Source organism: Lactuca sativa, chromosome 8 (assembly GCF_002870075.4).
Source record: "Lactuca sativa cultivar Salinas chromosome 8, Lsat_Salinas_v11, whole genome shotgun sequence".
NCBI lineage: Eukaryota > Viridiplantae > Streptophyta > Magnoliopsida > Asterales > Asteraceae > Lactuca > Lactuca sativa.
The window spans coordinates 3,221,248-3,293,336 of record NC_056630.2 but is presented as its reverse complement, the minus strand read 5'-3'; the positions used below and the strand labels follow the sequence as shown (position 1 = coordinate 3,293,336).

The 72,089-nt window shown below is 36.7% G+C and overlaps 3 protein-coding genes across 4 annotated transcripts; 2 read left to right on the top strand and 1 right to left on the bottom strand.

The window, feature by feature from the left end:
- Window positions 1-25,692: 25,692 nt before the first annotated feature.
- LOC111920960 (isopentenyl-diphosphate Delta-isomerase I) lies at window positions 25,693-27,927 on the top strand. The gene is made up of 6 exons (XM_023916528.3): window positions 25,693-25,949; window positions 26,331-26,386; window positions 26,744-26,835; window positions 27,074-27,176; window positions 27,258-27,395; window positions 27,491-27,927. Exons 1-6 carry the CDS (start codon window positions 25,702-25,704, stop codon window positions 27,742-27,744), a joined length of 891 nt encoding a protein of 296 aa, XP_023772296.2. The 5' UTR covers window positions 25,693-25,701; the 3' UTR covers window positions 27,745-27,927.
- A 16,021-nt stretch (window positions 27,928-43,948) lies between these two features.
- Window positions 43,949-45,880, top strand: LOC111920959 (protein METHYLENE BLUE SENSITIVITY 1). The gene is made up of 2 exons (XM_023916527.2): window positions 43,949-44,412; window positions 45,646-45,880. Exons 1-2 carry the CDS (start codon window positions 44,096-44,098, stop codon window positions 45,668-45,670), a joined length of 342 nt encoding a protein of 113 aa, XP_023772295.1. The 5' UTR covers window positions 43,949-44,095; the 3' UTR covers window positions 45,671-45,880.
- Window positions 45,881-58,189: 12,309 nt separating this feature from the next.
- LOC111920958 (phospholipase A(1) LCAT3) lies at window positions 58,190-61,894 on the bottom strand. 2 transcript variants are annotated; one of them, XM_023916524.3, is made up of 10 exons: window positions 61,459-61,892; window positions 60,465-60,556; window positions 60,192-60,319; window positions 59,961-60,096; window positions 59,710-59,862; window positions 59,409-59,588; window positions 59,170-59,327; window positions 58,900-58,954; window positions 58,667-58,720; window positions 58,190-58,547 (listed from the first exon to the last, which is right to left on the bottom strand). In XM_023916524.3, the coding sequence occupies exons 1-10, from the start codon at window positions 61,676-61,678 to the stop codon at window positions 58,383-58,385; spliced, it is 1,341 nt and encodes a 446-aa protein (XP_023772292.1). In that variant the 5' UTR covers window positions 61,679-61,892; the 3' UTR covers window positions 58,190-58,382. The 2 variants fall into 2 exon arrangements, with proteins under 2 accessions (XP_023772292.1, XP_042753530.1); XM_042897596.2 differs by having other exon boundaries at window positions 58,375-58,543; window positions 61,459-61,894.
- Between the last annotated feature and the right edge of the window lie 10,195 nt (window positions 61,895-72,089).

Sequence of the window (72,089 nt, the reverse complement as noted above, 5' to 3'; positions counted from 1 at the left end):
AATATCCAGAAAAGTTTTTATTTTTCTATAAACCAACGACTTTAGATAGCAAAACATTACCATTTCCAATTTATAAGTACATCGCGGTTAAGTTTGCTATGGTGGTTATACATTCAAACTCGTTGCATTTTAAGATCATTCCTTTATCATATGCAAAGCCATCGTAAGCATGTTTTACTATTATTATTTAACTATTTGTTTTAGTTGGTTGTATAACTTTTATGTTTTTTTTGTTGTAGTGACTTGACAAAGGATCATGGTTATGAAAACTTCCGAGTAGAATTATTTCACTCCACTACATGGGAATGGAGGGACCTTGGTAATATTCGGTTACCATCTTCTGTTCATCCTGTATCGGATGAAGCAATCATAAGTAAAGGTGAAGTTTACATCTTACTATCAAACTATCAAATATTGCGATTTGATGCATATTCTGAAGAATATGTAATCATGTTTTCACCTTATACACATATACATTATATGTCATATACTTTGAGGCTAATAAAATTTGAGGGAAAATTAGGATTTTTTCTTGTCTAAATGGAGATCGTATGTGGGGTCTTTGGGTTCTCATTCATAATCAATGGGTGGAAGTTGATGTTATTAATAACAATGCATATGCACATGAATGGTGAGATTATCGAAACAATGAACTATCTTTCTTTACAGGAAAAAGACTTGAGTGTGTTGTTCCGATTCATCGTTGTCATGAAGTCTTTTCATTTCATTCAGATTTTGAGATAGTAACTATGCCAAGTAGATAGATATGATTGTAAATATGATCATGTGTTTGAAGTTTGATACAATGTGATGTTATAATTAGACATGTTGGTTGTACAAGCACATGATATATAACATTTAGTTCATGTCATTGTGTTTGGGTTCTTGAAACGTGGCTATGTTTTAAGACTTTTGACACACATTGTACCTATCTTTTCAATACCATATGATTACAATTTGTTGTTTGTCAAGGGTAATCCATCTTAATTATGTTCTGTTATTATTATGTCACTGTACTTTACTAATACATGAACATGTGCAAAAAAGGTACTTTACTATTATGTCATTGTACTTTACTGATACACTGAGTTTATTTGTCCAAAAAACCATTATATCATGAACAAGGGCAAAAAGGTCCGAAAATTATATGACATTAAAAACATATATGTAACACTTTCATGTTCTTCACAAAACCTTATACTTTTTATTTATGAACATGTAGGGTAAATTACATCAAATAAAAATGTCGATTGCTTTTTCTTATACATATATTGAGTAAATTACATTTTTATCCCTTTGCTTAGCTGCTTCTTTTACCTGAACCAAAATTGAGCTAATTCATCCTCCCTCATGGCTGCCCCAATGACTCCCTCATGGCTACCCCAATGACTGGTCCACTACAAAAGGTTAATGTAATTACCAAACTACCCCTCGACTTCATCATTGGAATTTGTTGCTCACTGATATTTTCATTCTCTTTAATTTGTGTCAAATAAATAGTTTCCAAGAATGTCATATTAAATTTCATACTTATGTGTGTATGTGTGTCTTTGAGGGGTAATTCATTTTGGGAGTTCATACATATAATACAATCAATACCATGTGAAATAAGCTCAAACATACATAACTATTTAATTGAAACTTATGTTTATTCTCAATTGACGAAATGAAAGATTGTAAATGTCAGGAAATAGAAATTAAAAATACAATAAGGGATTTATATTATACATCCGACATAATTATAACATCAAATACGCAACTAATCACTTAATTGAGGCCCTCAGAAGTAAAAACTAGATGATTTGGCAATTTTTCTGCTTCATATTTGTTGCATATTATTTATTTTATTGAAAATGTATATTATTGAAAATATAATCGGTACTGGGTTGGTTTTTTTATCAGACATACAATTATAGTTTAGAGTTATGGGTTGGTAGATGCGGTTTTTTTAATAACCTGCCTAAGGCAGTTCTCCATGTTTTTCTCACATCATTATGTTAGTTTTATCCCCTATGATGTTCAATATATACTCAATATAGTTCGGTTTTATCCCTCATGATGTTCATTGTGTGAGGCTGTGAGCACTATAATTCAGGTTCTCCTTCCCCCATTATCCATTTTTTTTCTTTACGGATTTATAAAGGGGGGGGGGAGGGGTGTTTCGGTGTTTATGAGAAACCAATAACAAAAGAGGTTCGGTGGTGAATTGTGGAAGAGGATTTGTAAGTTTCTGCATTTATCCATATGGTAAGCATCAATAGTGCCAAACCTTGATAAATCACTTACCAAAAAATGAGGAGAAACTGACCGGATTTTCTCGAGAGAGACAACCTCTACGAAGGGTACAAAACCATTGTTACCGATAAGGGTTAAGTCGCAAGAGACTAAGAAAGGGGTATATTTTTCATTTCATGAGTAAAGGTTTATACTTAACAAATATTAACTAACATAGTTAGCCATAAGGATGGTTCTTGTAATGAATTTCAAATTTAGGGATCATCTTTGCAATACCTTGCTTATAAGGCAGGTTTGTGTGGTCACACTACACAATGTGGTTAGTGTCATGTGACACCACACGATAGGCAATATGTTGTGCGGTGATGGCTATCACATGGGAAAAATTTGTTGCATAGTGAATTGAATCAATATACTATTTTAGTTTAACTTAAAAAATAAGAAAATAAAATAAGAGGAAGTGAAGAGTGACAACTTTATAAGTTTTGAAGAGTGTAGATAAATGATGTGACTTTTATATGATAGAGTAAAAATGAAGGGTAAAAAATGAATACACGTTTCAACCTAAGAATTAAACTCAGTATGTTTTGCCAAAAACCATGGTGGGCGCGGAGGGAGGGGCAAAGTGGGCAGTTGTACAGACCCAATATTTTTGGGGGTAATTTTTTTATTATGTTATATGTGTATATATTTATTTAAAAATAAAAAAACTTATAATAACGATAAGTGCATTTTTTTGTGGCTCGTCCATAACATATAGAGAAATTTAAATCATCAGAACCGACACTTCAAACATACGAACCGTTTATATAAGTTTGTCTAATATTAATAATTTTGAAAAGGTCGCTTGTCTATTTTGTTATTATTATATGAAAGAAGTTAGTGAATATCGTTGAAAGCTGTACAATTAAGAAAATTCTTCATCGAATTTTGGATACTTTGGAAACCCAACCATCAAAAGTAAAAAGAGTAGTAAGTGAAGCATGATAGTGATGACAAAAAACGTTGGGCATGCTTCCCATGTCATACGTATGCTTCTCATGTTTACTCCTTCTATGGAGTATGAACCAACCCTCTTACTTAATCATCCCAATTAACAAAATAATTTCATATTTTTCTTATATGAGATTTAATATAAAAATAATAATATAATTTTATTTCAACGATAATAAGAATATTTTTATTAACAATAATAGCATATATATGACATCTCTATAAGTTACTAACAAAACCTAATAAGTTGGTTTTTTAAAAAATAGTAGATGCTTATTCATCCATCCATATCAATTAAAAGGTAAAAGCAAGTTGTTAAGTATTCTTTTTAAGAAGGAACCATTTTATTAGGCTATAAGATGTTGCTAACTTGTGATCACACCCTGTCATTTTATTTCATTCGTCGTGTTCGTTTTGCTCACGCCATTTCAAAGATATGTGATCACCAATCCACATCTTAGTTAAGAAAATTTAAAAATTACATAACAAAAATAAAAATATTGCATGTTGGAAATATGGTTTAGTGGCACTTGGAAATCTGGGAATCGTGATAATCACTTTCTAATCGAAGTATTTGAGTGGTACTCCCAAATCCTCAATTGGATAAGACTCGAATTAAATCAGAGAGAAAGAAAGAGAATGAGAGGATATGATTTTGTGAGTACCAGAAATGAGACCAAAACTGAATTTAGATCTTTGTCTGAAAACTATCATATGGCAGTTTAAAACTGTCACAAAACCACCAAAACGGTCATAAAACGGGCCAACTGAATAAAAGTCAAAATTGGGTTTTAAAAAACCGATCCCAGCCAGGGGCTGCCGCCCCTTGGACCCCGCTCTCATGGGCGCTGCCTCTGGACCCCCGTTCGTTCAGGGGCTTCGCCCCTAAATGACAGTGTACTTTGATACTTGATCAAACTTAAACAAGTGTGTACTCCACACCTTCCTTGTTTAATATTTATCAAGATCATTTTTGGTCAACACAGTAATCCCATTACACTTAAATAACATTGATGATAACAAATCACCAACATTGCATCTATTTGTCATCGTCATCGTTGGAATGTTGATTGTTGTATATGCTCCATCAAAGAACGACGAAGCTTGTTAGACATATCTCATTAAGAGCCTCGTCATAAATTATGGAGATGCCATTTAAATATTAATATGTGTTAAAGAATGTTTTTCCCATCACATATAATATTGCATTCCATTAATATATAATACAAAATATGGTAAGGGCTATGATTGTGGGCAAAATATAGAAGGGCCACACAAATACCAAAAATACAAAAATAATTTACAATGCACAAATAATTATACAACTAACATCCCTCGCAGTCAGAACGGGAGGTCTTGAATGGACGTTCAGACTAGATCTGAAGTTAATGAACAATGTGGAAGGTAGCCATTTGATGAAGATATCAGCATACTGAGACGAAGACGGGACATGAAGAACACAAATCTGACCCATAGTGACTTTGTCTCGCACAAAGTGAATATCTATCTCTATATGTTTTGTGCGTTGATGTTGAACTAGATTGGTGGATAGATAAACAACACTGACGTTATCACAATACACAAGTGTAGCAGAAAGAGGTGGGTAGTGATGTAACATCCCGAAAATTCAGAAGTATTATTCAAGGGCTAAAGTGTAAATTAAGGAGGGGACTCGAAGAGTAGGTGTTTCGATTCGCCGAGTCGGAGCGGGATTTGGTCGCGGGTTAAGTAACCAACTCGCCGAGTCAGTAGCTGGGACTCGATGAGTTGATGCTGAAAGGAGAAAACCCAAATCCCGGGGGTTGTACCCTATATAAAGAACATATCATCCCTTCTTTAGCCTGCTTACCACCCTTGAGAGCCTGAAAACCCTAGAAATCGAGTGGAACTCCATTGATAGTGAAATTGGAGCTTTGGGAAAGGAAATCTTGAAAAGGGAACTTGAAGACTAAGGGATTACAGCAAGGGAGTGGTATAGATTCAAGGTCTACTTCAGTGGGAGCTTGCATTGGAGGTAATAGATCTGTTCTTGAGCTTTTGTGCATCTAGATCTATTAATTGTGGGGTTTTTGGGGCATAAATGAGGTCCATCTCGAGTTTGGTGTAAGATCTGAGCTTGCTACCTCAGATCTAGGCTTATAATGACCCAAGGAGCCATAAAGTCTATGTTCAAGAGATGTATGTGAAGTTCTTTTGTCCCAAACCTTATCCCAAGAGTGTATTATGCTTAAATCTCTTTGGATTCACGTAAAGTTTGCCACTTTACGTGATGTATGGGGTGTAGGGGAGTGGATCTATGGTTTGGAGTTCCTGCATGGCTTGGAAAACCACTGTATGGATTAAGAACTAGAGGTACTCGACGAGTCACATGAGTGAACTCGGCGAGTTGGATGAAGATAGACAGGAACTCGACGAGTTGGAAGAACAACTCGGCGAGTATGTTGAATGTTGCCTTGAACTCGGCGAGTATGTTCTTGGACTCGGCGAGTCTGGTCGTGGAGTCCTAACCTTTGTGGTTGAGCTGTGAATCGGTGAGTCGAGGGACGACTCGGTGAGTTGAGCGAGAAAGGACTCAGAGTTAGTTGGACTCGGCGAGTCTTGGGGCAACTCGGCGAGTTGAGTCGTGGACTGGGAGTTCTGAGTATAGGGACTCGACGAGTCAGCGGGTTGACTCGGCGAGTAGAGTCAGTTTGGAAGGTTGACTTTGACTGAGAACTTTGACTTTGACCAAGAGTTGACCAGTTGACCTTCGGGGGTATTTCGGTAAATATTGGTACTTATTGAGCTCAGGATTTTGGTATTGATCAGTGGTGGAGTTCGTGTCGGAGGTTCGAGCAGCGTGATTTTATCTTTTCAGTCATCAGTGGCGAGGTGAGTTATCCTCACTATATCGACAGGGTCTAAGGCACCAAGGCCGGCCCTTTATCGGATTGTAATCCGGGTATCTTTGTTATGTTATTGCTTTGCTATGTTTGCATCCTGGTAGTTAGGATGGTATATGTTAGAGACCTGGTTAAGGTTGGTATCCTGGTATATAGGATGATGCTATGTTAGAGACCTGGTTAAGGTTGGTATCCTGGTATATAGGATGATGCTATGCTAGTGACCGGTTAGGTCGGTATCCTGGTTAGGATGATGTTATGTTATGTGATCTGCTAGATCGGTTTGATTGGATGTGAATTGTTATATGATTATATGTTTATGTGCACATGGTTGTTGGACTGGGGTTGGGTTAAGGCGGGTCCTGCTTTGTGTTGTGGGCCAATATACCCATGGCGGACCGGTTATCCCGAATGCCTAGCGAGCGGTCCGGATAGGCTGTAGGCCCCAAGAGGGCGGACCAGACGTGTCGAGGCTCGGGGAGTGGACCAAGCCGACTGAAGGCCCGGTGCGGGCGGACCAATCATATTGTACACTTAGAGAGTGGACCAGGTGGATTGAAGGCCCGGTGCGGGCGGACCAATCACACTGTAGACTCGATGTATATGGCTAGACTCGGAGGGTGGACCAGGTGGACTTAAGGCCCGGTACGGCGGACCAGTCACTTAGTAGACCCGAAGTGCATGGTTATTATGTGTTCTGTTATGATATGACATGTTATGTGTATGGTATATGTGGTTGGTATTTTGGGGGTATCTCACTAAGCTTTTGGGCTTACAGTTGTGGTTTAAATGTTTCAGGTACTTCAGGAGACCGTGGCAAGGCAAAGGCGTGATCGTACCGCTCCTCATGTTTATGTTTTATGACATGGTTATGGGAAGACTCTGATAATAATTGTATTGAAAACCTTTTTGTAATAACTTAACGAAACTGGGTTGTTTTTGAAAAGTTTAAGTTGGTTGGAATTTTTAGAGCGTTACAAGTGAAGCTCGTGAAGCAAGTTACGCAGTCAACAGGTCTCAGCAATTGCGTTTGCAACTCCCCGATACTCCGCCTCAACACTTGATCTTGAAATGGTACCTTGTCTCTTGAAGGACCAAGAGAGGAGGTTTTGACCTATAAAAACATAGTAGCCGAAAGTGGAGCAACGTGTAGTGGGTCAACCAGCCCATCCGACATCAGAGTATGAAATAAGAGCATGAGATGGAGATACATACAACTGTAAACTGTGATCAAGAGTACCCCAAATATATCTCAAAATACGCTTGAGAGCGGTGAAGTGAGGCTCTCGAGGATCATGCTTGTAAAGGCAAACCTGTAGAATAGCTTAAGTGATGTCAGGTCTCGTGAAGGTGAGGTATTGGAGAGCTCCTACAATGCTCCTGTAGAGAATCAGATCAGTGATAGGAGGTCATGTGCCGTCAAACTTAGTTGATGTGTCGATAGGAGTGTGAGTTGGTTTGCAATTGAGCATCTTAGCCCGCTCAAGGATCGTGGTGGCATACTTTTCTTGTGATAAGAACATGCCATGTTTGTCTCTAGTAACCGCAATACTTAGAAACTAGTTCAGAGTGCTTAGGTCAGTCATGGAAAGCTATGAATGAAGAGTGGTGATGACCTGGTGTAAGAGACTAGAAGATGATGCAGTCAAAATGATATCATCAACATAAAGTAATAAATACACAGTCCGAGCGACCTATCTGTAGACGAACAAAGAAGAATCAAATATGTTGTTAGTAACCCCAAACCATGTAATAAATTGAGCAAACCGATGATACCACGCTCGCAGTTCCTACTTGAGTTCGTATAAGGACTTCTGAAGTAAGCAAACATGATCCAAAAAAGATCTATAAGGAAAGCCTGGGGCTAATGCATGTAAATGGTCTCTTGTAAGTAACCATGGAGAAATGCATTTTTCACATCCAACTAGTGAAACAACTAGTGGTGTGAAATAGCCAGGCTAAGGACAGTTCGGATAGTAGCCAGTTTCACAATTGGGCTAAAAGTCTTATCACAATCACTGCCAGGTCATTGATTGTGACCATTAGCAACCGGGCTCCTCCCATGATCTTCACAAAAACCCATACATAGATCAAATAGCAAACCATTACACATTCTAATACTAATCATCTCATATCAGTTAATGGGTCGGCTTTCGTGCCTTCGATCCATGAATGTAGTGAGAAGACTCACCTTGATACTAAACATTAGTTGACTAGGTCGGGACACCAAATATCCGCTCTACACCACCCCATAACAATAAAAATTTCTTAAATACAACTCAAAATGCCCCATAACCCCTTAAAGGTCAAACTTGGTTAAAGACTAGGGTTAAAGGTCAAAGTCAACGACCTGAGTTGACCCAACTCGCCGAGTTGTCCCTCAACTCGTTGAGTTTCTCCATCATCCGTACAGATCGGGAAAAATCCCATCAACTCATCAAGTGCATTAATGAACTCGTCGAGTTGGCCAGAAATCCAACCTCTTAATGCATTAAGCTGATTCCATCGAAACCATGGACTCCAAAATGATGTCTAGAAGGGTAAAGTTTCCAACTTTACCGTTAAGAACCATCCAATAAGAAGAAAACCCAAACCCTAGGCTCTTTAGAGTGAGTGTTAGTCCATTAAGCCCTTGAACTCTCCCAATATAGCCCCAAAACACAAATCTAGAGTCCAAAGGTCGGATAATCACATAAAGTTTCCAACTTTACGTCCATGCAAGCTAGAAATACACCCTAGAGCTCAATAAGGACTTAATGAGGGACTTATTGCATGAATGGGGCTTGGAACTAATAAAGTTTGCAACTTTTAACCATGAAAAGTAATGAAGGGGTTAGATCTAACATAATAACCCCTGGAACCTTCAATTGCTTGGCTAACCCAAACAAAATCCCAAAATCATGATAAAACTTCCATTAAAGAGACCTAGATGATAACAAAGCAAGATTTCGACTTTATACCTCAAAAAGACTGCTATTGAAGAAGAGTTTTTGGATCCAAGGTCCTCCTTCCAAGCTAGGTACTTCCAACTTCAAATCTCCTTCTAAAGAATCACCAAAATCAACTTTCCAAGCTCATACAAGCTCACACAATCAATCTTGCAAGGTAATACACATATCTAGGGTTTCTGGACAGGGGAGGCTGGTAAGGAGGCCAACCAAGGGGGTTTAAGGTCTTTAACTAGGGTGAAAAACCCTAAAATTAGGGTTTTCTTCACATCCGCCAACTCGTCGAGTTGGGACACCCCGACTCGGCGAGCTGGGTCTTTAAAACCCGCGGCTACAAGCCTTCTCCACATGACGAGTTGGAGCTCCCTGACTCGTAGAGTTCCAACAATAATTCCAAATATTTAATAGATGATTTATACCTGAACTAAGCATTACAAATTTGCAATATTGTAAGGGTTTAAAACATTGTTTTCCTCTAGAATCCTATTTTAATTGAAATGAGTCATGATTATCCTCGAAATCGCTAACTATCCTTATGAATAATTGTTTACTCGTCTTAAACCGGCGTTTGAATTATTTAGCATCATGTATATAGGTTTCGTAAAAATAGCCCCACATCAAACATTCTTCTACAACTTCTCGACCTTTATCTTGTCTAAAGCATGTGATATTTTTATTAGACGCGAACTTTATACTTCATCTTCTAAAAGATTAGCTTACACTTGAAAGATTGTTGTGAAAAAAACACCACAATCTAAGAATGATGAGAGTGAAGATGAAAATAAATCTAGTTTTATTGGCTCTATAATTTAATTTTTTTTGTAAAATTTGAGAGTGAAATGGTTGTGTTAACCGAGTGCGTAATGAATTAGTAGTTATAATAGTAAGATTGGAAGAAGCAAATAAAAAATGAGTTTTCAATGTGAGAGAACATGAACGGTTTCACATATCACCATGTCACCTCAACATCACGCCTAAAAAAGATGGTGTTCCCACCGTGTCCAACTTCCATGTCATCATCACACCTTTTGGACCATTGTAAGTGTTCAAGATGATGTTAAGTATTATTTTTTTAAAACACTTTTTTGTTTTTGTTTATGTAAAAATGTTGATTAGTTTATGTGGTATTAAAATTGAGTATACGAAAAATGTTTAGATCGACTTATATTTACCAAAATAATAAAAAATAATGTTTTTTGGTGTTTAAAAAAATTCATTTGCATGTAATAAGACAAAAAAAAAAATGGCATTGTATAGAAGACCTGTCATGAAAAAAAGAGAAAAAAAGGCCTAATAATTTTAATGGTTTAAACAATGGTAGGTTATCTCAAGTTTGGCAACTAACTAATAAACTACCTATTTTGTTTATAAGCTAGACTTATGAATAAGGTAGATCATAAAAAAAACTTACCTTATTATATATGATAAACTATTTTTTTGGACTCACCTAAAATTAAATTGCACTAAACTCAAGAAATAAACTAATTTATATGCGACATACAAATTTTTGACATGTTTAACTTATATACACACGTCTCCTTGTTCTAATAAATAAATAAATTTATTTTCTTATTGAAAAATGTCATAATATTAGAAATTATCGTTAATATTACATGTCACCTTTCATGCCATATGTCAATCTATTAACTCTCTATTTAAAATTTAAAATTTAAAATTTCACATTCTAATTACATTGAATTAATAATTGATTCTCCATTTCAAATTTCACATTCTAATTACATTAAATTAATAACTTTAGAATAAAAAATAAAATAAAATTAATATATATTATAAGGTGATATAATTTCATGTATTTATTTAAATCAACGATTATAATTTTATATAACTAAAAAATATATCTCTTAATTAATAATTTATTTGAAATAATTGATTAATAATTTTGAATTTTACTATGAAAGTTTAATTAGTTTTATAACCGTGGTTCTAAAAACTTATAAACTAGTAACAATAATCAATCTAACTATTTCATTTGCTTTACTTTTAATCGAATTATCAAAATCAATGAATGATAACATTTATTTACCAAACTACCTAACATTGTTAAAATTTATGTTAATATTATGATTAAGAGAATATACATTTATGGTTATTTTTTTCTTAAATACAATTAAATAATATAAAGACCAAAACCAACCAAAATAGTCCGTCATCATATATTAAGTTTAATGGTGTTTTTTATGTGTATTACCTAGAGCCAAGATCCTGACTTTTGCCTATTAGGGGTAAACCCAATATTTTTAAAAACAATTTTTTAGTTGAATCGGTTTTATGACTGGTTTTTGTTTAAACAATAACAGTTCGATTGTTGGTTCAACCGAGTTTTCAAAAAAAATATGTATTGTTAATTTTCCTACATACATATACATAAAAAACTAAGAATATGACATCCATAACTTTAAACATTTAAAATACACATAACAACAAGTGATAGATCAATCCAAATACATTAAAAAACATATAACCATAAGTTTTACTTGGCTAAAGACCAGATCTAACCTACTATAAGGTCACCTTGACCTGGAGATTCATAAAGTTGTAAACTTTATGAATCTTATCCATTACAACATCTAAGAATAAGGAGAAAAAGGGACAAAACTCAAGATATAGCTACATAGATAGATAAAAATCGGATCTTGAACACTTACAATGGTCCAAAAGAGTGCCAAACTGAAAATAAGAGCTTTGCTTGCTAGATCCTTGCTTCCTTCTCTCAATCTTCTCCTTCTTTTGCTCCAAAATGCCACACTAGCTCACAATAAGAGATGGAATGATGATTAGGGTTCACAAGGCCCATATGAGAGTTTGGAGGCTGATAAAAGATCAACCTCAAGGACTTAAGGAGGTTATATAAGGTGCAAACCCTAAAATTTAGGGTTTCATAATCAGCCGCCAACTCGTCGATTTTCCTCTCCAACTCATCGAGTTGGTCCAAAAAGATGCGCGACCCAGAACCTTTCAACACGTCGTGTTGAGGCCATCAACTCGCCGAGTTCCAATGGAAACTTGCCTTTTGAATAATAAATCTCATACCTGGAAATCGGAATGTTACACATTACTTTTAATTATTACTCCATCCGTCCCATATTGATAGTCAATTTTTGACTTTTGAAGTCTTGTTTCTTTAACTTTGACCATAAATATTTTTATTTGTTTTATATATTACTTGATAAAACTTATAACAATGAAAAAACATTTAAAATACAATCCATTCTTATATTTTGCATCAAATATTATCTATCAAACACAAAAATATTTAAGGTCAAAGTTTAAGAAAAAAGACTTTAAAACTCAAAAGTGGACTATCAATTTGGGACGGAGGTAGTATAAATTATTTCAGGGCTACATTGTTTGGAGTTCAAGCACACTTCCTATTTATAACTAATCATAAAACAAACAAAAACGACTTCCGACAACTTCCTTGATGACTTCCTACCTTCCACACCTACCCTCCATACTTATCTTCCTGAGAATACATGTATTTTGAAAATGTCAACCTAAAGTTGGTGAGTTCACAGGTTTTATAGTTTTCTGTTTGATAATTTGATTTGATCGAAAAATATTGATGTTTTAAAAACTTTTCTTTCCTTTAGGATGTATTTCCTATCCTAATCATTATAATCTTTATCAAATCGAATCATACAACTACTTGAAGGCGTCCCTTTAGGAAGTTTAAACTATGATTTTATGAACAACATTACCATGAACCCCTATAATTAACGCTATGGACCGATATATACCATGCACGATGCTTCATCGGACGTCAAATAATATTATTTTTATACTTAAGAAAGTTAACCTGCCAAGATTGTAGATAACAATCGCAGGTGGGGGTGTCAGCCCCGTATAGATTTATACATATTTTTCTGGCTCTTGCAAGATTAACGATTATAGGTTCGGGGTTAGCCGGATTTAATCAGGCTAAAGGATGAATAATAACAGCTCACTAACACATGTTTATTTAATCTTAATTATGATTATCATTGTCTTTTCCTTAATTAGTATTTCCTTGATACCAATTTCTTTACATAATTATTCATGTATACTAAACCCTACATACAATAATTATCTTTTTATAGATATCCTTTGATATGTTATGGTACAGTTAAGTACATTGCATGTCTTTATATTTTCTTCCATAATTACGATAATATATATATATATATATATATATATATATATATATATATATATATATATATATATATAACAGCTGGGTATAATGTCTATCCTAAAAATTTGGCCAATATTACTTCCAGGTACTAAGTTATACTAGAAAATTGGCCAGCATAACATCTAGGTTTAATCTTTTCCTAGTATATCGGGTAACATAACGATAAAGCATATTATCATTGCTTAAGACTAGGCAGAGTTTCTACCGACATATTATCCTATCGTTTCATATTTTACATAAACTACTGATTTACACAAATATATTTTGATGAAGCAGTTTGATAAGCATGTATTCCGCTCATAAAATCTTTTAAAACCGTAAAAGTGGGGTTGTGAACTCACCCTCGATGCGTGATACTGCTGATGTAGGGTTGATTCGGGCTTGGGACTCCGGAGTGGCCTCAGGATTGCAACAACTCCAAAAGAGAGTGAGAGTGAGGTGTTTGAGGGTGAAGAATAGAGATGTTGACACGACTATTTATTGTTGAGGCTTTGGAGTGCACGTGGTGTAAATATATGTGCGCTTCATGCGTGATCATCGTGGCTCCATCTGGGAGTCGCCACATGTCACTCTCTCCCTAGGTCACGTTACTTGCAATCCAATCGAATCCGGTGTCAGGTGTACGTTGGGCAATGACGCCACAGAAAAGATTTCGAAAAATCTATATCTTAAGTGTACGACCTCCAACTTTACCCTGTATATATATTTATGTGATGGTCTAAACTAGTACTACAACTTTCCTTTAGGTTGTTTTGGCTAGTTTTGACTTTCATCTTTTTGCATAACGGGGGTAAAAATAAATGATTTTACAAAAATCACATCTCTCTCATACGAATCCTATTTTAGGCATTCTTTTTCCTAAATTTCTTATCTCGAGGAGTACTATGGTTCTCCTTTTTATAACTTTAGTTAAAACTTAACCATCTCTATGTATTGTTTCGACATCGTAATAATTATTTACGTGGTTGATTTTACTTTTTACTAAAACCATAACTCTTCTAATCAGAGTCGGATTTTTACCAATTTTATATCATTGGGATCACGTCGATGAGTACTTTCCGAATATATTAACCGTTTTAAAAGACGATACAACTTTTTGGACGCTCATTTTTTAGTCTAAATGTCGAATTATTTCTAAATTTAATAACATATTTGATTATATTTATTCATAAAATCAAACATTATAATGCTAATATATTATATTTATCTTTCCCTACTATATCCCAACGGTGGTTGGCAACGAAAATTTTCTTGGTTGTCACAATACCCAAAGAATTCCTCATTCTACATGCTTCTTAGAATCCTCGCGACCTTCCTTGATTCGAGTATGGATCTTGTGCTTCCAGTAGTACGGGACCACTACTACCTTCCACACCTATCTTTACTTTCCTCAAGAATCATCTTGAATCCTATAAGTCACCTCCTTATAACGATACTCCTACAACCTGTTAAACAACGCACCAATTCCACTAAAACACTTCCTAGGATCCCAACCTCACCCTGTCATCAACCACTAAAACTCCCTACTAATGTCAGCTAACTACTACATGAACCCAATTACATACAACAAAACTTAAATAATCTTTCGACTAAAGGACTTAACCCTATAACGTTTTAAACCACAAAACCGTAAGCACAAAGATTAATGAGTTCCTCAAAATACCACATACCATACGTATAATAAGGATTACTATGGTCCAAACATAGTCTTACTGTCACTATCAACCATGAGCCAATCATGGTATTTCCTTGATACACCAGGAGCCAAATCCTAAACTTATGTACAAGTCCTAAGAGCCACCTTCTGGTCTTCCTTGAAAGCATCATAAAGACAAATAGCAACATACAAATAACTGATGGGGGCCAGACTCTGGTCTTGCATACAATTGTCAGGAGTCACCACCTGGTCTCTCATACCCATGCCAGGGACCACCACCTGGTCTTCCATGCAAGTATCACTAAGATAATTAGTATTCTATATAGTACAATGAGAAGAATCACATTGACAACAAAACCCACAACAACAACTCTCACAACTAACAAATGGGTGTTTAACACATACTACCAAAACCACACAAGATAAACCCTAAGTCTATCTTCTAAAACTATAAATTAACCAAAAGTCAACCCATGCCATAATTCAATAATCAAGTCAAAGTTAACAGCCAAACTCAACACTCAACGTCACCAATGACTGAACCTCACGTCGTGACCAACCCATGGTCACGTTGTGAGAACGCACTCAGCCCAATCCAAATTCGACCATGCTCCAACTCAACCAACTCAGATACATACAACTCACTCGGCAGGAACCATGATGTGAACCCTCCTTGGTCACATCGTCAACATAACAGGACAAGATAATCGATGGATCCTCCATCGTCACGTCATAACACTCTCCAAGTCACGTCACGTGACCATTGTCTGAGGCGAAAACTTAATGGTTTGAGTCCTTAATTCATTAAGACTTCAACTCCAACTTTCTATAAAGCTTTTAGGGACTCCAAAGGCTCATAAAAGTGTCAAATTTATGGACATGCATGCTCCATGCATTTCCTTTAACCAACATAGGTCAAAAGGCAACAAAATGACCTAAAACCCATGCAAGTTCCACAATCCACACCCAATCCTTAAATCCATAAGATATGATGCTCTATGGACTTTGGATGACCATAAAGTTGCCAACTTTATTCCATCCATTCACTCAAATCAAAACCATGAACCAAAAGGGACTAAAACAACTTAGATCTAAGAGAATAAACCATAAAGGTAGAAGCTTGAATCATTACAAATGGTCCATAAGGTGATATCAAAGAGAAAGTGTTTTTTACTTGATCCTTGCACCAATTCTCTTCCTACTTCCTTCAAAGAGCACCAAAATCACCCAAAATGAGCCAAAACCACCAAGATGGACTAGGTTTAAGATTTATGAGGTTCGAGAGAGATGGAGGCTGAGAAATGAACCATAGATCCGAGTTTAGGGTGCTTAAATACGAAGGAACCCTTAAAAGATTATGGGCTTGGGCTGCAGCCCTTGTCACGTCGTGACCACCTCCAGATGCACGATCTTCATTTGGCTGGTCACATCGTGACCTACCCATGGTCATGTCGCGACACATGATTTTTCCTAAAAATAATGCATTTGAATCCTTTAGGCCCTACTCTGATCCAATTTGAAAAACGGATGTTACAAAATAGCTGTTAATGTTAACTTTTAGCACAGTAAAACATTTATAAACTATAAAAATGGTTACTCGACTTTACACAAAATTGTAAATTTGGTTCAGTTTTGTATTTTATTATATGGGTAATCATATTTAGTGTTTTTTAGTTATTAATATATGTAAAATGATTTTTTCCTCATGTTCACTCTACTTTTTTTTTTATATATAAATTGAAATAGAACACACACCTTTTTCCAATAAGCCACCACAAGTCTTCAATGTCTTCTCATAACCCCTTTTTGTTTACCATCATTATTCATTTATGACTAAAAAAATGATTTGGTGGAAAAACAATCACCCAGGTTGTTGAATATATAAAAGGGGTGGGTGATGTATAAAGATAAAACAACCAAAAATAAAGACTTATAGTTTTACAAGTAGGGGATATGAACGATGATTATGACCCCAAAAGAGGTAGAAATATAAACGATGATTAGAAGCACCAGAGAATGAAAAAACATGAAAGGAGATGAATAGGTTGATCCGTCTATATTTAGTATTTATATAAATTATAAATAACTAAATGAAACAAATAAAATCTAGTAAGAAAATTACTTTTCATGTATTTGATGGGTTTTGGCTATAAGAACATCCTATGTGCTCATACAAACCCTAATGCTTGGATCTAGGCTTCTCTATTGTACATGCAAGTTATCCAAGACTATAAACCCTAATTCTAGCATTCAGGTAATCATATTAACATGAGAGTAGGTTTAAGATATTACCTTAATTGTTATGTAGCAATAACAATCTCAATTCCTCCTTGTATTGACTTTAGAAAGCTTAGAGTCACAAATGTCACTCCTCTAATGGTTTACAAACACCAAGAGCAAGAGGATGAAGAGGAGAGAGGATGGAGGCTGCCCAAAACGTGTCCTAACCCTAGAAGAGAAGTTACCCACGTTTTTGAGCCTTAAGGGTTCTATATATAGTGAGGCTATTAGGGTTATCTAACAAGGAAACCCTAATTTGGATGCTTAAGCCCTAAGCAACCAATGGACCCCTTTCTTTAAGGTCTTGGACGATTTCTTATGGGTTTCCCCATAGAATTCGTCCACTCCTTAATATAAGGCAATCCATGGCCCAAATTGCAGTTATCTTATAATTACAATTCCAGTCCCTTAAGTTTAATTAATCTCTTTTAGTCACACAACTAATTACCAATTAATTATTGACCAATATTAATTAAACAATATGATTTCTCCTTTAATATATTATTCTCATAATATATTAATAAATCATATTTAATCCTTTCTCTCCATAATTCATCCTATCAAGTTGCTTTGGTGAAGGCAACCCAAAAGGACCATGCACCATCGGGTCAAGTACATACCAAAATAGTTATGGACTTAGACACTAATCCAACAGTCTCCCACTTGGATAAGTCTAATAACTATTATGCAAATGACTTCAGATCCTGATCTGCAATTGTAGCTTTCCAAAGCCGTTGTCAACTCTGATCCTATCAGATACGCGTGTCCTTTAGATAAGGGATCATATATTCCTCCATTCTAGATATCGTATAAGACATGATTTCAAATCATTCTCTTTGTACTATTTCTCGACTTCCGATTTATGACGACTGACTAATTGAACAAATCAAATTAGCCCTAGTCCGGCCGAGCATTTACGTTTGTCATCACTAAATCATCGAGGGGCCCAAAGATATCGCTTTTATCCTACTTTGGATAAAAGGAACGGATAAACTTTGATTCAATGCTTGCTTGCACTCACTCACCGAGTCACACACAACAATATGTTTTATAACACCAAGTTACCAGTGCGTTTACATATTATCAATGTGCAACCGATTTGCAAGATAAAACTCACACATCTCGGTTTCAAGAATATAAGATGTTATCGTCTCACCAATCACTTGTGATACAATTCATGGAGTGATCCAAGTGAGCGTGGGTTTAATCCAATGCTCAAATCATATTCATAATCACTCATGAACGTTGCAGCAAACATTTGCTTATGTCTAATGCTCTTTAGACAATCCACACACCAATTCACGACAGTCTTCATTCATACCTACTTCCAACATATGAACGACTGTGGCCCGTTCGAATAATTTGACTGTTCTAAACCAATTAAATTATTCAGGAAGTCAAAACATGCAAAGTGAAACACAAGAATAATACTAATCTCATATGGCCTCAACCCTTTGAGCATAAATAAAACACCTTTTATTTATCACCATATCGATTACTCATTATTTGTCGTTTCGGGTAATCAACTTCTTACTTGAATTATTACACTTGTCCCATGCTCTTATCATGCACACAATGTTTACCTATGGTTCTTACTTTGTGAAATAGATCAAATGAACACATTTCCAATCATACTCATTTCACAACTCCCAATTCTTTTCACAAGTGAAAGAATATCAAATTCTTGCCACTTATGGAATATGCTAGATTCTAACATTTTATGTAATGATCCTTTCGTAATATCACTGCACTAAAGTCACAAAGACTATTGCCAACGATATTACAAAGTCCTCTATTGGAGATTGTTACAATACAATTCCTTAGATATGATGTCTCTCACTCAAAGAACATTCCTTTGAACATCCTTTTGCATAAAAGTTTCTAATCTAGACATAGATTTTCAATATTCAATTCCCAATATGGACACATTTCCATATTTTCCATATGACAACTCATTCTTAATAGAATCTTATCTATTCATAATAATGTCGATATGGTCCATCCAATATGGAAACATTTCCATATTTTCCAATACTATACTTCCAACTACTCACAAGCGACCAATCCTCGGCGAACTTTGGATTGTCCTTTGATAGTTGTTTAATTATTTTAGTCAAAACCAATTCTTGTCCTTTTTCCCTCTAAATGCGCTGGACATTTGGAAAATTTTAGAATGGTAAAATATTCTAGCATTTGCAATCGATCCAATACCTGAAGCGTATGGGACACGATGCAAAATGTCTTACATAAAGATTTAATACTTCATCAATCTTCTGCCATAATGTTTTATTTGCTATGTTCTCAAAATTTGAATTGTGAAGAGGAATTTCGTAATCATAATCGAAATTTTAAGAACACACTATGTTTCTTGACTAAGTTATTAACATTCCATAACCTAAGCCTTTAGATTTGAAATGAAGAATAATATTCTCTCCCTTAATTATAGCAAAACAACTTTACAACCCTTACGACTTTGCAAGGTATAACTCTTGTTTTCTATAATTAATATTGCCAACTTGCAATACGTGCCTTAATAATCATACAATCATAACATTTATGCTCCCACTATCATGATGATTATTATAAACATAACACGTATGCTCCCACTAGCTTTGACATGTATTCAGAAACAACTTAACTTTCAGAAAAACAATGCTTATTGAATTTCTTAAGTTCATGTTTCTAATACTTAGTGCTTTGATAATCTTTTATCAAGGCTTCTTGAACTTATACACCTTTGCCTTAGATAGTTCATATGCGTGTCAAAACAATTGCCAAACCTCACAATTCAAATTATGGAAAGGGATACCGTAACCATAATCGAATTCGAGAATGTAATTTTACAATCACTATCTTCTTAAAATCTTTCTTAGTGAAAGTATTTCCTCACAATCATTTTCGTGAAGGAGGAAATCTTATGACACTTAGATTTAAACGGTGTATTTGTTCATCTCCATTCAAATTCATATGGATCGAACTTTCTTAATCTCGATTTCTTGCCTTATGGTAGCACAGCTGCCCACCACGTCTTCCAAGTAGTTAAGCAGCTCACCCTTTCCTATCAACGTACCTTTCATTGATTAAGGTGCCTTGCCTTTTATGCGTTCAAAATGAGAACTCATAGAACTCACATGCATAATTAACTTAATTGGAATAGCACAGAAACAAAATAATGTCAACACGATAGGTTGTAAACCTCAACTCGTGTGCTAGTAATGATCGATAAGGTCTATTTTGATTTGTTCTTGAAATCTTTCAAGACCATTAAGACTCCCACTGACTCCTTGACATATAAGATTCTCTTGTCAATAAACATTTTTGACAATTAAATATTCAAGAGTTAGTGTAGCTTTTATCAAAACACTTCATAGACTGGTCCTAGTTGGTCTTTGTCTTATCCAAGACATCACAACTTTCCACTTTTGATGAATGTTATAAACCTTCCTAATACTTATCACTCAATGTCACAATCTTAACTCTAAGACTTGTTTTGGAACGAAGTATGATTGCCTTCTTGATTTGACCATTTCTTCAATCCTTGATTCCTTTTCTTAGACATGCAATTGTACTAAGACTCACTTAGATGATCAATTGAGATATAGTTCTTAATCATTAAGACCTATCATAAAGCATAAAAGCTACTCCCCCTTCTTCTTAGAATGGAGAAACTTTTATCTTTTCTGCCTACTTGACTCTTCTTATTCGTTTTGCTATTGATTTAAACCTTTTTAATCAATTCACAATTACACTTAATCTTATAAGTCTAATCATATTTACTAAACCTTTAGTAAACCATGACGAATTTCTTTGTTACTCTTATGGTGGACTTTGATCAACACACAACTTTGTGTACTTGATCTCCTAGTCCTTCACTTGACACTTTGTCAATGAATTAGTCTAATTTCCAAATATGAAATTTCTCATTCATCGTGCAACCAAGTTGCGTGATTCCAAGTTTCTATCCAATTGAAACTTGGGCGATGAGAAACTCTCCCTACTTGGTAAATTCTCGACCTTTCCATAATTATCATAAATAAGAATCATATCCACTCGTTGTAGAAATATGCAAACATCAATTTTCATAATGATTTCATTGCAAGGAAATAAACAAATAAATAAATCAAAACAAAATTTATTTTATTCATAAAAGCAGCGGAAAACATTTGTCCTTACAATGCAAAATCTATTGAAAACTATGTATTTCAAAAATAAAATTTCTAACAACTATGTCATAACTATCTAAGATCAAAATCTAATCTTCAAGTCCATGCGATCGAGATCCATTTCTTTGTGATTAGATTCATCTTGCTCTTTCATCAAGCTTCCTTTCTTTTCATCGATCATGCAAAACATTCAAATGCAATCTTATCACATTATGTATTAAGAATCAACGAATAGGAACTTAATGGAGTTAGATAGTGGATTTTACCTGAAGCACAACCATACTCTTTGACTCTCCCATCTTCTGGAATCTTCAGGCTCTTAGGGCAGACTTCTATCCAACGCCCTTTCTCTTGGCAGCAAACGCAATTCGATTCTCTTAGAATGTCCTCGGAAACATGGTCGGTTGACTTTCCCAACAAATACGCTCCATTGCTTTGCCAAATCATTTATGATTCAGCAGCAACGAGCATGTAAGTTAGGTCAATGAGGTTATGGTCATGATCCATCATATAATACTTTCTTTTGAACTCATTATATGATTCAGGCAGTGACTGCAAAACCCAGTTCACAGCCAACTCATCCGGGAATGACACACCTAACATTATCAACCTATCAATGTGTGATTTCATTCCTACATTATGGGCACACACGGGTTTACCATCTTCATGTTTCATTTCCAATAGGGCTTTAGTGATTTTGAACCTTTCAATTCTTCGATCTTGTGGGTTAGGGAGAACAATTGGAGGAGGTGGGGGAAGTGAAGCATGATTTCTTGTTCCTCGATCGAATCGTGGAATACCATCTTCATGTGGAATGCTTGTTCCACGGGATTTGGGAAGACCATAGTTGTCGAATTTTGACATCTACAAAACGGGAGAAACAAATTCAAGTTAGTTGATTGATTGAGTCCTTAGTAAATCACCCAAATGAGATACTAAGGCTAGGACCCAACACAATACGCTACAACCTAGAAAAGGGATGCCGTAATCTAGTTGCAGAATATTTGAAGGTAAGTGAATGACGATTCACTAATTTCCACCATGAAAAAACGAAAAAGAAATTTAAGTTTTAAATCTATGAAAACTCCTAGATCCTTTGAGATTCATTGAACATTTCAAAGGCATGTTTAAATCTCGATATGCCCCTCTTGTTTGTGACTGGGATGCCGAGGATCACAAAGCGGGTGTGAATAACCATGCAAACTTACATGGTGACCTCACATGTTTCAGTCACCTATTCGATGTGCCGGTAAACCACACACGCTCCACCGAACTATGACAAACATTGAGTCACCCTTTGCTACCTTTGCTTAGAACCATTTAGTGTGCCGGTAAACCACACACGCTCCACTAACGTCTACGCAAGGGCACAAAGTGTAATTTCATGGAATTGCATCAATTCACTTTGCCTAAGTAACTAAGATTGGGAATTTGAAAAACATTTAGTTACTTTTATACTTCATTATACTTATGATGGAAGGCTTTGTCCTATCCTACCCGTTCGGCTAACGACCCTCCACTAGTCAAGAGTGCGGTGGGTAAGAGTGGATACCCATTCAATCGCCATTTTATAGGCAATTTCCTTAAACACCCCTTATAGACCAGCTTCGTGAGTGAGGCCTACTAACGGTAAGACTGACTTTTACTCATACATATATATAATGTTAGACTTTTAATGTTATATATGGTATAGGGTGTATTTTACAACTTTTAAAATACTAGGTGGTCAAATTTAACAATTATACTTTTAATTCAATTAAATTGTAAACCAAAACTTTTATGGATTTATTAAACCTCTTTTAATTATACACCTTAATTAATTAATAAAACTATAAGGGTGTGATTTGAACTTTTTCAAAACAATACTAGGGTTTTAGAATTTAACATTCCTAATTAAACTTTTAATCAACTTGTAAATTCCAAAACCTGAGGGCAAGTTTTGAAACATTTCAAAACATTAGGTTTAGAATTTAAATATACATCAAAATTAAACTATTAATCAAAATTTAAATTCCAAAACTCGAGGGCAAGTTTTGAACCATTTCAAAACATTAGGGTTTCAACTATTTAAATTTCAAAACTAAACTTTTGAGTTCAAATTTAAACTATAAAACCTAAAGGGGAAAATATGAAACTTTTCATAACACAAGGATCAAATAACAAATAATCTTAATTAACATTTAATCACATAATTATCCATATTTGATTTATTTAATGATTTATTGCAAAACAATTTACCAATTTAATCAAAATAATTAATCAATTATCACATAAGGAAACAAATATTTTATTAATTGATAAATATCTTCAATTAGATCAAGAATATACTCATATATATCAAAAAATTGGATTTATATTGATCTAATATGATAAGGCAAGTATCCTCAAGCAAAAACATCAAGAAATCCCGGTTTTCCCTCATTCTGACCAAGTGACTCGTCGAGTCAGACATGGATTCGTCGAGTCAGCATGGACTCGGCGAGTTCATCTAGAGACTCGGCGAGTTTAGCATGCAGAACCACAAAAAACGAATTTTTTCAACATACAAGACATCAATACAATAGAAACCAATCAAGGCTCTGATACCACTGATGGGTTTTGTCTATAAGAACATCCTATGTGCTCATACAAACCCTAATGCTTGGATCTAGGTTTCTCTATTGTACATGCAAGTTATCCAAGACTATAAACCCTAATTCTAGCATTCAAATAATCATATTAACATGAGAATAGGTTTAAGATATTAGGGTTATCTAACAACCCATGGACCCCATTCTTTAAGGCCTTGGACGATTTCTTATGGGTTTCCCCATAGAATTCGTCCACTCCTTAATATAAGGCAATCCATGGCCCAAATTGTAGTTATCTTATAATTACAATTCCAGTCCCTTAAGTTTAATTAATCTCTTTTAGTCACACAACTAATTACCAATTAATTATTGACCAATATTAATTAAACAATATGATTTCTCCTTTAATATATTATTCTCATAATATATTAATAAATCATATTTAATCCTTTCTCTCCATAATTCATCCTATCAAGTTGCTTTGGTGAAGGCAACCCAAAAGGACCATGCACCATCGGGTCAAGTACATACCAAAATAGTTATGAACGTAGACACTAATCCAACAGTATTAAATAGGGGTGTTTAAAATCGGATATTTGAATTTTCGGACATCCGGAATTTCGGATAATCGGTTTTTGATATCTGAATCTGAAAATTCGAATACGGATTCGGATATCAAAACGGATATCTGAAATCTTTGTGTTTTATATTGCAAACTTTCATTAGCTTCCACTCCATTAATAAATTAATAGGATTTAACTAACATGTAAACTTCCATTACCATTAACAATATTGATAATTGTTCATGTAAATGGTATGTTCTTATAGATAAAATTGTACAAACATATTAACCAAACCATGAAATTCACTATTTAGTCTTTATATAAAGAGACAAATACTTATAGATGTAGTAATTAAGTTGAGATGACAATCGACTTTGAAACTCAACCAAACCCATTAAACAATACCAACTAAATAATAAAAATAAACAAATAAGACAATTCAAAGCACATGAATGTGATTTAGCACAAGACGGTCGCACAAAAATCATCAAAATACCAAACATATTATCAAAGATTATAGGTCCATACATGAGACACATACATATATACATGAACCATATTTGCACTATGTATTATTTTTACAATTATAAAAACAACCATCCAAGATATTAAAATATATTTAATAAATAAATAAAACACCGAATATCAGATATCCAAAATATATGAATTTCTTTGAAATTGCTATCTGTATCTGAATCCGAAAATTCGAATATCCGAATTATAAATATTCGAAATATCAGGTATCCAAATTTTTGGTTCGAATTTTGGGATCGGGTTTCAGATTTCGGATACTTTTGAACACCCCTAGTATCATGGACCAAAATCACAAAGATGCAATTCTCTATATATCAAAATGGAAATTTAGATCATAATTGCTACTTAAACCATATGGACTGTTTAGGGTTGAATGAGTCATAGTGGGTAGGAGGAGGAAATGGATGGAAGGGATGAAAGCAAGAGAGAAAGAGAGGGGTTTAGCGGTTTGAGGAGCGGGGAGACAACTCAAAGATGAAAAGTTGAAGAAGATGGGGTCGGCGGTTTTGAGGTTGGATGGGTTTGATACCCTCCGCCTAGGGTTTAGCGGTTTCGATAGAAGGAGGGAAACGACTCCTTCCTTCCTTTAAGAATTTTTATTTAAGTCTCTTTAGTATGTTACTTACACCTAATAAGGGGTGATTTTTGTAATTTTCTCTACCTATACTATAATCTGACTACTTTATGAGAGAGAGAGAGAGGGTATTTCGTTTTAGAGGACTCGCCAAAATGTTGAAATTTCCCCCTTTTAAAACCATTGCTACCATGATCTCTTCTCCATATTCTTCCTTCTTGCTGCCTCGGAAATCTTCTTTCCCTCCAATGCCGTCTCTCGCAGCCGCTAGTGTTTTCCTCCACCCTCTTTCGTCTGCCGCTATGGGCGACGATTCCAGCATGGATGCTGTCCAGCGACGTCTCATGTTCGATGACGAGTCGGTTTTCTCTTTTTGCTTAATCAAATGATCATGCCCGTTTTGTTTCTATTTTATACAAGTTTTTTGCTGAAGTTTATTTTTAGGTTAATAATTTTCACTCTGGCTTTTGAGACTGATAAGTCAAAATTGAGTGCGTGAGATTTTGAATACAATAATTGTATCTCCTCTGTACCAGTTAAAATGGAGAAAGAGAGCTAAACTCTCCTGGAGTGACCATTTCTAACCACTGCTTGTAGCTTCACTGTACCTGTTAAATATTGAGATTCAATTTCTCGTAGCTTAGTGTTGATTGCGCATTTATAAGCCATGATACTTATATAAAATTGTTTTAAACCTCTCATTCTTAGTGTTTGTTTTGTTTCTTACAAATTTCTGCAGATGCATTTTGGTGGATGAGAATGACAAAGTGGTTGGCCATGATACTAAATACAATTGTAAGTATGATTTTGCTTGTCTGTTTTGGATTTCTTTATTCTTCTCAAAGCACATATTGTACATAAGATTTTTCGCACTTTATTCTTCCCATCTAGTTGAATTCTCTGTTTGTAGTCCTCAAATCTTTGTGTAGAAAAAGTAAACTATTAAGGATGTATAATAGGTAAAAAGGAAAGTTTGTTTGGTATATGGCTCCTAAACTATCCGTGTGTAGGGGACAAATTATGATTATGTGTACATTTCATTGATAAATTGACAATCTTGTGAATAAACTTTTAATGTTTGTGCTGCAATAGTTAAGTTAATCATTATAATCTTGTTGTCATGATTGTAATTAAGAATTAGTGAATAAACAGGTCATTTGATGGAGAAGATTGAAAAGGGAAATATGCTACACAGAGCATTCAGTGTGTTCTTGTTCAACTCGAAATATGAATTACTCCTTCAGGTATATATATTGATTACATATGTTTCTATGATGTTAAGCAGTATTTCATTCAATTTTTTTTTTGCAAAAAGCAATAAAGGAGGTGGAACATTGAGAAAGATTGATTGATTAAAATAATATTCAAATATTTTCTAATTAACCATCTTTGTAAGAAGATAGTTTTGGTGTTACGACATTTGAATTGAATTGATTTGGTTTAAATTGGAGTTTTTAATATGCGATATGTATCTATCTGCAGCAACGTTCTGCAACCAAGGTGACTTTCCCTTTGGTATGGACAAACACGTGTTGCAGCCATCCACTATACAGGGAGAGTGAGCTTATTGACGAAAACGCCCTTGGTAATGCCGTGCGATTCACTATATAATATATATATGTGGTTACGTTAGGTATTTAATTTTGTTGTATGAAATATGAATCAGGGGTGAGGAATGCTGCACAGAGGAAGCTCCTGGATGAACTCGGCATCCCTGGAGCAGATGTTCCGGTTGATGAGTTCACTCCATTGGGTCGCATTCTATACAAGGCCGCATCGGATGGAAAGTGGGGAGAACATGAACGTAAAATTTATATCTTTTGGAGAACTTTTTTTTTTTTTTTTTAATAAAAAAGTTTTGACATTTTTGACCTCTATAAATAACCTGCAATTATGCAGTTGATTACCTGCTGTTTATGGTACGTGATGTTGGTTTGGATCCGAACCCAGATGAAGTGAAAGATGTAAAATATGTGAACCGGGAAGAGCTGAAGGAATTGGTAAGGAAGGCGGATGCTGGTGAAGAGGGTGTGAAGCTGTCCCCGTGGTTCAAATTGATTGTCGATAATTTCTTGTTTCAGTGGTGGGATCGACTCCATAAGGGAACCCTAACCGAAGCTATTGATATGAAAACAATCCACAAACTCACATAAAAACACTACACTAGTAGGAGAGAGGATTATATGAGATATTTGTTATATGTGAAATTGAAATTCAGATGAATGCTTGTATTTATTTCTATTTGGACAAACTTCAACTTCTTTTTGCTACCTTATCAGAACAATTTCTAGCTGGAGGGCGGGGAAGCAATAATATGTGCATGTTTTGCATGCTAATCTTGCTGTTGGTGGAGTTTATTTTTATTTATAACTCAGATTCTACTTTCTTTTTAATTGCTCGAATGGGGTAATGTTTTAAAAAGTTTGGTAAAAGGAAAATTTGGTTGAAAAGATTTATAAATTGCTTTGTTAAAAGGATTAGATTATTAGTGTAGCACAAAAGATTTTATAAAAAATAGTTAGTATATGATGATATTTGTTGCATTAATGATGGTTTATTGATGTTGAACATGTTAATGCTACTCTAGTGACCGATTCTTTGTGTCATCGTACCCTGATCCAAGCCGACTTGATATGAAGCCCCGAGCAATGAAAAAAAATCAGGCCTTCGATTTTTCTTTTAACAAAAAGATCTGGAAATTTTTATTAATTAAAAAGATATTACAATAACCAAACTCGACTTCGGCTCATTTAAAATTATAAAAGCTCGAGTGAGTGGCAGACGCAGACTGTTTTAGGAGGGGTGTCCCTCGTACTTCAAGCGGGTGCACCTAATAGAAAAAAAAAAATACACTGCGTGCCGGAAATTGAGCAGTGGTCCGGGACCCCAAATGCCCCACTAAGGTCCGCCACTGAGTGTAGCTCGATTTGAGCCTTATACATAAAACTCGAGCTCGACTTGTGAACAATCCAACAGACTCAAGTGAGGGCGAGCTCGACTCGTTTTACAAAACAAGCCTAAACAAACGAAAGCTCGGTTCAAGGCTCGAACACTACTTTCTATCAAGCAAGCCTAAAAAACCAAGACTTAAATAACTAATTATAGAGGAGTAAATTACACAAATGTTCCCTATGGTTTGGGGTAATTTGCACGTTTGGTTCCTAACTTGTTTTTTTAACTCGGAAAGTCCTACTGTTTGTTTTTGTTGCGTGCTTGGTCCCTGTCGTACTTAAAAGACTATTTTGCCCTTGATTTTTTAATTTATTTAAATAAACACACCCTCAACCCAACTTCCACCTCACCGTACCTTACCTTACCTACCTCACATTATTTAAATAAATTACAAAAATCAAGGGAAAAATAGTCTTTTTAGGTAAAAGACAGGGACCAAACGCGCAACAAAAACAAACTGTAGGGACCTTCCGAGTTAAAAAAATAAGTTACGGACCAAACATACAAATTACTCTAAACCATAGGAACCATTCATATAATTTACTCATTATAAAATATTGAACTAACTTATTTTTAGCTTCAGCTCATTTTTTTTATTTTCAATGAAAAAAACAAAGAAAATAATATTTAATTTAAAGCATATCAATAAAGTGAATGTGACTAGCTTTATTTAATTGAATTGTATTTTTTTTGAACGACAAATACAAATATATATTAAACTACTCCTAAATTATTCCACATATGTCCACAATGAGACTTGAAACCTCAAATTTTATATTTATACCTTGTCCCTTTCGTTTTGTTTGAGTAGCGACGTTGGATAATTTCCTTCTCAAACAAATGTTTTTCCAAACATAAAAATCTCTATATTTATTCATCCCCCCACCCCCCATATATATATATATATATATATATATATATATATATATATATATATATATATATATATATATAAAGAGAGAGAGAGAGAGAGAGAGAGAGAGAGAGAGAGAAAGAGAGAGTCAGGTTCAAATGTGGATTGATATCTATTGTGCGGACGTGTGGACAATGCTATTCTGTGAGAATGACAAAGAAAAATATGTTGTTTGATAATGTGAATACATTCAATCTTACATCACTATTGTCATTATCACGCATTATCACTAATTAAATCGTCTATAAGGTTATTATAGATTTTTTTTATTATTCTCATTCTATCAGAATGTTGTCAGAATGTATAGTGAGTCGTATTTTGTAAGAATGAAAATGAGTGAAAAACGATGCGTGAGAACAAAATGAATAAGAATTAGCGAGTATGCATGGAAATGACAATAGTCGTGTGAGGTTGAACGTATTCACATTACTAAACAACTTATGCTCTTAGTAATTCTCATAGAATAACATTGTCCAAATGTTCGCACAATAGTTGTTCATCCACATTATAACCTAGCCTTATATATATATATATATATATATATATATATATATATATATATATATATATATATATATATAAGATTCAAAGCTTTGTAACTAAAATGTGTTAGTCGAAAGTTAATTAACATAATAAAAAGGCATATAAAAGTGGGCCCCCTAGATATTTGGGGGACCTAGGCCATTGGCCCATTACTCCCTATTGATACAACCCTGATTGTATATTGATCGTGGGAGGGGGGGAGGGGGGGGGGGGGGGGAGTTCCTAGTGCATGTTTGATAATTTAGTCGTTTATATATTGTATTTCTTTAATGTGTTCTTTTATAAAGAGTCAACTTTGTAACCACTTTTAGGTGGTTGCAGTTATGGGCTCTCTAACTTTTCAATTATCTTGTATATGGTGTGTATTTCATTATTTCCATGTAACTAACTCTAAGTAAGATACTTTTAAGAGTAGGTCTAGTGGTTATGTAGGTGTCTGTCAGTATATACCTCATCTTATGTCCTAACTATGCATGTGGAAAGATGTGTTATCTTAAGTTACATTGTGGATCCTTAAAAATACATAACATATTTATAATTTGATGTAGTGGTATTAGATGTTTGTTTGTATCTAAAAATGCTAAAATATATAGTATATTACAATTTTGTTACAACATATTTATTTGTGGAAAATAGATAGAAATATGGAGACTCATTATACAAATAAATATTTTTAGATTTTTTTTAAGAAATACAGATCTTGAGATTTTTTATTCATATATGATTATTTGATAATCATATATGAATAATCAAAATAGAATGGACATGTTTCAATCATCATATATGATTTAATCAAAACTAAATAAAAATATTCATGGATAAATCATATATGATTATTCTTTTCCTTTTGATTATTCATATATGACTGTCGAGTAATTATTTATGAATAAAAAAATCTTAAAATCGTTATTTTTTTTAAATCTCAAGCATATATATATATATATATATATATATATATATATATATATATATATATATATATATAGAGAGAGAGAGAGAGAGAGAGAGAGAGAGGAAGAAAGAGAGAAATAGAGTCCATGTGCGTGTGTGAGGAGTGGTTCAAATTCTTAAAAGTTACAAACTCTAGTAATCAGCTATTCACAATTATTAAACTCTAAATACAGGTCATTCACGTTTTTTTTTTTTGTAAAAAGGGCAAAATCATCATTTTTACATTCTAATATATCCATTCATACTCTCATTAATACTTTAATACAATCATGCTTATACTAATCAATAGTTTTAGACACTAATTCATACACTCATTCATAGTTTAATGCATTTATTTCATACTTTCATTCATAGTTTCATACATTCATTTATAAACTCCATCATAGTTTAAAATACACTCATTCATTTATAAACTCCCTTATATTTAAAATACACTCATTCACAATACATTCACATTTTAATAAAAAAATAAGGAAATAAAAAAGCATTCACATTATTTATAACACACATAGAATCATAGATATGGACATAAGAAACAACGGGTGGTAGTTAGTGGTGGTGGTGTTAAGGTTTGAGTTTAAGTTCATGAGGGTTTTAGAGAGTTTTTGAGTGGAAAAAAACTGTAATGTCTGGTTCCTGGTATGCATTTAATTATAACTTATTAATCTTTGTAGAGCTACTCGACGAGTCAGAAGCCTCAAACTCGTCGAGTAGAAATCAGAATGGATGCGGGTTTGAAGCAATTTACTCGACGAGTTGAGAGCCTCAATTCGGCGAGTAGGTCTGCCAGAATGAAACCCTAACTTCGGGGTTTTACACCCTATTTAAACATCTTAATCCCCACTTGCTGGCCTCATTTACAGCCTCCAAGTCCCAAACCCTAATCCACGAAACCTAAGTGCCTTGTATGAGCTTGTGAGTTGTTTTTGAGTGAAGATTGTGTGTTTTGAAGCTTGGTGAAGAAGGAGGAGCTTGGAGATTCAAAAGGAAGCTAGTAGATCCAGAAACAACATCTCATCCTCTTCATTTTCTAGTAAGCAAGTCTCAACCTTTCTTAATAGCTTGTTAGATCTCCTTGTTATCATTTTATGGGGTTTTTAGTTCAAGAAACATGATCTCTGGGACATGGACATCCCAAGTGGATATACTTTCAGATCTATGACCTTGAGGGGCTCACATGGCATAAAGGCCATGCATGGGAGGAAAGTCAGTAAGTTTACATGTTCATGGAGCTCTAAGATTCTAGATCTTAGTGAATATGCCTTAGTTTGCAGTATGGATGGATTGTGGACCAAGATCTAGGTCCTAAAGGGTTAGGGTTTGAGCTAAACCCATGAAATAGAAGTATTAACAGGTAAATTTGGAAACTTTACCCTTAAAAGGACGTTTTTAGTATGCATGAAAGATAAGAAGCTTAGATCTGAAGAGTAGGGGCTTAATCCTTTAAGAAAGCCCAAACAGACCGAGGAACTCATCGAGTCCATAGAGGAACTCGACGAGTTGAGTCATTTTGTCCCGATTTTGTACCAGGTAGAACTCGACGAGTCTGAGAAGGGACTCGACGGGTTGACTCGTTTATTGCGACTACGAGTAGCAGAGGAACTCGACGAGTCAAGGGGATGACTTGACGAGTTGGGTAGCGATTTCAGCACTACTGATTTATAGAACTCGACGAGTTGATACGTTAAATCGGCGAGTTGGGTCAACCCAAAACATTGACTTTGAACAGGGGTAAAGTAGTCATTTTACCCTAAGAAAGATTTTAGATATTGATTAAGTGTTATTGTGATTATATTAGCTGGGGAGTCGCCGAAGATGCCAATAGAGATCCCTTACCGAGAGATTCAGTAGCCAACTTTATGAGGTAAGTTTTCCTCCAATAGGAATGTGTCGAAGGCACCAATGCCGGCTCTTTTATGTATGTAAGCGTATGTCGGACTTAGGTCTGATGTCGGGGTTAACCCGATGTAGATTGTATGTTTACGGACTTTGGTCCGATGCCGGGGTTAGCCTGATGTAGATTGTATGCTTCCAAACTTCGGTCCGATGTCGAGGAAAGCCTGAGGAATGTTTTGTATGCTTGATGTCTTCGTGATTCTTGCATGTGTACGTTATATGTTACAGGCTTCGGTCTGATGTTGGGGCAAGCCCGAGGAATGTTATGTTTATGTCAGGGACGGTCTATTGTTTTTTACTACTCGGGGTGACTTACGAATTTTATGCCCTTATATATAAAAAATCAAAAGTCAAAAGTGCAATAAAATTTATAATCAAACAAAGAATACATACAAAAACCTACAAAAATCACCTAAAACAACACCATCAAATATATCTTATATGCGACTAACACATTGAGGAACTGATCTATTTTTCTTGCATACTCCATTTATTAAATATATGTCAAAAGACTTTCACCTTTGTATGTTTTGTGGCAAAACTTGTAATTCAATAAATAAACCAATTCATTCAAAATCATATTCTTAACCATTTGTAAAATTGGACACAAGATTTAAACAATGTTTTTTAGTTCATCATCAACTAAAATAACTAATTTGGAAGCATCCAACAAAAAACCAAATACAAAAATCAGAAGTTCAATCAGTCTCCTGATTCACATCACAGAAACGAGAAACAAGAACAAAAAAGTTAAGAAATGAACTTTAGAAATTTATAGCAGAAGCAAACCATAGTAGTAAGAAATTTACCTGAAACAAACCACAAATATTAGATACAAGATTTCGAGCTTAAACAGGGGAGAAATCCAAGCTCAAGCAAAGGAGAAAGACGCTTTTTTAGGGTAATCAAACTCCAACATGCAAAAATAAAAAATCCAACTCCTAAAACAAACCACAAAAATCATATTAATAAAAGATAGATTCATGGAAGCAGATTTCAAGCTCAAACATAAAGTAAAATCGAAATCAATAGAAATTGTAACTAAAGCAAACCTCAGAAAGCCAAAGTCTTACCTGGAGCATATCTCACTAATCAGACATAAACCAACAAATTTCGAACACAAACAAATGAGAAGTTGAACCTTTAAAGTTGATCAAACTCACAGGTTTATTCTACTGTAATCAAATTCCAACATATACAAACCACACTCCTGAAAAAAACCACAAAAGTCAGAAATCAGACCCTGGCTGCAGGCATAAGAGAGATTAAATACATATTAATACAAATCAAACCGAACCAAATCAGTTGAAAAGAAATCAGAAATCGAGATATCTACTATAAATGAAATCAAACAGGTAAAAATCAAACTCCTTACACAACACAAACCAAGGTCCACAAAAACAGATTAAGAGGTGAAGATTGATGGCAACAGGCTTAGAAACAAATTAGAAAAAGACTAAGAAAAATAAAACTCATCAAAATCAGTTCAAGAGAAATCAGGTCAAAAAATCCAATAATACCTTTTTCGATTTCCACTTTCGTTGCCAGTTTTGCTTCAGGTTAACACTTAACTGGTTAAGAAAATCAAACAATCATAGATCGAACTCCAACTTGCAAATCTGAAATCGCATTACTATGAGATTATTGAGAATTTTGGATGATGGATTAAGTGCAACACAAGTTTAGAGAGATATAGAATGAGAATAATGAGTAGAAATCGGATGTAGAGGGCTTCTCGATCTCTCAATCTTTAACGTTTTTCTTAGGGCGATTCCCGATCTGGCGATTCCAATTCTAAAGGTTCTTCAAGTTCACTTATTTGGCGTTCAAGAAGTCCCGCTCTTGCAAGACGTGACTGCCTTCTTGGCTTCTCGGACTAAATTTTTGGGCCAAAGATAATATACATACAATAACTCAATGGACTTAATTTATGCCCCCTTAGTTTGATGCCCTGGGCCTAAGCCCAACTCGCCCATGTATTGGGTCAGGCCTGGTTTATGTTATGTGCTTATGTTATATGCTTGTTGATATGTTATATGTATACCAGACTTCGGTCCGATGCCGGTTGGGGCCCGATGTAGTGGGCAAGGCCCAATGTATGCTATTATGTGATTATGTGTATGGTATATGGTAGTTTGGGGAGACTCACTAAGCTTCATGCTTACAATTTTTAGTTTTGGTTTCAGGTACTTCCGCTAGCAAGGGGAAAAGCTCAGGATGACTGCATGACACACACCACAACTTTTAGCTTAGGATGATTTACTCTGATGTTTTGTCACATGATTTTGATATATTGACAGTTTTATATGATAATTTTGAGATACATGACTTACGATTTTATATGATGAAAGACGATGATGGTTTTTATTTATATTTTTAAACGAAATTTTTGGACCGTATTTTTGGGATGTTTCAAAAACATTTGATTTTAGATTTGATGTTAGGCTTTTGATGCTAAGGTTTCTAAAATGGCCATTATGTGGGGTTTTTTTTGGCTATCAATCAAAACTTAAAAAAAGGCTTATATCGGTTTTTTAGAAGGTTTCTAACATTTAACAGTTCTTATTTGAACTTTCTCTCTCTCTCTCTCTCTCTCTCTCTCTATATATATATATATATATATATATATATATAATACTATATTATAAAACATATTAGTCATATCTTGAATTTTAAAACGTATAAGATACAATAACTTTTATATAAATCAATTATGCATAAATAATCCAATAATACTTGCCAAAAATTTGAAGACTTGAATTAAGGAAGGTTGCTAAAAAATTAAATTTGGAGCAAAATGAAAAATTTAAAATATTAATTCATGTATATAAATTAACTTACATTTATTAAATTAGAAACCAATATTAATTAATTTACACCAATAGCATAAACAAACAATATAAATATAAGTTATAAATATAAATATTTTATAATAAAGTGGTATTTTTTTATTACATAATAACTAATAATAAAATCTAATAATTATTTTCTCATAAGAAACAATTAATGAAAAAAATTATTTATCGTCGTCGTTTTGTGTGAGCATATATATATATATATATATATATATATATATATATATATATATATAGAGAGAGAGAGAGAGAGAGAGAGAGAGAGGTAGGTAAGGTTCACAAGAGAACCATTATAAATTACAAAACCAATGAACGAACTTATCTTATTTTATTTTTAAAGCATTTTAGAGCTTATTTTTTATCATAAAAAACAAAAAATACTGAAATTGATAATTTTTTATCATTTTTCCAATGGTATCAAATTCGATAAAAAATTTACTTTTTTTTTTCCGTCAAACTTACAGTGTAAATCTGAATTCACACATTGAATTTGGAAAAATATATAATTTATTTTTTAGCATTCACGATGTGAAGTTATGAATTTAAATATTTTTAGTTTTTTTTCGATAAAAAGTAAGCTCTAAAACTTGAATATATATATATATATATATATATATATATATATATATATATATATATATATATATATATATATATATATATAGTTCCGTTGAGATTCAAAATAAAATAGACATATTGAGATTCAACCTCAACCAGATAATTCACATCTGCCGCTCTAACCCTTCCGGCATATCGGCACGGTGGGTTAGTTAGAATTATAAATGCTTATGTAGCGTCGTCCGTTCTTTTCACCTCTGCTACCTTCCTCACCACCATAATCGCCACCACCACCACCACCACCACCAGCCAACCCCCCATTGCAACCTCTGTCACTTATACCACCATCACCTCTACCACCACTACCTCTTCTTGCACCAACTATTATAATCATATATGTAACATCCGGATTCCCAGGTATCCTATGTTAAGTATTTATATTGAGTTTATGAGGGGAACTTGGCGATTAGGCACTTTGACTCGCCGAGTGGGACCGCGCATTTTTGGTCTGATTTAATGAAGGACTCGGCGAGTCCACACTGTTTAATGAAACCTTAAATCCTCGGGTTTGGGACCTATTTAAGGACCCTTATAGCCCCCATTTGCGGCTACCAGACTCTTGAGAGAAACCCTAATAGTGCCTGAGCGTTTGTGAGAGAGAAGAAGCCATTATTGGACCTTTGTGGGTTGTTTTGTAAGAAAGAAGGAAGGAGGACAATCAAGGAGGGTTGAGGAGCTCAGATCTATTCCCCCATTTCACCATAGGAGGCTACTGGAGGTACTAATCTGTGTTCAAACTCATGTATTTGGTGTTCTAGTTGAATCTAGGGCTTTCTTATGCCTTCTTTGGCTTGGATTCGAAGTATGTGAGGTCCTAAGGTGGAGTTCCTATTAGATTTGGACCTTAAGAGGTCCAGAGAGTCCCATCCATCTTGCTTTTTGCTATTCCATTTGAGTTATGTCTTTAGGTTGCCATTTTAGGGGTTATTTCACCCAAAGAAGCTTTATGGTCATTGCATGAGTGTAAAGGTCGGACGTTTACGTGATTATAGTGTTTGGGAAGACCAGATCTATGGATTAGAGGAGCAGATCTGACCTCAGGAGGTCATTTGGGTTTGAGCATGGCGGCAACTCGCTGAGTCCATAAGTGGACTCGACGAGTCGAGTTGGGGTTGCCCTGCGATTCGTGTCAAATGTAACCCGTCGAGTGGAAGGATGACTCGACGAGTCAAGAGAGGCTGAAAGGATTCAGAGAACCCGCATGGACTCGCCGAGTCGCCCATGTGAACTCGACGAGTCGGGTCAAAGTTTGACCATTGACTTTCGTTGACTTTAGGGTTTTGGTCAAGACTGATTCAGGAGAGTTCATGGTAGGGTAGAATGCCTTCTACCCAGTTGTAGAGATGAGATCAAGAGAGAATTCTGATCAGGATGTTATTTGAATAATAGGAGGAGGCTAAGTCGGGACATCGAGAACGAAAGTTTATCCGACTTCATTGAGGCGAGTCTTCTCACTATATTGTACCTGGAAAGGTACCTGTGTGTGACCGAAAGGTCTTATATGCTATGAGATGTATGAGATGTATGTTGTTATGTGATATGTATGTGTTATGACTGTTATGTATGTTATGGACCGGAAGGTCAAGAGGTTCGTACCAGAAGGTCGATATGGGTATGACCGGAAGGTCTACCGGGATTCGGGAAGGAAGTCCCCTAAGATATATGGATCGGAAGATCTTGCAGAGTTATGGCCTGGAAAGGCGTATGTGTGATATGTGATATTTTGGGGAACCCACTAAGCATTTATGCTTACAGCTGTTGTGTTATGTGTCTCAGGTACTAGCGATGACCGTGGGAAGGCGCCGACATGATCCGTACACACTCATAGAGATTATGTTTGATATTCTGGGAATTATTTTGTTATGATAACATTGGATACATTATATTTTGCTATTGTTTGATGATTAAAAGTGTGTTTTAAAAATGAAAAATTGTTTGGAAAATTTACGTTGTTACAATATATGATTACTCAATATATGAACAAACATATATGTATAATTATTTATGATTAGACATATATGTATAAACATGTATGATTATACCTTTCTGTCATATAATCATTTATGATTAGGCATACCCCGTTGCTGCCAGTACGCTGGAGCGTTAGAGCGGAAAATGAGAAATATGTGGTTGAGGTTGAATGTCAAAATCTTTATTTTTTTAATCTCAAATGAATCGTCCTATATATATATATATATATATATATATATATATATATATATATATATATATACACACACACACACACACAAAGAGAGAGAGAGAGAGAGAGAGAGAGAGAGATTGGGTGATGACTCTTTTTAAAGTGAGGACCCGTGAGGACACCTTAGAAAAATTGAAAAAAAAATCTAAAGAAAATACAAATCATAAAATCGAGCATAATACTATATTCGAGAGAAAAAAAATTGGAAACTTTTTTTTTTGCATCATTAAGATTAAAGCATGGATTATTTTTATGATCCATGATTCAATTTTAATGATGCAAAAAAATTCTAATTTTTTTCTCCCAGATATAATATTATGCTCGATTTTATGATTTGTATTTTTTTAAGATGTCTTTACGAGTCTTCACCGAAAATGGAGTCTTTACTGGAACCAATATATATATATATATATATATATATATATATATATATATATATATATATATATGGGACGGTTTCCTTGAGATTAAAAAAAATTAGAGATCTTGAGATTAAACCTCAACCATGTATTCTTTACTTGCCGCTCTAACGCTTCAGCGTACCGGCAACAGCGGACTATGCCTAATCATAAATGATTATATGGCAGAGAGGTATAATCATATATGACTATGCATGTTTATACATATATGCCTAATCATAAATGATTATACATATATGTCTGTTCACAAACTGAATAATCATATATGATTATGACAGTTGGTGGCAGAAAAAGTGGTGATGACAAAGATAGAAATTGTATAAGTAACGTATGTGATAGTGGTGGGGTCGGCTGGTGTGAGAGGTGGTGGTAGGGGTGGTGGCGGTGGGGGTGGTGGCGGAGGATAAAGGAATGGGTGGCGTTGTGTAATCAGACTTGCCGCGCCGGTACGCCGAATGGTTATTGCGGCAAATGTGAAATGTGTGGCTGAGGTTGAATCTCGAGATCTCAATTTTATTTTTAATCTCAACGGAACCTACCCCCTCTCTCTCTCTCTCTCTCTCTCTCTATATATATATATATATATATATATATATATATATATATATATATATATATATATATATATATATATATATATATATATATCGTACATTCTATGTTTGAAAAAATTATGCGATTCTTTATAACATTGAATAGTTGTTATGCTTTGAGATCAAAAGAATGGTAGTGGAAGAAGAATAACATTCTACTTTTTTGTAGTGCTCATTTTTCTTTATCAAAGTCTTAGTTTTTAGCACCTATAGTTATATAAGCACAATAAGTGATGATCATTAGCTTATGTGTCGTCTTATGAAGCATAATACGAATGTTCGAACATTACATATTAATAAAAGCATGTAGAAAATATGAGAAAAATGCCACGAATTATTAATGTACTAGGCGAATGCCCGCGCGTTGCGCAGTGGGATAATTATGTAGTTTAGTATGGTTATATATGGTTTAATGTATTGTGAATTAAGCCATACATAAAACTTGTATGCGATTAAATAACATGTATATTTTTTGATTTACATATTTTTTTTTATCATAATCAATAATGAATTTTTTTTACTATTAGTTTAAAATTTAAAATGTAATTTTTATGTACACATTAGTATCTAATGTAATTAGTTGATGATTGATTAGATATGGATTCTCATTTGTAATCGTCTATTTATGTTGAAGCTCATACAAATACATATTTAACGACTTTTGTTAGTTTTACTATTGAATAGAAAACGGTGCCGTATTTTAAGTAAATATAAAAAATCTCATTCTCAATCTATTTTAAGATAGTGACATATTTTAAGTTAATATAAAAAATCATATTCTAGAACTAATGAAAAGAAAAAACGGAGCCAAAATTTTTAACTATAATAAAGTTGATTCCAATTAAAAAGTGCTCAATCGAAGATAATATCATTCAATAAACATCATAAGATATTATGTTATATTCAAATTACAGACATCATTTTTGTAAGAGTCATTCAAAATATATGAGACTATAGTGCCTAATACAACAATGTAATAACCAAATGACCCTAATATACTTTAAATGAAATATAATTATAATATATTATTTATGCAACTAAATTTCTACACAACATGTGTGATTCGCCTACTATATGGTATTCTTCTAATATATTATATTATAGTATAAACATTATATTTGGAAAACCACTTTGAGTCATATTGTAGTTTATAACATTAAATTTGTGACCGGATGTATTTGACACACATTTGTGTATTTGTATCTATATTATATATTTAAAACAAATATTATATAAACATCCAACCTAAATATTCATCTTCAAGTTTTCTTTCTTCACCACGTAAACAAACTTTTGTTATAAAGCCAAAAATGGAAGAAAAGACACTTAATTATATTATCATGATATAATGTATTTTGATTGGGCTTGTACAAAACATGCATGAGCATATATTATTAATTTATCTCTTGTTTTGGGTAATTGGAATAAGATAGTTTCAAATCTAACGTATCAAACGGATTACCCATTACTAAAGTCTAAAACCCAAAAACTCAAACATGTTCTAATACCATACAAATGCATGATGTTTTAGCAAATTATTATCTCATATGAATTACCATTGATTATGTGTGATTAATTATTAAGAAGGTGAAAAGGTTTGGGAGTTTCAAATGCATGAGGTTTTAGCAAATTATTGTGGGGGGGTTTCAAATGCATGACAATCAAGGGAAAATGCAAGCTTTATAAGTATGTAAGATACTAGTTATGAGATTAATATAATATATGAGTTAATTTAAAAAAACTTGAATATAAAGATCAACATGTTTGAAAGCTTTGAATTTATAAGAAAATAAGAGAATTAATGAGTTATTATAATTGAAATGTTTTTTATCTTTAAAATTTAAACAAATAATTTAAATAAATAAACAAAAAAAAACTAATGAGCCTTAATTTGAGAATTTTGAAATTAAAAGGTAAGTTTATTAATGAAATTGATATCCGTTTATTACTACATTTATTGCAATTATTAGATTAAAATATTATGTTGAATTTAATAAAATAAAAAAAACTCATAAAATGACATGTGGGAAAAAATTAATTTAAAATAACTATAAAATTACATTTGCAAATTGAATGAGAGTGTAACACGTAGCAAAAAAAATATTCATTTATTAGTGTAGATTTGAAAACCTCGTACATTTTCTTCTTGTCAATAAACAAATATGTTTTTACCTTTTTTCCTTTTAAATCAAACCAAATTGCAAGTATTCCAAATAAATGACAAATAAAAGATAAAAAAAATATATTAAACTATCATATTTTTTGGGGGACAACTTTTTTGAAATTGTTTTATCTCATTAGGTTATGGGTAGTGGTCACCACCAACCCATCGAAAAAACGTTGTCACCTCTACGTCACATCAATTTCACCATCAACTTATTAGACATTGAAAATGGTTACCACTTCACAATTTTTTTTAATGATTAAATTAAATAAAAACATAATAAAATATTTTAAATTAATTGAAACCATATTACATTAATTAAAAAACATAGAAAATTAAACCTAAAAAATAGAAAATTAAAGCTAAATTACTAAAAAAAACATTAGAAAATTAAACCTAAATTACTAAAAAACATAAAAAACATAGAAAATAAAACCTAAATTACTAAAAAAAAATAAACATAGAAAGTTCAACCTAAATTACTAAAAACATAGAAAATTAAACCTAAATTACTAAAAAAACATAGAATCTAGTTGCGATATTTGTCAAGAACTTCTTGTTAAATTTTTTAAAAACGCCCTTAAATTTTCCGGGTCAAGATTCGGTTGCGGCACCATATTTAAAAATTGAAGATTGGTGAGTGCCATTTTTCGTCGACGAGCTTCCTCCGTTGATTCAAATTTTCTTTCTAAAATACTTAGTGTTTTGTCTATTTTCTTCGCTAGTATGTCATCGTTGGTTGACTTTCCGCTTGACCCGCTTATGTGAAGGCTTAGCCAAGTTTGAAGCCTCTCGAATGACTCAGCTAGTTTACTAGACCCTCTATCCGACCCCCTTTTCTTTTGCCCTAAGCCCCAGTCATCCGTGGAGCCTTTTCATATCATAGCTAGGCCTCCTCTTTTTGAGGCCCCCTTTCTCGCTTTGTCCCATCCCGGTGGTCAACGAATATGGACGTCCGGGCGACCCTCCCCCTCGTTGGACTATCAAATCACATACCTAACACATGTCTTTGCTTTTTCCAATGCACATTTTCATTATATGTAGTTACCTCCTCAAGATTTGCCTCAATGTCATCCATCTTAACATATGGATCCTCATGAGGTGGACTGTTTGGGGTTGACTGCACCTTAAGACATAACTTGCTAAAAAACACATCATTCATGGTCTTAGTTAATGGAATGCAATCTACATGTTCAAGGTCATCGCGTATATTACCTTGCAATTCATCTGGGTCATTCTGAATAGCTCCCTCAACATACGCTTCTTCATTAACTTCAGCTACCCTTAAATGGTTGTCTTCCACACCGCTTACATCAAATTGCTCATCGAAAATCCATTGATGTACATTTACACCAAAAATAAACATTCATACACCTCTCGTTTGCATATCCTCAATCCATCGGGAAACTCTATTTCGGGCATGCAAAAATAAACATTCATACACCTCTCATTTGCATATCTTTCAAGGAACCCCACAAACTCGTTCCTGTCCATTCTAGCAATATCAACATCCTCAAACTTTTGATCCGCTCCATCCGTATAACTAATTACTAGGTACCTAGTAAAAAATCTAGCAAAGTGAACATCAATCTTCATATAAATGACCATGGTATCGAGACTTTAGGGAAATAGTAAGATAAAAATGGGAAGAAGAAGACAATGATTGTTCTTTATCAAAAGATTTGTAGGGCAAACTCATTTAACGATAAGATGACGTAGAATCTTAGTTGACATATTTTTAAATGAGGTGAGCTTAAAACCTAGTGACTAGGACAGAGTTTACCGGCTTACCCATTTAGTTTGAACATAATGACTTTAAGAATAGGTAAATTAATAATTTGTTCCCTAAATGCAAAAAAAGGGCCTTTTAAACCATAACATGGTTGAACTACATTGATATTTATTCGAAACTTAAAAACTTTTATTTTATTTGCCCAAAAAGCTATAATCATCAAAAACTTCTTCACAATTAACTGATATGTTGTTAAAAGATTTATAGTCTATCTCTTGTTAAAAGACTTCTAATCCAACAATATCCGGTATTGCTTTCCTTATTAAGATTGAGAATTTAAGTCAATGTGGTGGACATAAATATATTTAAGAAATAAATTTAAAAAGTAATTTATAAATAGGTTAGATTTAAAAAAAATTTAAGAGATCTCTTTATCGGATCATGGTCCAATCCGTTCAACCAACGAGATCGACCCATATTTTAAAACAGTGGATATAAATGACAAATGTATGTGGAATTTAGACCAAGGTCCAAAGCATCAATTGTCGCCATCCCTTCAAATTAGGGTTCTTCACGTGTTTGTTTTTAAGGATTCTCCATTTATTCCTTTTTTTCTTCATCCTAATCGTCGATCGAAACCCTAACATTTGTAGAACTAGATAACGATGACGGGAAAAGCAAAGCCAAAGAAGCACACAGCGAAGGAAATCGCTGCGAAGGTGGACGCAGCGACGACCAACAGAGGCGGTGGAAAGGCCGGAGTTGCTGATCGCACCGGCCAGGTGAAAGGCGGTCATGCTAAGTATGAGTGCCCTCACTGCAAGATTACCGCACCTGATGTTAAAACGATGCAGGTTCATCATGATGCTAAGCACCCTAAGATTCCCTTTGATGAATCTAAAATCAGCAACCTCCATGCCATCCTTGCACCTGTTGCTGATACATCGAAACCTCGCCCTGGTGTTCGTGGCAGCCTCAAGAAGTGAATTTCTCGATTATTGCTATTATGTCTTTATTATGATAAATTGACCACTTTCGATAATGTTTCCTGGCTGTTTGATTTAGACAGTAGTTCTAGTCCCTTGTCAAATGCATGATGATGTTTGTGGGTGTTTGGTTAAAATGCTATGTTATGAGTCATGTCTTATGCTTGCTTTATAGCCGTCTGATCTTGCTTTTATTGGTTTTCTCTATAGATTTTGATCTTGCCAAGACTTTTCACCATCTTTAGTTTCGATCTCTCATTGCTAATTCACATGATTATGTTGAGTTTGTTTTGTATACCTACTACTAGCATGTTAGTATCCTTTTCAAGCATATGTGGTATAGATGATGTGTCTTGTTTAGCGTATAAATACATGTGCATCTTTTGCTGCTTTTGAACATTTAGTTATAACTCTAACCAGATCTTAGTGTTTTGCTCTTGGAAGAACAGAAAGATACACTTTATGTCATGCAAACTTGTTTCTGCACATTTCTCTTAGAATCTTTTTGCCATTTGCTAGGATTATCTGTGCGTGTATATCTTTTGGTATGAAGTTGGATATGAGAGTCTAATCTAGGCACTTATTGCTTGCTGTTGCTGTTTAATGTCTGCATATGTATGTGTATGTTCTGGAAACTCTACCTTATGCTAATTCTGTATGAAGTTACATTTTGACATTTCATAGACGCAAATCTTTATTGGTGTTTGCTCAAGTTTCCATTTCAATCTAGTATTTTGAACAAATGTTATTATGATTACTAGAATATTGCAAATTTTGGGGAATTCTTGGTGTTTATGCATCTAAAAGTGCATGGTTCTTGTTAAAATGGTCTAGGACACAGATCATAGTTTCTGTAGATAATTATTGATCTGTCAAAAAGGATTAGATGCCTTCTGATAATCTTCCCAACCGATTTTAGTGTGAATGTAACCTTTTTGTTTTTGTTTTTTTTTTTTAAATGTAAATGCGTGAATACTTTTATTTTTGAAAACCAGTATATGCTTTAGGACTGGATTCCTATACTTGCGTGCTTTAAAACTAGCACATAGTACATACATTGTTTACTGGTTATTAACCAAAATACCTGATTAAGTAAGTTTCTTGATTAGCATATTGGTTTGACTATTTGGTAGTACTATTGGTAGGATGAGAATATGATTTGAGGTTGTAAGGGCGACGATGGAAATGAAAATGGTTTTGTGTTCTAAATTCTTGATGGTTTTATATAGGAATGAAAAGATGCCTGAGAAGTGAAGGGGGCAAAGGTATCAACAAGAAATGGTGGGGGTATGATTTTTTAATCAGCTTTTTGTTTGTGTGTTATAATATGCTTTGTGGTTAAACGCCAATAATCTGCAATGATTGTGTATATATACAAAAAATATCAAATATAGAAGAGGTATCAGACAAATTGGTATGAACATAAAAGCCAAGAACATGAAATATGAAAGCTTGTTTTGATTACATCAATTTTACCGAAAGTTGCAAAATACAGTATACTTATGGGATGGGATGTTCTCAATACTTGCAATATAACGATAAATAGGGTAAAAGTACCATAAAATTGAAGTTACTTGTGTGATTTACATTTACAAGATTGTTGTGATTTTAAACTGGATCCAAATCTAGCAATCCATCATCACCAGCTCTTTGTTCTGATTGTAATTGTGTTGGAAAGATGGTAAAAAAAAAAAAAAAGATATTGAAGTGCCTGTAATCAACAAGTGACCAAATAGTAATCTGGTTGACCATTCTCATAACTTGTTTAGAATAATGTGAGGAGCCAGTAATGTAGAGTTCTGACAGAAGGGTTTCTGTTTGTTTTAAGATTAATACCGTGCAATCAATAGACAATTAAAATGGATTGTCGATAATGAGGAGCCAATTATTGGTAAAATGTAATAAAGGGATGTATACATAAAGAAAAGGAAACACCATTTACCTTGGTGAAACCCAATTTGATGAGTTTATCACTTCATTTTCACTATTGTATTGTGTTGATCTATTTATGTTTTTATATATTTAATTAATTTAATTTTATTGAAAGGATATTTTTTATAAAATGAATAAGATTTTTTGGTATATTTTAATTTTTAGTCATTTTATAAATTAAAAAGAATAAAAGAAATCAATAAAAGGTAGTTTAGTCATTTTTATGTCTTACATATGCTAATTTGTTTTAATAAATTTGCTAACTAAATAGAAACCAACAACTTATTTCATTAGATTCCATTTCATTTCTAGAGATTATGCGAACCAAACCTATTATATATTTATATATTCAAATTTCTTTGGATTCCATTTCCTTTCTAGAGATTAGGCGAACCAAATGTATTATATATTTATATATTCAAATTTCTTTGGATTCCATTTCCTTTCTAGAGATTATGCAACTAAATGTTCATTTAGTATCCGGTTAAAATATATGTTCATTTAGTATCCAGTTAAATATATCAAAAAATCGGCTAATAAAATATAACCTCTTTAATAAATGAATTTTTTTTGATACATGTCAAACTCTTATTGATTTGACCACATGTCATTTTGTGGTTATTTTCAATTAAATTTTTCACATGACATTTTGTGATTTTTTTTTTCATTTTATCAAATTTCATGATACTTAAATGTAATAATTATAATAAATGTAATAATAAATAAATATCAATTTCATTACTTGACTTTCTTTTTAATTTTAAAATTTGTAAATTAAAAGCTTATTAGTTTTCTTTGCTTATTTATCTAAATTATTTGTTTAAATTTAAAAAAACACATTAATTTTAATTTTAATAATTCAATATTTTTCTAATTTTATTATAAATTCAAACTTTTAAATGTTTAGAATTTCATATTTAATTTTTCTTTTAAATGAATCCGTGTAATACATGAGTTTTACATAATTGCTTTATTAAATTTGCTAACTAAATAGAAACCAACAACTTATTTCATTTGATTACATGTCAACCAAACGTATTATATATTTACATACTCAAATTTCTTTGGATTCCATTTCCTTTCTAGAGATTATGCGAACTACATGCTCATTTCGTATCCAGTTAAATATATCAAAAAATCGGATGATAAAATACATTATACATCATAAATCGTCAAAATTCAGATTTTAATCAAGAGTTAAGTTATTATTTTGTTAAGTCTATGTAAGATCATCATCATCGGTGAGTTACCGTGACATTCGTCATTTTAAAAAAAATTATTTATGCTTATTTGAGAATCAGAATATTTATTTTTAAAGAATAATATTGTTGAATTTGCTTTCAGAAAAACATGATAAATATATCATCAAAGCATTTCAGAAGAAATGTATTTTGTTTATATTAAAAGTTTGGGATGTCATCGTTAATACAGAAACATAAGCATAAACAAACCTTACATTCATTTACACTAGTGATTTACATCTCTTTTATTCTCTCAGTGTAATGTAGCTTCATATCGACACCTGTGATACAAATAAACTGAGTGGGTATGGTTGGGAAACCTGGTGAGTATGTAACGACCCAAAATTTCACGTCCAAAAATTTCGTTTATAAAACATTACATAGAAAACGTTAATAATTAAAACATTGTTTAGTTGAACCACTTCACATCGAAAACCAAATTAAAAACCACAACATTCGATCGATCAAAATATCAAAGTATCAATCCCAGAATAAACTCGTAACTGCGGAACCAAGAGAGTGTGTGTGACATGTTACTACCGCGCCGGCTCCTTTCCCCTGGCTGAGGAGGTACCTGAAACCAAAGCTGAAAACCGTAAGCACGAAGCTTAGTGAGTCCCCCCATAATACCTCATACCATGCAAGCATATAACAAACAACGTTCAGCTAGGAGTTACGGGCCTCGCCCACACTCGGGAAGATACGGGCCCTGCCCACACTTCGCTAGCCGGGAGATACGGGCCTCGCCCACACTTGTGAAAATACGGGCCCTGCCCACACTTCGCTAGCCGGGAGATACGGGCCTCGCCCACACTCTACTATCTGGGAGATACGGGCCTAGCCCACACTCCAACCTCGGAGAGATACGGGCCCTGCCCACACTCAACCGCTAACCCATAATATACAAGTATCACACAGACAACAAGTATAAGCATCTCTATCATATTGACACATATATCATACTCGACTAAACCCAGAGATACGGGCTCGGCCCACACTCTCGTACTAACATCTCGTCTACACGGGCCGGCCTTGTTGCCTTAGACCCGTTTCTACTGAAAAGGAAACTCACCTCGAAATAGCTGCTAATCTGGTCGAGAACTGACTGCCTACTGCTGCTCCGGAAATCCTCCGGCTGCAAATCTCACAACATACTCAGTCAATCACTGCTAACTGTCCATTGGGTAAAATGACCATTTTACCCCTGATCATGTCATAAGTCAAAGTCAGAGTCAACTTTCAGTTGACCCGACTCGCCGAGTTGGCTCTCCAACTCGCCGAGTCCCTAACCAAACGACTGTCCTGGATCCCGACCCTACTCGTCGAGTTAGGCGTTGCCTCGACGAGTTCTTCTTCTTAACTGAGGTTCAAGTCCTTCATCCTACTCGCCGAGTTGTATGAACAACTCGCCGAGTCTGTTCTTGATCTAAGGAGATTGCCTTGAACTCGCCAAGTCAGGGCATGGACTCGCCGAGTTCCTCCATGGATGAGTTTGGCTTCCAACTCACTGAGTCACACCCCGTGACTCACTACACCCACTCGGCACAACGAAAAGGGGACAACTCGGAGACTCGCGAGCAGACTCGCCGAGTCGTCGCCATGCATTCACTATATATGCGATTTTGCTCGATTCCAGTCCATGCCATTTACAGATCTGGGTTCCTAGAGCATGAATGACACGTAAAGTTTCCAACTTTACGTGTAGATACTCACCAATGAGGGATTTAGGGCTCAAAATGCCTCAAAAGGGTAGATCTAGGGTGAACAAGCAACATGGGTCCATAAAGGTAACAAATTTGAGCTCCTGGAGCTCAATCTTGCCTAGATCTAAAGGCCAATCAACTTATTACGACTTATATTGCACATACAAGCTTGGGGATTGGCTCAAGAATGACTTAAATGAAGTAATAAACATAGAAACAGGGGGAAAACAGGTTATACCTCAAAGGAACTGCTGAGAGAGCACAAAGATGCTTGGATTCCTTCCCTTCCTCTTGATCTACTCCCCTTTTGCTTCAAAACCTTCAAGAACACACAACAATTTCTTCAAACTCTCAATGAACAAGCTTAGAACGAGGGTTGGGAGCTTTGAGGGTGAATGGGGGCTGGCCTGGGGCGGATAAGACGTTTAAATAGGGTGCAAACCCCTGAAACTTAGGGTTTCATCCAAAAACGGTGACTCGCCGAGTCGCCAACTTAAACGTGTCCCGGGTCCCGTATCTACTCGGCGAGTCGGACCTATGACTCGCCGAGTCCAAGGCTACAAAAAAGAGAATACTCAAATAAGATTTACGTACCAGGAACCAGGTGCTACAAATCTCCCCCACTTATTTTAGACTTCGTCCTCGAAGTGTGCTGCTCGATCCTGAAACAGCTCGGGATAATGCTCCAGCATCTCATCCACCGGCTCCCAAGTCCATTCCGAACCCTTGCGGTGCTGCCATTGCACCTTCACTAGCTCCACCTTCTTGTTCCTCAAATCCTTCGACTTCCTGTCGAGGATTGCGACTGGGCGCTCAATGTAATTCAGGCTGTCATCAACCTGTATATCCTCTAGCGGCACCACCGCTGAATCGTCCACTAGGCACTTCCACAGCTGAGAAACATGGAAAGTGCTGTGGATCTGGCTGAGCTCGGCTGGCAGATCCAGCCTATACGCCACCTTGCCCACCCGGGCTACAACCCTGAACGGTCCGATGAATCTCGGGCCCAACTTGCCCCGCTTCCTGAATCGAATGACGCCTTTCCAAGGCGACACCTTCAGGAGAACCATATCCCCGACTTGGAACTCCAAGTCGGATCGACGCTTGTCGGCGTAACTCTTCTGTCGACTCTGAGCAGTCTGAAGCCTGCTCCAAACCTGCTGGATCCTCTTGGTCGTCTTGAGCACCACTTCGGTGCTCCCCATGACTCTCTGGCCAACTTCACCCCAGCATATCGGGGTCTTGCACCTCCGTCCATACAACATCTCGAATGGAGGGCGGTTGATACTCGCGTGGTAGCTGTTGTTGTAGGAGAACTCGGCCAAGGGAAGATAGGTATCCCAGCTACCACCGAAGTCCAACACGCACGCCCGCAACTTATCTCCCAAGGTCTGGATGGTCCGCTCGCTCTGACCATCCGTCTGTGGGTGAAAGGCGGTGCTAAAATGCAAACGAGTGCCCAACTCGTCATGAAATCTCTTCCAAAATCTGGAAGTAAAACGCACATCCCTGTCCGAGATAACCGATACTGGCACCCCGTGCCGCGCCACGATCTCCCTGATATAGATGTCGGCTAATTTCTCGGCCGATATGCTCTCCTGAATCGGGATAAAGTGAGCACTCTTGGTCAATCGATCCACGATGACCCAAATCGAATCCACTCCACGCGCGGTCCTGGGAAACTTCGTGATAAAATCCATCGTGATATCTTCCCATTTCCACAGTGGAATATCCAACTGCAGCATCTTGTCATGCGGTCTCTGAAGTTCGGCCTTGACCGTCCGGCAGGTCAAGCACCGCTCAACGTACCATGCCACATCCCGCTTCATGCAGGGCCACCAATAATCTAGACGAAGATCCCTATACATCTTCGTCGCCCCGGGATGAATAGAGAATCGGGACTTGTGCGCCTCCTCTATCAAAATCTGGCGCACGCCTCCGTGATATGGCACCCACACCCTACGGTGTAGTGTCAATAGTCCTCGGCTATCGTAATCAAAGGAGGAAACTTGACCCACCACACGCTCGCTCTTCCGATGCTCCTCCTTGATAGCCTCCTGTTGAGCCTCCCGAATTCGCTCCAACAGGGGAGTCACCACGGTCATCCTCAGGCATACGTCCCTGATCGGCGCCGCCTTGCGGCTAAGCGCATCGACCACCACATTGGCCTTCCCCGGGTGGTAGAGGATCTCGCAATCATAATCCTTCACCACGTCCAACCACCGACGCTGCCTCATGTTCAGATTCGGCTGATCCATGAGGTACCTCAAACTCTTGTGGTCCGTGTAAATGGTACATCGAACCCCGTAGATGTAATGTCGCCAAATCTTGAGGGCAAAAACCACCGCCCCCAACTCCAAATCATGCGTCGGGTAGTTTGCCTCGTAAGGCTTGAGCTGCCTCGAGGCGTAGGCAATGACATGCCCCCTTTGCATCAATACCGCGCCCAACCCTGAAATGGACGCGTCACAATAAACCACAAAATCCTCTACGCCCTCTGGCAGGGCTAAGATCGGCGCCTCGCACAATCTCTGTCTCAGTGTCTCAAATGTAGCCTGCTGCTCGGGTCCCCACCGAAAGACCACGACTTTCTTCGTCAGCCGCGTCAGGGGTACGACTATCTTGGAGAAATCCTGAATAAATCTCCGATAGTAGCCTGCTAATCCCAGGAAACTCCGAATCTCAGATGGAGACTTCGGAACCTCCCATCTCATCACGGCCTCGACATTGGCCGGATCGACCAGAATCCCGTTCTGGTTGACGAGGTGTCCAAGAAATTGCACCTCGCGCAACCAGAACTCACACTTGGAGAACTTAGCATATAAGCTCTCCCTCCTCAGGGTCTCCAACACCTCCCTCAGATGTTCCTTATGCTCCTCCTGAGTCTTGGAATAAACCAAGATGTCATCGATAAAGACTATCACAGACCGATCCACCATCGGTCTGCATACGCGGTTCATGAGGTCCATGAACGCGACAGGAGCATTGGTGAGCCCAAACGGTATCACCACGAACTCATAATGGCCATAGCGCGTCCGAAACACGGTCTTCTGCTTATCCTCCTCCCTGACCCTCATCTGATGGTATCTCGAACGCAAATCGATCTTGGAAAACCAAGACGCTCCCTGAAGCTGGTCAAAGAGATCATCAATCCTCGGGAGTGGGTAACGGTTCTTCACCGTTATCTTATTCAGCTCCCGATAATCTATGCACATCCGGTGCGACCCATCCTTCTTCTTCATAAACAGGATCGAGGCTCCCCAGGGTGAACTACTCGGACGAATAAATCCCTTGTCTAGCAGCTCTTGCAGCTGCGTAGACAACTCCTGCATCTCGGGAGGAGCCAACCGATACGATGCCTTGGCTATCGGAGCCGCACCAGAAACGAGGTCAATCCTGAACTCCACCTGCCGCTCCGGAGATATCCCAGGAAGCTCCTCTGGGAAAACATCTGCGAAATCTCGCACCACCGGAACCTCACTCACTGTCGCCTTACCCGCCTCCCGGGTATCCATCACATACGCGACATATCCTGCGCATCCCTGCTGAAGGTAGCGCCTCGCCCTCGCTGCTGAACATATTGCGGGTCCATACTACGGCCTCTCGCCATGAATCACTAACTTTCCCCCGCCTGGGGTCCTGACCCGCACTAGCTGCTGCGCGCAATCTATCACCGCCCCATTAGGGCTCAACCAATCTATGCCTATAATCACCTTGTTCCCACGCAGCGGAATAGGAACCAGGTCTACTAAGAAACGCTCCTCAAACAGACGCAATACGCAATCCCGAAACACCATCGATGCTCGCACCGATCGATCATTAGCAATCTCTACCTCCAAAGGGCAATCCAACATGCCCGAAGACTCATGAAACTTCTTGCTAAGCGCAAGGGACACAAATGATCGGGATGCACCCGAGTCGAATAACACCTGAACTGGGATACCGTTCACATGGAACGATCCTAAAACATATATATACCGAGCACATATCAATATCATAACATCATAAAATAAAAATAGAGGGAAAGAATCATACCCGTCACCACATCGGGTGCGGCGCGTGCCTCCTCGGTAGTCAACTGGAATGCTCGGCTCCTCACCACCGGAGCCTCTGCCTTGCCCTGCCGGCCATCCGTGATCCGCAGGGTCGCTGGAGCTGGCGCCTTCACCGACGCTGAGACTGTCAACTGGGGGGCAATTGGCCTTCTTGTGGCCCCTCTGGTTGCAGTGGAAACACAGCAACTCAGACGTCTGAATAGCCGAAACTGGAGTAGTACAATCTCTGCTAAAGTGCCCCGTCTTGCCGCACTTGTAGCAGCCTGCTGATCCCATCCTACATGATCCCTCATGCGTCCTGCCGCATTTCCCGCAGCGGCCGGGTCCTCCTTGGCCTTTCGGCCTCCCATCTGATCCTCTGGGCTTCTTTCCTGAAGCCCCAACCACCTGCCCCGCCTCTGCCTTCCTCTTCCGAATGTGCTCTAAATCAATATCCCTTTCCCTCACCCTGGCGATCATGGACTCCAGGGTAGGGCAAGCTGAAAAGCTGACATGCTCTCGGATGTCAGCCCGTAGCATATCATGATAACGGGTCCTCCTCATATCCTCGTCACCCGCATACTGGGGTACCAACAAGGCCCTCTCCCGGAACTTGGCGGTGATCTCCGCCACAGTCTCCGTTGTCTGCCTCATGTCCAAAAACTCCCTGGCCAGCTGCTGAAGCTCGACAGCCGGCGCAAACTCTGCCCTGAACCTGGTCACAAAGTCCGACCAGGTCATAGCCTCGATAGCTGAGGCTCCCAACGAGTCACCCACTGACTCCTACCAATCCCGGGCTCGGTCTCGTAAGCACCCTGCTGTATACCTCACCTTCGACCCCTCGGGGCAGAAGCTAGTCAACTGTGCAGACTCGATGTCTGCAATCCATCGCCTGGCAGCAATGGGGTCTTTCACCCCGTGGAAATCCGGCGCACCACTGCCCCTGAAGTCCTTAAAGGACAGTGTGCGAGATCCTGACTGGCCAGATGCCATGTCGCTCCTGAACGCCCTGAGGCGATCCTCCATCAACTCGATGATCCCTTCCTTGATCGACTCGAAGATAATGGGAGTCGACTCAAGGATACCCCTGGTGATCTCTGACGTGATGAACTCGCGTAGTCCCTCATCTACCGGCTCAGAACCTGATCCCGAACCTGACCCCTCTCCTGAACCGCCATCTATCGACCTCGATCGAAGTACCACCATTCTGCAATACATAATAACACACATTAGTGATACTAATATTTCCTGAGGGATCACAACTACTTACAAGTTCCCTGGTCTTATCTTGGCCTTCCTTGGTTCGGGTACGGATCCTCTGCTTTTAGTAGTACGGGCCCATACTACCTTCCACATCTATCCGTACCTTCTTCAAGGACTGCCTCGACTTCACCAAGTCCCTTCCACTGCGGCTGATCACTACTATACTCATCCTAGGCTTGCCCTAGGGAAATCTTAGACTCCACCCTACCAGGTCCTTAGCTGCTGAATGCCTCTTAGTAGTGCCAATTAACCATTACCTGAACACCATCACATGCGGTGAGGCTCGAATAGTCCTTCGAGTAACAGGTTCACCCCTACAACGGTTAGACTCAAACGAGAGCTGCGCAATAGGGCCAAATCCAACACTCTAAGATTATTCAACCCTGATCACATGTGACGTGACGTATTCACCTAATGGCTAACTCCCACCACTTAGAGTCCCACAAAACACAAAGCAAGCAGCATTCGAACTAAGGGAACAATCTCATTCAACTCTATCGGCTTACAGGAACTGTACTAGCATATAATGCTAAGCTCATACCATCAGGCATAACCTAATCAGGCTATCCTACTTGCTGTCTACTCAATACTAGCATGCAATTCTCATACAGCTGAAACACATAAGGCAGGCACATAAGGCATCACTCCTAGATCCTTAGTCCTATTCTAGCATGCTGTTCTACAAAAGCTGATAAACATAACATAAACTTGTATGGGTACTTTGGGGAATACTTACTCGAGCTCGGCCGGTCGCGCACATCACACACTTCGTTCTTTCTCAAAACTCTTTTCTCAATTTTTGAAAACATTTTCTTTTAGAAAATCTTTTAATCCCTCGATTTGAGTTCAGACACCCCCGAAGGTGTGTCTGAATCCCTCAAACTAGGGCTCTGATACCAACTTGTAACGACCCAAAATTTCACGTCCAAAAATTTCGTTTATAAAACATTACATAGAAAACGTTAACAATTAAAACATTGTTTAGTTGAACCACTTCACATCGAAAACCAAATTAAAAACCACAACATTCGATCGATCAAAATATCAGAGTATCAATCCAAGAATAAACTCTTAACTGCGAAATCAAGAGAGTGTGTGTGACATGTTGCTACCGCGCCGGCTCCTTTCCCCTAGCTGAGGAGGTACCTGAAACCAAAGCTGAAAACCGTAAGCACGAAGCTTAGTGAGTCCCCCCATAATACCTCATACCATGCAAGCATATAACAAACAACGTTCAGCTAGGAGTTACGGGCCTCGCCCACACTCGGGAAGATACGGGCCCTGCCCACACTTCGCTAGCCGGGAGATACGGGCCTCGCCCACACTTGTGAAAATACGGGCCCTGTCCACACTTCGCTAGTCGGGAGATACGGGCCTCGCCCACACTCTACTATCTGGGAGATACGGGCCTAGCCCACACTCCAACCTCGGAGAGATACGGGCCCTGCCCACACTCAACCGCTAACCCATAATATACAAGTATCACACAGACAACAAGTATAAGCAACTCTATCATATTGACACATATATCATACTCGACTAAACCCAGAGATACGGGCTCGGCCCACACTCTCGTACTAACATCTCGTCTACACGGGCCGGCCTTGTTGCCTTAGACCCGTTTCTCCTGAAAAGGAAACTCACCTCGAAATAGCTGCTAATCTGGTCGAGAACTGACTGCCTACTGCTGCTCTGGAAATCCTCCGGCTGCAAATCTCACAACATACTCAGTCAATCACTGCTAACTGTCCATTGGGTAAAATGACCATTTTACCCCTGATCATGTCATAAGTCAAAGTCAGAGTCAACTTTCAGTTGACCCGACTCGCCGAGTTGGCTCTCCAACTCGCCGAGTCCCTAACCAAACGACTGTCCTGGATCCCGACCCTACTCGTCGAGTTAGGCGTTGCCTCGACGAGTTCTTCTTCTTAACTGAGGTTCAAGTCCTTCATCCTACTCGCCGAGTTGTATGAACAACTCGCCGAGTCTGTTCTTGATCTAAGGAGATTGCCTTGAACTCGCCAAGTCAGGGCATGGACTCGCCGAGTTCCTCCATGGATGAGTTTGGCTTCCAACTCACTGAGTCACACCCCGTGACTCACTACACCCACTCGGCACAACGAAAAGGGGACAACTCGGAGACTCGCGAGCAGACTCGCCGAGTCGTCGCCATGCATTCACTATATATGCGATTTTGCTCGATTCCAGTCCATGCCATTTACAGATCTGGGTTCCTAGAGCATGAATGACACGTAAAGTTTCCAACTTTACGTGTAGATACTCACCAATGAGGGATTTAGGGCTCAAATGCCTCAAAAGGGTAGATCTAGGGTGAACAAGCAACATGGGTCCATAAAGGTAACAAATTTGAGCTCCTGGAGCTCAATCTTGCCTAGATCTAAAGACCAATCAACTTATTACGACTTATATTGCACATACAAGCTTGGGGATTGACTCAAGAATGACTTAAATGAAGTAATAAACATAGAAACAGGGGGAAAACAGGTTATACCTCAAAGGAACTGCTGAGAGAGCACAAAGATGCTTGGATTCCTTCCCTTCCTCTTGATCTACTCCCCTTTTGCTTCAAAACCTTCAAGAACACACAACAATTTCTTCAAACTCTCAATGAACAAGCTTAGAACGAGGGTTGGGAGCTTTGAGGGTGAATGGGGGCTGGCCTGGGGCGGATAAGACGTTTAAATAGGGTGCAAACCCCTGAAACTTAGGGTTTCATCCAAAAACGGTGACTCGCCGAGTCGCCAACTTAAACGTGTCCCGGGTCCCGTATCTACTCGGCGAGTCGGACCTATGACTCGCCGAGTCCAAGGCTACAAAAAAGAGAATACTCAAATAAGATTTACGTACCAGGAACCAGGTGCTACAAATCTCCCCCACTTATTTTAGACTTCGTCCTCGAAGTGTGCTGCTCGATCCTGAAACAGCTCGGGATAATGCTCCATCATCTCATCCACCGGCTCCCAAGTCCATTCCGAATCCTTGCGGTGCTGCCATTGCATCCTCACTAGCTCCACCTTCTTGTTCCTCAAATCCTTCGACTTTCTGTCGAGGATTGCGACTGGGCGCTCAATGTAATTCAGGCTGTCATCAACCTGTATATCTTCTAGCGGCACCACCGCTGAATCGTCCACTAGGCACTTCCGCAGCTGAGAAACATGGAAAGTGCTGTGGATCTGGCTGAGCTCGGCTGGCAGATCCAGCCTATACGCCACCTTGCCCACCCGGGCTACAACCCTGAACGGTCCGATTCTTCAACTTATCTGTCTACCAATCCTATCTTCCATGCTCGCATAAAGCACCTGGAAATTGATTTCCACTTTATTACAAAAAACTTGTTAAGGGGAGTTTTCACTTTTCATGTACAATTTACATCCACAAACGATCAGACATCTTCACAAAACCATTGCCAACTCCTAGATTTTTCATCCTATGGTCCAAGCTACACGTCATTTACCGCCCTTAGCTTGCGGGGCATATTAGAAAGGGTTTGCCATGTTTATAATAATCTTCGTGTAGAGGGTACCTATATGTAACTTTTATCTGTAGAGATCCCTTGTACCTCATTCTAAACAATCAATATACAATTACATACTGTGGTTTATTATTGTATTTGTACAAAGTGAAAAAGATCCCATCAAACTATGATGTTTCAGCTAAAAGAACAATGAACAGACCTCTTATTCATCAACAACATGAATTGCTAAGATACAAAACAACAACTATCATCATGATTCATGAACCAAATGCCACTACACAACTAATTAAACAAGCTTCAAGCCAAACCAACATCAATAACTTTGGAGGTCTTAACACGTGTACTGCTTTGTTCTTCGAGTCCTAACCACTTGCGTATGTATTCAAATACGGTTTCATCTCTTAATAATGCCCGATGAGCACCGGGTATTCCCACCCTTTCTATTGCTGGAAATCCATCTGCCTATACATGTAGATGGTGTTTTCAGTTCCAGGATATGACACAATCTTTTGGTTGAATTTGTTAAGCATCATGTACATACACACATATTACATATGAAATAAGGTGGGAATAGTGAGTACCCTTGCTGACTCAGCGGGAACTGTTGCGTCTCCATCCACACATGAGTATTCAGGCTGCAAAAAAGAAAAAATGAGCAATAAACAACAGTTAAGATAAAATTGCCACAGGCTTGAATCTGAGACCTCATTCTCACATTCTTATTTATTGCTAGAGCAAGCATGTGGGGATAATTAGGATATAGGTCGGATATATCATAAGTATTAATAGGAATAGGAGGATTTGAATGACTTACTAATGTATGGCATATCTCAGATGGGTCGATGATTGGATCAGTTTCAGACCCATAACTGCAAAAGAGTATTCGTTTAATCACAAAACACAACATAACACAGAAGCATTTCATTTTCCCCATTTATGCAACAGAGTAGTTTTTCAAGTTTCATTCCTAGACCAAAATATTTAACAACTTATCTGTAAATTCTTTCATTGGTTAAAATTTTGGTGCATGACTTGTGTCGGTTGCATAAACATGTAAAAGTGATGACATTGTAGCAACACATACCAAACATCAAAAGGGGTATCCAGTGATGTTCCATAAATGTTATAAAAATCAATCCCTTCGGGAAGCTGCACGCTGTTTAGCATCTTGCGTGTAGTGGCTGCCCATTTGTAGATTGAAGAATTGAATGGCAAAGGTATCGTCTTCTTGTTGTACTCTATCTGTCAAGTTTACACAAAATCACTCAGATTACATTCAGAAATCAAAGGTTGACTTGTTTTTGGGACATATATATAAATTACCTCATTGCCCTTCAATGCTTCCTCAAACAGCCCCACACAATCAGATGGGTCATAAGTTTCCAGTTTGGCCGAATCTTGTCCGTTTTCTGAACGGTTTCTCCATACGAAAATTTCAGGTTGTTTTTTCCATTGGAACTCGGGATTTGGGAGCATCTCATATATTGATGGGCATTCCACCAACTAAAACCACAAAAGGAGAGAACTGAATCACCTTCATTTTTATAGCTAATGAATCTTTTGTTTCAAGTCATGATATTTTAAACCAGGAGATGATTGACAAATAAATAAATAAATTGACTACCAGTTGATGCATTGACCACCTTGACACAAAGAAATAGCTTTCAAGTCCCTCCACAAACTGTAATCCGGTTAACAGAGAATCATTGACATATCCGGGTGCACCTTGGAAAGGGGTTGCAATGGTTATCCATTTTTTCACATACTTGGAAAATGCCTATATTATATATTATATATACCAAGTTTATATTAATTCATCACATATAAGCACAATGAAAAAAATAAATAAAAAGTTCATTGGGTGTGTTTTCATACATCGGAATGGAGTGATATGAAACATGATACTAGCAACCCACCCATGGAGTGTGATATAAGGTTGACTTTTCTACCCCCTGAAGCTTTATATGCAGTCTCTAGCTTTTCCTTAAGACCATCCATTGCCTGGTCAGTTCTGCAAATAATACATGACATTTTTATTTTTATTTTATTTAAAACAAACATGTCCAAATAAACCTCTTAATTACCAAACACTAAAGTTATCTCTACCTATTGCTTTGGCGGAAGTCATATCCATATCCAAACAATGTTGTTCCTTTCTTGTATCCACACTTAATAAGCATGTCGATCATGTCATGAAAATGGTATACATCCGTCACTTGTAACAATTTTATCCACTGAAAACTCAGAATATACAAATAATATATAAATTCTTGTCTGCCTTTGATAGATGAAAGAAAGAACAGTTTCTTTTTTCGTTTTATTTAAAAAAAAAAATCTCCAATATGGCGAAAACAGAATAGATGATGCTACTGAACTTACAAATGAGGGATCTAAAATATCGATAGCATAAAGCCCATAATCATCTTGTGGAACCACAATATCAGAACTATCATCCAGTTCTTCTGTGTACCCTGAAAATCCAAAAACACATCAACTTCTATCATGTTAACAACATTCAATATATATATATATATATATATATATATATATATATATATATATATATATATATATATATATATATATATATATATATATATATATATATATATATATATAGTGACTGAACAGGAAAAGAAGCCTGACGGGAGAAAGTGTTGCATACAGAAAGTATGTTTTTTCTTCTAAACCAATGATAATAAATGAATATTTCATCCTAAGATTCCTAAAGGCAAGTTTCACAGTATTTATTAATTATAACAATATTCATCAATCTTGATGAGAGGAGTTGGGAGCAAAAAGGAAGGGAAAATAGGTAAATTGGTCGGTAAGCCAAGTTACTTTTGTCTTAATCCATTAAGTCATTCTATCCAGATTAAGACAAAAAGAAATTACGTCCCCAGTTGTCCAAATTAAGTGCTTATAACGACCATCAAAAAGCAACCCCCCCCCCCCCCCCCCCCCCCCCCTTTTTTTTTTTTTAATATAACGGCAGGCCATCATGGTTAAAGCAGCTAAATTGATATGATCAATACAACCAAACCAACTATTGCTAATCAGATAATTAATAATTCACTTGCCTGCTATCTAACCATTTTCCATAACAAATAAATAATCCTCACAACACTTCAATTCTCTAAAGATCCAAAAAACTTCTGTCGGTGTAAAGACATGACAGCAGCATTTTAAATTCGATTCCATTTCATTAACAGGAAAAAATCAGATTGATTTATAAAAATACAGAAAATTGACGTGTAATTAGAAGCTTATATTTTTTGGTTTCAAACCCAATTAGAATATTAGCAGCATTTATGAAATGTTTAACAATTAAAGACCATAAACAAAAAAAAATTTAGCGAGAAAGAGAATGAACCAGTATCGGGATTGTAGAGGGACCAGACTCTCTTTCGGAACTCCATATCAGCAAGAAGAATACGGACCCAAACACGGGTCGTAAGCCCGAACCAGCCCTTTGGCTTCGAATTCAGAATACTCCCACCAACACCACTCACCAGAAGTATCGGGTCAAGATCAGACACATCCTCACCGGAGCTCCTCCGATCACCGAAGCACCACCAGTTTCCACCTACCATTTCTTAATTCCTCCGCCGCTCCTTTGGGGAATGTAGCACGTTATGTGAGTATAAATCCTAGAGAAGTAGTAATATAGTATTATATACATAATATATATACAGTTGATCAAGAAACGAAAGGAAGTAGAAAATTGTAGCCGGAAGAGGATTTGCGCTGACTTAATGATTTGATCTCGAAATAATATTCGGTTGCGATATTCTTTGGATTCTTCAATTTACGTCTCCCCCCCTTTTTATTTTATTTTATTTTATCATGGTAACATAATTTAATACAGGGCCTTTAATATATTCTGAATTAGACGAGTTATTTAACTTAGGGTTAATTGCATAGAAAACATTACGCTTTATATATATATATATATATATATATATATATATATATATATATATATATATATATATATATATATATATATAGTTAGGTTATTTTGTTTTTATTAACTATTGTATGCCAGAATACACAGATCTGGACTATCGGATGGAATATAATCAAATGTCATGATTTGTGGGTCTATGGTAGTAGAATAGGATAGCATGTACCATATAATCACACAAATTTCAGCATAAGGGCATTTTAGTCAATTAACCTATATTAAAAAAGGAAATTTTCGGATTTTTAGGGATGATTAATTTCTTTATTTTTTAAAAATCTGAATATTTTAAATTAATTCAAATTTAAAGATCCGATTTTATTCTGTCAGAATGATAGAATGTCAACCATAAACTAGTAAATGTATTTTTCGATTTTATTCTGTCAGAATGGCAGAATGTCAAACACAAACTAGTAAATATATTCTGACAGAATACACAAAATCGATTCTTGAACTAATAATATATCAAAAAATTACATTGTATGATTGTGATTCATTGAATAATAAAAAAACATTCTGAAAGAATAAACAAGTATAATTCTTAAAAAATAACAACATTCTTAAAAAATGAGTGTGATCATTCTTTAATTCATTCTTCAACCCTTTCCCATCAGGTCTTCAAGCCATTCTTGAAGCCTTTTCTACCAGAAATTCATTGCCAAGTAATTTGTAGTGATACACTTGTAAAACCTGCACATTAAGCATACAAATAATTAACTACAATTCTATCAGAATACAACAAATAATATTCTTACAAAATAAACTATTCTGCAAGAATATTATTTAAGAATTTGTATTATCAAGAATATATCCAACAAACAAAATAAGGAACTAGCATCAACCTATTCTGACAAAATAAGGAACTAGAGAAAATTACACGGTTGGTCCCTATGGTTTGCTCTTACTTTCACGCTTCGTCCCTGGAAAGAATTTTTAACTCGGACAATCCCTATAACTTTATTTCGTTACCCGCCTAGTCATTTAGTTAACTTTCCGTCTTATTTGGGGTTAGGAACTACTCACGTGAGTGGCACGCTGGGGGCATTTTTGTCCTTTCAACCCTACAACGGACTTAAAACTACTTCTCCTTCATTCTTTTCTCAATCGGTGCTTCCAGTTCTCCTCTTCTACTCCATTTCTTTTGCTCGTGAAGATTGAAGATCCACAAAATTGATTATGGTGAAATGCAAGTGTGGAGCTGTAGGGATCATACGAACTTCAGGAACAAAGAGAAATCCTGGTAGGCCTTTTTATGCATGCCCTTTACAGGTATTGAGTTATCAATTTTTTTGGTAATTTCTAGGATGAACCCTAGTTTGTGCTAATCGAGGGTATTGAAAACTTCAGGGACCAAGAAGTGGATTTATTTCATGGGTAGATGAAGAAAAGCATACGTATGAGGGTGAAAGCCAAAATCTTGAGCTTGAAATCCATAATGAAGAACTTCAAATCCAAAATCGTGACCTTGAAATCCAGAATGAAGAACTTGAAATCCAAAATCGGAACCTTAAAATGTTGTTAATTGTCAGTTGGATTTTGTTTTTTGGGATAATTGTTTACAAGTTGTAGTATTAGGTATTTCAGTAATGGTTTTTGGTTGAAGATAATCTAATGAAAGGGTAATATTAGCATGTTTGTATTGCTGCATTTTAATGAAATGGTATATTTAGGTACAATTAATAGTTGCACTTTGTTGTCTTATAAAAGATTACAATGGATTATTACCATCTTGTATTGCTGGAATTGGGAGAGAAAGGGTATCTATTGGTACAATTAATAGATGCAATGCAACTGTAATCTTTTGGTATTTTTCATTTAACATATGACCAAAAACATGCCAAATGAAATGACCAAAAAACATGCCAAATGAAATGACCAAAAAACATGCCAAATGATCCATTATATAACATTAAATGAAATGACCAAACACATGCCAAATGAAATGTCCAAAAACATGCCAAATGAAATGACCAAAAACATAGCAATAATTGATCCATTAGATAACATTAAAACAAAAGCATTACATAAGAGTTTAACCAAAAACAAATGTCTAAGTACCAACTGCAATTGTTTTGGTGATACTAAACACAATACAGTTTAATCAAAATACAAACATCACATGACATAATAGTTTAACCACAATACAAACATCACATTACATAATAGCTTAACCAAAATAAGAGCATCACATGATAAAAGAGTTTACAATGGATCCTTCTCTTTTCCTTTCTTCTTCTGTTTTCCTTTCTCATTCTCTTTTCCTTTATCCTTCTCTTTTCCTTTCTCATTCTTCTTTTTTCCCTTCTTCCCAACAGTTGGTAACTGCCCTTTGCAAGTCCTGGCATTGTGTCCTTTGTTGTTACATTTGGTACATGTAACAGTTTTTTGTGCTCTAGAAACTATATTCCCTTTGATCATATCCTCTTTTTTTGTAGCTGACTTCCTTCGTTTCTTTTTTGGTCTTCCTATTGGGACACGGTGTTTTGGAGGCAACAAAGTAGTTGGACAAGGTGACTTAATCCACAATCTTCTACCATTTATCGGATCCACTTTGAAAGAGTACATGTTCCTCCAGGTTGATAGCCAATAACATTCATGAACAAAGGTTTCTGGAATACCAATTGCACCATTATTTCTCCTCATGTCTCAGATTGCAGATACAGCATGTTTGCATGGCATTCCAGTTATTTCCCACTTCTTGCATGAACAGGTTCGTTGATTCACATTCACTACACACTGATCTTGCCAAGGTCCACTCACTTGGTACTTCCCATTTCCACAAAATGATGCTGTATACTCCTCTGCCTGATCTTTGATCTTTTGCAATAGCTTGGTAGCTGTTGGAGTCAAAGGGCCTGTTGCTTAGTCAATTTCTTTTTCAACATTCACAATCCTCTTCATGATGTACTCCCGGATGAACTCTAAGCAATTGATAATTGGTGTGTCACGTCCGTCTATTATTTTGCTATTAAAGCACTCGCATATGTTGTTTATCACAATATCAGAATGTGCTCTCCCTATTAATTAATAGAATACATGTATAATTGGTTAGCAAACATTAGAGTATTGTTATGAACTCACTTAATTTAATGAGTAACCACAACAAGAACAACACAATGTAAAGAACAGAATGCAAAAGAAAATAATTCCAGGTTAACAGAAAAGATCGATATCTCAATTCCTATCCCACTACCCTCTTATACTATCAGTCATAACAACTAAATAATATAAAATACCCATAATGCCCCTGTACCAACAAGATGCTCTTTATTTGATGATTACCCCAAACTACCCTTTCTCTAAAATAAGGTGACCAGAGTGGGTGCATAACAAGTATACAACAATAGTTATCATATATTATAATATATAACATGGTCAAACCTGTAAAATGAGAACGTGCCCAATGTTGAGGTGGTATTTGTTTAAGCCACTCATAACATTCTTGGTTTAATTTTCTAACTTCTTCCATTTCTTTTTCAAACTCTTGCACAGTATATGTTGTTGAACAATTCCAAAGCAGTTCTTTAAACTTATCCCCTCTCCAACGTGACCTCATATTTTCGTGTATGTGGCGAACACAATAACGGTGCTCTGCACAAGGAAACAAATCTGCGATGGCAGAACTTAAACCCTACAAGAAAGATACATTATGTCAATGATTTCTTTTCCTTTAGATATTACTATTCAAAACACAAGAAAATAACCTTTTGCCTGTCTGATATAAATGTAAAATTTGAATTTGAAGCCAACCCTAGGTCATCACCCAAGTGAGTTAAAAACCATGTCCAAGAGTTCAGTGTCTCAGCTTCAACCACAGCATATGCTAAAGGATATATTCCATTATTCCCATCTAAAGCCTGTGCAATACAATCCAATAAATAAAAGTAAAAAATAAATCAAAATATATGGTTCAACCACAACATAAGAGAAAATGTACCACAACAGATAAAATTTGACCATGGAAAGGTCCTTTCATGAAAGCCCCGTCTACCCCAAGAAAATCCCTCTTCCCTGCTGCAAATCCTTGCTTCAAAGCACCAAGGCACACGTACACGCGTCTGAAGCTTCTTGTCTCAACATCAGGATTTGGTTCACTTTCGACATCAAGCTTGATAGTGGTGTCTGGGTTTTGAGTCTGCACTTCTAACAGATAATCTTGTAAGATCTTGTACTGAGTGGCATAATCACCCCTGATAATTTTTAAGGCTGCTTCTTGTAACGCCCGGGTTTCAGGACTAAGCATTTTTGTCAATGTAATAGTCTAGGTCAACTCTTGTAACTCTTTTTGAAGTAATAAAAATGAAATATTTGAGTATTATGTGAATTATGTGTGTTTATGTGTTTATTATTTAATTATAAGTGTATAATTAATAAATAATAAAAATAAGCGTCAAAATTAAAGTGTGAGATAAGCCCGATATCTCTACATAAAGTTGTAGACTATGTCTCAAGGTTTCCGTACATATAAAGAACGCCGAAATCCGAGTTATAACGAAGAAGTTATGGCCCGTCGAAGTTTTACGGCAAAACCGGCACGGCACCGGGAAGCATAAATAGTGAATTTACGATAGAGTGAGATTTAGCCTTAGCAATCTAAACAAAAGTTGTGGAATATGTTGAACTAAGAACTTCGGTAAAAAGAACGCCCAAATCTGACTTCGTATGAAGAAGTTATGAGATTTTAAACAGACCAATCCTGTCCCGGCTTGTTAAAAATATAACTTTAAAAATAAAGTCAAGATTAGCCGACGGAGTCTAAACGAAAGTTGTAGAGTACGTCTTCACCTACGCGTGGATATAAAGAACGTCAAAAACGGAGTTCGTATGATCGAGTTACAAATTATAATATCATATTTACGTATTAAAATAAAGTATAAATCATGTATACGTATACATATATATACATATGTATATATCATTAGAAAGATATCGACGATGCGGTCATTATAAGACTAATGTTGAGTTCTTTCGACATTAGTTTAGTACAAATATCATTAAATCCATTTATAATAGTATTATAGAGGGGTGTTTAGTTGTTTATATAACTAAAAGGTCATTAAGTAATTATGGAGGGTAGTTTTTGAAAATTCAATTAGTATAAATAAGAGCCTTGGGCTCTCATATTTCTTGCACCATTCTCTTGATTCAAGAGTCTTTCTCTCCTTATCCCCCGAGCATTTCGGTCCCTCGTGATTCGACTTCTCTTTCTGTAGCTTAGTATAGTAAGGTGAGCGCTGAAGCGCTGCACGAATCTTTCTTAGAAAGATTCAGCGACGAAGTTCTGCCCCTGCAAAGCCCGACTCCTAGCTAAAACCCCCTTGTAAGTAAGTTATGCTTACCTTATTTTAATATAGCTTATATTTAAAATTAGTATTGTTATTATGAACTTATAATAAATATTTGAGCTATTATTATAACTTATATAAGTGTCGTTATAATATTTTTTTTAACTACTCGCGGTACGGGGAATCTGGTTTAAAGGGCCGCATAGGGTTGTTGGATTTCAGAAGTGTTATATGCCAAAATGGTCCTGCCCTCCGGTGTTTTATGTGTGGCCCCTGTCTGTACATAGTGGTTGGAAAATATTGTTTAACGCTTATATAATAATAATAATACTAAGACTAATAGTTGGTCACGGTAAATATTAGACTAAAATTTAGCGATAATAATGTTAGGTTTCGTCGAAGGAAAATAGAATCGTTAGAAGCAAGCGCTGCCCGATTTTGGAATCATCACCTTAACAAGTGAGTGCATTAGTTACTTTCAGCTTACACATAGATATGAAGTATTTTATATAAATTACGTGCTATATGTGCATATTATCTGAATACTTGCTATCTATGCTAGATGAACATTGTTATACATGTTTTCAATGATTTAAACTGTATATGTATTTTATATCTACGAAAATGTTGGGGTAAAACATGGGTAGATGTAATAGCAGATGTGTGATAAAATGATGAGAGACCTCGATGTTGATGTTGTTGTTTCTATCATCTAGCGGAGTATGGATGACGACCACGGACTCTTCTAGACAGTCCAGTGGAACGCTAGCAGGCTCGCAACCTGTAGGTGTTTGTGAACGACGTGTTCACCGGTGTACTCCATCCCCCACATGGTTGCCTTTAGGACATTTATTGCTGAGGAATCCCCTTAGCAGCAGTGTCCGTCCCGATGATGATCCTTAGGCTAGGTCCCTTATGATAGGTGTTTAGGGACGTAAAGTGAGGATAACGGGAACGGGTAATCGGGTTATTGTTGATTGAATTAATAAACTTATTTATTGTGGGTTGAAAACCCTATGTGCTCACCAGGCTCCCAAGCCTGACCCACTCAGTTTTATGTATTACAGGTAGTGGCGCATGAGCATAGGTGTGATGTTTTGGACGAGGGATTACGGATATAGGCCTGTAGATATGAAATAATGTAGTAAGGCTTATATTGTACTGTTTATGCTTTTGATCTGTACGAACATGACATCCCGAGTCTTTTAATGAAATACATTTCTATGGAAATGCTTTTGATAAATCTTTATCATATTTTTGTTTTGGGACAAATTCCGCAACACTTTCATTTAAAATGTAACTCTGATTTTTAAACAAAGCATAAACAAACCGGTCTTTTGTGGCCGTGATTTTGGGGATGTCACAGTTGGTATCAGAGCATTAGTTTAAGCGAACTAGGAATTTGTAGGATTTCTAGACTTAAACTTAGAATGCTAAGCGATGATTGTGAGGTGTGAGCACTAGCTTATTTTAGGAATTGTGCCTAAAATGCTTTTATGTGCTAAATGCTTTGTGCATAATATGCTGTTAATTGTTCGGATCTATGGTCTGTTGCCGACCGGATCTGGAAACCTTATGTGTTTAGAATTCTAAACGTACGACTACGATATTAGAACTAGCATGTAAACGTTTCGGAGTGATAAGGACGATTTAAACGTCTATCCTAAATAAAGATCTAAATTCACCTTATTCGGTGTATAGATCAAGATGGCAAGGACTCGTAGCGGAAACGTGAACGCGAATGGAGATAGGAACCAACCCCCAGTGGTTCAACAAATACCTATTGTAGAAGAAGTTGCACCTGAGCCAGTCACGATGGCCGGAGTGCAAGCGATGATCCAGGCTATGTTGGATCGTCAAATGGAGGAAACTAGACATTTGCTCCAGCAAAATCGAGAGGAAGGCACTATTCAAATCGAACAGCCCAAGTTGAACGAAGGGCAGACTGAGGAAGGAGACTACAGTGGAACTGTTGGTCAAGTCAACCAACCAATAGTTCAAGAAAATAACCAAGATGACGGATTCGAGAGAAATGGATGCAAGTACAAGGATTTTCAGACTTGCAAGCCATCGACTTTCACGGGAAAGGAAGATCCAATCGGAGTCATGGATTGGATCTCGGAGATGGAGTTAGCTTTCATGACATGCGGTTGCAGAGGGAAACTACAGACCACGTTTGCAGTGCGTCAGTTTCGAGGAGGCGTTGTACGTTGGTGGAATACTTTGGGGAAGACTTTAAGCCCCAACAAACCCCTGGAACTGACATGGGCAGAATTTCTGGTACAATTCAAACGAAAGTACTGCTCAGCTCAAAACCTGCTCGAGCTAGAGAACTAGTTTCTAACCCTAAAGAAGGGGAGCATGTCAATCGATGAATACACGAACAACTTCACAGAAAAGATGGAATTTGCCTTGCGTCTTGTTCCGGATGAGCTGACGAAAATTGATAAGTACGCAAAGGGATTACCATGGGAGTACGCGGTACCAGTGCGTCAGGCACCTACTTTGGAGGCAGCTATCTGGGCTGCCAAGTCTGTGGAGGATATGATTAAGGGAAGAGCTGCCAGCAAAGTCGAGGTTGGCGAGAAAAGGAAATTTGACGGATCCTCAAGGTCCGGTAAGAAGGGTAGATTCTCGAAGTTTGGTTCGAGAGGAGGAGGATCAGAAGCGAAGTGGTGTGACAAGTGCAAGAAAAAGCACTCTGGGAAGTGTGATGGAGGGGTCACTTGTTACAAATGCGGAAAGCCTGGGCACTATGCCAACGAATGCACGTTCACTAAGAAGGTCTGTTATGAGTGCAACGAGGAGGGGCACATTTCAAGGGATTGCCCGAAGAAGAAGAAGACGGGAAGACCCAACATACCACCGAAGCCGAAGGCAAGAGCCTTCCAGATGACGCTCGAGGCTGCAAAGGAGGCAGCAGACGTCGCTTCAGGTACCTTTCTTGTAAATGGTTTGCCTGCAAATATACTATTTGATTCCGGAGCCAACTACTCCTTTGTATCACATAAATTTGGTGGGAAATTAGCATTGCCTGTAGAAAAACTAGATAATGCCCTGATTGTAGAAGTTGCCAGTGGCAAATTCGTACCTGTTAGTAATCGTATTAGGAACATCGTCATTGACCTAAACGGAAACGAATTCCACGAAGAGCTATTACCCATAGAGTTAAATGGTTTTGACATCGTTTTGGGTATGGATTGGCTTAGCGCTAACGATGCTGAGATTCAATGCCGAAAGAAGATAGTAAAGGTGAACCCACCCGGAAAAGAATCATTTATGGTATATGGGGACAAACGCAGAGTGAATTCTGGAATCATCTCCCTGATGAAAGCCAGGAAATGTTTGTCCAAAGGATGTGCATCATACTTGGCATTCGTAATCGATGCCAAGAAGGAGAAGAAAGAGGTGCAGAATATACCGGTTGTGTGTGATTATCCGGAAGTCTTTCCCAAAGATCTTCCCGGATTACCACCTGATAGGCAAGTGGAGTTTCGTATAGACTTGTTACCAGGAACAACACCGATAGCAAAGGCACCTTACCGATTAGCACCGACGGAGATAAAGGAGCTCATGACGCAACTTCAGGAGCTGTTGGACAACGGTTTTATTCGACCTAGTTCATCACCCTGGGGAGCTCCGGTGTTATCCGTGAAGAAGAAAGACGGAAGTATGAGAATGTGTATAGACTACCGAGAGCTGAATAAGGCAACGGTGAAGAACAAGTATCCATTGCCGAGGATTGATGACCTATTCGATCAGCTGCAAGGTTCGAGCTACTTCTCAAAGATCGATCTTAGGTCAGGATATCATCAGCTAAAGGTGAGAAAGCAGGATATTGAGAAGACTGCATTCAGAACGAGATATGGACACTACGAGTTCTTGGTTATGTCATTCGGGCTAACCAATGCTCCCGCAGCATTCATGGATTTGATGAATAGGGTTTGTAAACCATTCCTCGATAAATCCGTGATAATGTTCATCGAAGACATTCTCATCTACTCAAAAAGCCAAGAGGAGCATGGAAAGCATCTACGGGAAGTATTAGAAGTGTTGAAGAAGGAGAAGCTTTTTGCAAAGTTCTCCAAATGCGACTTTTGGATACGGGAAGTCCAATTCTTGGGTCATGTTGTTAACCAGGAGGGAATAATGGTTGACCCCGCAAAGATCGAGGCTGTGATGAAGTGGGAACGTCCGAAAAGTCCCACGGAAATTCGAAGCTTTCTAGGATTAGCCGGATATTATCGACGATTTATCCAAGGCTTTTCTTCGATAGCTGCTCCATTAACAGCTTTGACTCATAAAGGAGCTACATATACGTGGAGTGAGAAACACGATGAGGCATTCGAGAAACTAAAGAAGAAGTTATGTGAAGCACCGATACTTTCTCTACCCGATGGAGTCGAAGATTTCGCGGTTTATAGTGATGCTTCTGGAGTCGGGTTGGGTTGTGTTCTGACCCAAAGAGAAAAGGTGATAGCATACGCATCTCGACAATTGAAAGAGCACGAAAAGAACTACCCCACTCATGATCTGGAGTTGGCAGCGGTAGTATTTGCCTTAAAGATATGGAGGCATTACCTCTACGGCACGAAGTGCAAGCTCTTCACTGATCATAAGAGTCTCCAGTACCTCTTTAATCAGAAGGAGTTGAACATGAGGCAACGACGTTGGCTAGAACTTCTCAAGGACTACGACTATGAGATACTTTACCACCCAGGTAAAGCAAATATTGTTGCTGATGCTCTCAGTCGG

What these genes read in the sequence shown, in the direction of transcription:
- LOC111920958 (XM_023916524.3), bottom strand. Translation starts at nt 61,678, where the DNA reads ATGGTAGGTGGAAACTGGTGGTGCTTCGGTGATCGGAGGAGCTCCGGT. An exon ending in GACTTCCGCCAAAGCAATAG is followed by an intron (nt 60,097 to 60,191) that starts GTAGAGATAACT and finishes TATTATTTGCAG; the next exon opens with AACTGACCAGGCAATGGATG. An exon ending in AAGCATTGAAGGGCAATGAG is followed by an intron (nt 59,328 to 59,408) that starts GTAATTTATATA and finishes TAAACTTGACAG; the next exon opens with ATAGAGTACAACAAGAAGAC.
- LOC111920960 (XM_023916528.3), top strand. Translation starts at nt 25,702, where the DNA reads ATGAGAGAGAGAGAGAGGGTATTTCGTTTTAGAGGACTCGCCAAAATG. An exon ending in CGTCTCATGTTCGATGACGA is followed by an intron (nt 25,950 to 26,330) that starts GTCGGTTTTCTC and finishes AAATTTCTGCAG; the next exon opens with ATGCATTTTGGTGGATGAGA. An exon ending in AAAGTGGGGAGAACATGAAC is followed by an intron (nt 27,396 to 27,490) that starts GTAAAATTTATA and finishes GCAATTATGCAG; the next exon opens with TTGATTACCTGCTGTTTATG.
- LOC111920959 (XM_023916527.2), top strand. Translation starts at nt 44,096, where the DNA reads ATGACGGGAAAAGCAAAGCCAAAGAAGCACACAGCGAAGGAAATCGCT. An exon ending in GTTCGTGGCAGCCTCAAGAA is followed by an intron (nt 44,413 to 45,645) that starts GTGAATTTCTCG and finishes GGTTTTATATAG; the next exon opens with GAATGAAAAGATGCCTGAGA.